Source organism: Silene latifolia, chromosome 10 (genome assembly GCF_048544455.1).
Source record: "Silene latifolia isolate original U9 population chromosome 10, ASM4854445v1, whole genome shotgun sequence".
Lineage (NCBI taxonomy): Eukaryota > Viridiplantae > Streptophyta > Magnoliopsida > Caryophyllales > Caryophyllaceae > Silene > Silene latifolia.
In genome coordinates, this window is record NC_133535.1 from 120,881,649 (window position 1) to 120,934,919 (window position 53,271).

The window sequence follows — 53,271 nt, forward strand, 5'->3', positions numbered from 1 at the left end:
GGTGCTTCCCACTTTGTCACTGCTTCTATCTTTGCCGGATCCACAGCTACCCCATCTTTAGAGATCACATGCCCCAGAAAAGCAACTTTCTCTAACCATAACTCACACTTGGATAGCTTAGCATACAACTCATGCTCCCTCAAAGCTTGCAACACGATTCTCAGATGCTCCTCATGCTCCTCCTTAGTCTTGGAGTAGACTAAGATATCGTCGATAAACACCACTACAAACTTATCCAAAAACTGTCTAAAGATCCTATTCATCAAATCCATAAACACTGCCGGTGCATTAGATAACCCAAACGGCATCACCACATACTCATAATGGCCATACCTCGACGTGAAAGCTGTCTTTGGTATGTCCACCTCTCTAATCTTCACCTGATGGTACCCTGACCTCAAATCAATCTTAGAAAAGACTGATGCACCACTCAACTGATCAAACAGGTCATCTATCCTTGGCAAAGGATACTTGTTCTTCACCGTCACTCGGTTTAGTTCTCTGTAATCTATGCACAACCTCAGACTCCCATCTTTCTTCTTCACAAAAAGAACTGGTGCTCCCCACGGCGATACACTAGGTCTAATGTATCCCTTCTCTATCAAATCATCCAACTGCTTCCTAAGCTCCTCCATCTCCTTAGGACCCATACGGTACGGTGCCTTAGAGATTGGCCCCGTCCCGATTTCAACTCTCTTGTGAAATCTATCTCTCTTCCGGCGGCAACCCCTAATCTCCTCTGAAACACATCCTCAAACTCTCCCACCACTGGTATCTGATCAACTATCGGACCCTCTATCCGGTCATCTCTCACATGGCACAATATCAAACGACATCCCTTCTTCGAGATATGACTTCAAAGTAACAAAATCAATCAACTTAACTTTGGGTTTGACTAGAAACCCACGATAAGACACACTAACGCCCTTAGGACCTCTTAAAGACACTTTCTTTTGATGACAGTCTATCTTAGCTTTATACTTTCCCAGCCAATCCATCCCAACTATCATCTCAAAACCGTCAAAAGGAAACTCTAGCAAGTCAACAGGGAAATCAACTTGCCCAACTATCATAGGTACATCCCTATATAACCTCCCACAAGATACGAGACTCACCCGAAGGTATAAAAACTTTCTCACCGATGGACTCATACACCCTTAAACCCAACCGTTTAACATGACTCGAAGATACAAACGATCGGGAAGCCCCGAATCAAACAAAACAAAGGTATGAATACCATTAACAAGAAAAGTACCGGTGATAACGTGAGCATCCTCCTCAGCTGCTTTCTTCTCCATCATGAATAACTTTCCACTGGTCTTCTTTCCACCTCCCTGGACAGTACTGGCTAATGTGGTCGGCTTAGCACCCGACCCTTGATTGTTGTTGTTGTTCGTTGGTGGTTTCTGATAAGAATTACCGCCGTTGCGGTTGCCTCCACTCTGTAACTCGACTTCCCGGTTTGGCCATGACCCAGCCCGGTCTATTGCTTGCATAGCTCTGCGCAGTCTCGAAAAGTTCCCGGCGCACTTGTGCACTCATGTCTCTTGTGGCCTACACCACCACAGCTATAGCAGGTCACTCCCCAACTACCACTAACACTTCCACGGCCACGCCCAAAGGAAGCCCCAACACTGAACCCTGACCCAGAAGAAAACCCCTTAGACTGATTGTGGTTGCCTTTCTTGTGATTAGATTGGCCACCACCCTCGCTCTCGGACTTCCTTTTCTCACCACCTGACCTCTCCTGAGCCATCTCCACCAACCTCTCAGCCCTCCTAGCCCTCTCATAAGCTTCCTTAACATCCGTAAGGACTCCCACGGGTAACTTATCCATAATCTTAGGGGTCAACCCCCTCTCAAACCTCAACGCCAAATTCTCCTCACTCAAACCCATATCCTCAGCATACCTAGACTTGTCATTGAACTGTCTGTAGTACTCGGCCACAGACATCTCAGCGGTCATCTTAAAACTGTCAAACTCTTCTCTCAACTTACTCCTCACATGCTCCGGTACGAACTCCTTTCTCACAGCCCTACGAAACTCCTCCCTAGGTATAACAGGTAAACCTTGGTTTGTATAAATCTCCTTAGCACTCACTTTCACTGTATCCCACCACTTGCCAGCTGCCTCCCTCAGATAGAACGCAGCTTGTTCCACTCTCATCTCATCAGGACAGTGAACCAAATCTAATATGTTCTCCATCTCTCTAAGCCAACTATCAAGAAGGTTCGGCTCCCCAACCCCCTTGTACTCTTTCGGGTTAAACCTCGCTATATAGAGGCTGATTTTAGAGTGATCAACCTCTTTCTCCTTATCCTTATCCTTATCCTTATCTTTCCCCACAGTCTTTAAGGCTTCAGTGAGAGCATCCTGATGCTCCAACATCTTAACGATGTCATCTATGTTCATAAGCTTAGCTCTCGCATACAAAGCAATCTTCTTGGGCGGCATCTTGAAACTATATCAGAAAAGGGGTGGATATAAACATACGCACTAAACCTCAAAACACGAAAACAAGCTGGCCAGACCCTACTCGATCGAGTTCCCAAACACACTCGATCGAGTAACAGGCTACTCGATCGAGTGCCCAACATACTCGATCGAGTGCCCCAACATCAGACCTCAAACAGACCTTCTGATCTCTAACATAATCGACCGAGTAGCTAGACTACTCGATCGAGTGACTCCCTACTCGATCAAGTGCCCGAGGTACTCGATCGAGTGCCCAAAAACACGATTCTGGACTCAAAATCGTCAAAAACCCACCCGATCGAGTCAGTCCCACTCGATCGAGTCATGCCAACTCAGAAACGCTACCCGCATGCTATATCATATGCTAACATGCTAAAAACTTTATAAAACCAACATTATATCATAACTAAGCATATAATGCTACGCATCTTTTCATACGATCTACGAAATCATTATATCATGTTATTAAACGCCACATTGTAAACATCCAACATGTTTTCATTCCAACAACAAGTCTACATATATCATCAACCTTTCTTTCATATTCTCAGCTTTCTACTTCTCCAACAGTTACACACACTTCATCACGTTCACGCACACAAGTTAACCAAACAACACATACGACCTTGACTTACACCCCCCATGTGACCGGTTCAAAATTGTAGGGCAAGTTCGCGACTTTAGGACGTCTCCCAAGCCTTTGCATTAGCTCCTACAACTTTTACCCCGGGTTCATTTTAATTGACTCCTTATGTTCATCAGGTTCATTGGTTACGAGTTTCGGGATCGTCTCTCGATACCATTTGTAACACCCCCATACTCCAAGTGCCTTACCAGGACCACTCAGGTATGAAGGTATTACCATCTCGGTTACCCGAGGCAATGATAATCAAATAAACAATAAAGAAACAACGTTTAAATAGAAATACTTAGTTAAAGGTTACAATCTCGAAACCAAAACCAAAAGTATAATACATGATCTCAAACTAATCATTTCTTTTTTCTAATCAAATGTAAAGAAACTACTAAGCTACAAATGAAGACTTCTATCATTATATCGTGGCAATCCCGCTATCCCGATACTCATCTCATACCTGCTCAATATCTGCTCACCATCCCCGAATGGATCACCGCAAGTTTACAAAACAACAACCGGGGTCAGTACTAATCACACAACTCAATATATGTCAACAATAAGATAAACAGACAGACTTAATCATCACACACACAAATCACTCCAATTCCATTCATCTCAATCATTGATCGTCCACCGGACCCGACCACGCCAGTGGGGACCGCAGCCGTACCCACCAAATCCCCGCTCCTCATAATGAGCGATAACCCCATCCATTAATGTGCACATCCCTTCGTGGCGGGTTCCACGAGAAGAAAACTAGGGCGTGAAGCCACTCCCGCAAGTGACCTCACTCAGCCGAGGACACGCCTCGAGAACCAGAGACCACAATCACAATCACAATCACAACCGTCACAATACAATTACTATATCAAACAATCAATCTTAACACAATCATCCCATTATGGGACTAATACTGAGTAGGAAATCCTACCTGGGAAGCACACTATCAGACGGTCTCTACTGCTGTATAAAAAAGCTTCCTCTACGAAACCTCCTCCTATCATACAACATGCAAATGCTACCAAATCACATACTACTCAAAAACCCCCAAATCCCTATATTAGGGTTTAACCAAAACAAAGGAAAGAAAACAAAAAGGGTACATAGATCTTACCCTCGACGCAAGGATCTCAACGGTATAACCAACGATGAGAACCGACCTTCCAAACTCCTGGATTTGCTAACGATGCGATTAGGATTAAGAACGTACTTGCTTTCTCTCTTTAACAATAAATTAGGTTTTGCAAAAGTGTTTAGAATAGTGACGACGAAGGTTATATATCTTAATCGCATAATTAACAAAACCCGAGGAAAACTCCCCGTAAACCGGCTACTCGATCGAGTACCCCCTTACTCGATCGAGTACCCTAGTTACTCGATCGAGTACACATCATGTCAGAAACTTTTCTAAAACGCAACTTACCCTTACTCGACAGAGTAAGGCCTACTCGATAGAGTACCCGAAGACTCATAAATACGGAGTATTACAGAAATGCTGCCGAATTTTTGGCTCAAACCCGCAACTAGGCTCGAACTTAGACTATTGTTGACCTGTCCTACGACATTAGTGGTTGGACTTTGAAAAGAGTGGCCAAAGATGGCCAAAAATGCCGCTTTTCATGCTTGAAAATGCTCGAAAATGCTTAAAAGAACTTCTAATATTGCTTTATTTGCTTTGATTGCAGAGGATATTCCTTCTACGTCGGGGAGAGACTTTATAGAGACTGACGTTGAGCTTGAGTCTTCTACCGTTCAGGAGATGGAGGAGGAGGAGGCCCCATAGAGGGCCAACATGGGACGAGGCGACCACCAACTCGCAGGAGCGCCTGAGTGGGCCGAGAAACGGGATGGTAGGCATCTCATTTGGGCTGCGGAGAGCCACTTGTCGTACAGGACGACAAGGAGTATGTTGAGCCTTCCTCTTGTCATTTCTTTATTCGTTTCCTTACTTGTTCATTTCTTACCGTTTCTTAGTTCATTCATTCCTTGTCACTTGCTATGCTTAAGAAAACTTTCTTATGGATTGATGTAGGAGGCCGGGAACATGAGGTCCTTCTCGGGTTACACTACGATGATGGATGCCTTTGGGAAGCCGACGGAGGAGGAGCAGGCCATCACTGAGCAGGGAGCTTTCGGTGACTTGGTGCGGGCTTGGAGAGAGATCAAGGAAAGGAAGATTCGGGCTAACCTTTGCCTGATTCGAGCCTTTGTTAATCAGTTCTGGGACACGACCTCGACTTTCCATATGCGTTTTGGAGAGTTCGAGGTCACTTTGGAGGACTACGGCATGATCTCGCGTCTACCGTGTGGAGAAAAGCTGGTGGTGTGGCCGTCGACGGCCATGAGAGTAGACTCGGCCGAGGCGAGGAGTTTGATCGGCTAGAACCTGGCTATGAGTGTGGCCTAGGTTCCTGGTTTGGTGCCGAGTTCCTACGTGAGAGACTACTTCGGTGGTAGGGTTCCGGCGAGGGTGAGGATGGATGGGCGCATGTCCACCTCCTTGCTCTGCTGAGCAGCGGGCCCGCTTGTGCCTGTGGTGGTTCTTGTCTTCAATTTATCTCGGAGACAAGGGGGAGAGGCTTTCAACAAAGCTTCTTCCGTTTCTTGCTGACTTGAGTAGCCTAGGTCATTGGGACTGGGTTACTCCTAGCTTTGCGGCCCTCACACGCTACATGAGGGCCATGGTTCTTCTGGAGTTGATGGAGAAGGGGACTTCTCCTGCCACTGTCGGCCCTGGACTTCTGTTGGAGGAATGAACCTTTCTTGCAGCCATGAAAGATCATTTTGCCATTATTCTTCTATATTATTATCTTTTTGAAAATATGAAAGATCATTTTAGTAGAGAATGAGCTGTAATCACTATCATTTGTCTGCAGGCGTGGGTGTACTCCTACTTTCCCAGTTTTGCACCCAAGAGGGCGGCAGACGTACCGAGGGAGTACCCCGTCATTTGGGATTGGATCGTGTGCCGCCGAAAGAGTCAGCGGTCCTCTTACGATGTTTGCCGGAGGGGCGTGAACGCCCTGAGCTTAGACAACGTAAGTATCTTTGATTTTCATTTCATCTCTTTTCTTTTCTTAGAGACGATCATAGGAATGACCCCTTGTTCTCTTGCTTTAGTGGGTGCCCCGACTCTGGGAGAGATACACTGGAGCTCCAACTTTCGTGGTTGAGGTTCTCCGTCCTCGGAGTTCGAGTCGGTTGCTGTTGACGACGCCCATGGGGCCTGTGTGGTACTTGGGCAAGCGTTTGGCTCGGCAGAGCTCCTGTGACGTTTTCATAGTTCCCATCGATCCTCCACGGATGATGTTTAGGGAGCCTTCGGAGGATGAGAGGACGACGGACCTGGCCGGTGCGAGTGGTGACGCTCTCCTTCTTCCTGGCGCGGAGTACGCGGAGTTTGTTCGCCAGAGGTTGGCGTACTGGCCGATCGTGGTAAGCATATTTATTTCTTATTTGTCTTTGATAAAACCAATAAATGATGAATGATCATCAAAATAACGAATCATTTGAGCCTTGTAGGAGATCAAGGTGGCGGGCGTCGAGCCCCCAGCTTTTTCAGAGACACTGGAGTACACCGACTCGGCGGGCATGACGACGATCTCGGAGATCCGCGACTTCCGCGAGGCGGTGGCCGATGCTGGCTTGGATGAGTGGCAGCACATCGTGAGGAGGGTAAGCCCCCAGCTTTGGCTGTCTTTTGCACTTTTATGCTTTCCTACATATGAATGCATTTGCTTGAACCTTTTCTGTATCTGAATAAAGGTGGCACCATCCAGACACGTAGAGCTACAGCCATCGAGGCCCTTGCTGGTGGCTCTGGGAGGTAGGTATGAACCTTCCCTACCCGTTTCTCATGTCTTATCTTTCGATCTTGTAAAGCAAAGTAGAATAAAACATTGTTCCATTTCTTTTATGTAGAGGTGCCGTGGCTTGGAGCACGAGCTAGAGCAGTCCCACGAGGAGACGGCCCACTTGTTGAGGGAGCTTGAGACCAGAGACGCTGAGATTGCCGCTCTTGAGGCGATAGTAGCTGAGCTGAGGGGTCGTCGGGACTAGTTTGTCGGCTGTTTGTTTGTTGTATATTTGTACACTTTCCTTTTGATGTCACTTTGGGCAGGAGCCCGTCCTTTGATGTACATTTGGTCTTTTTGGTTGTATATATATGATGGCCTGTGTGCCTTTGCTGTTGGGTGTTTGTTGTATCTGCAGGTTAGCTTAGAAAACAGGTTTGGCATATGACGGTTTACGCCGTCATGCTGCCGAAATTCACGTGGAAAAATCACAAAGAAAAGCATATAATAAAAGTAATTAAATTCAATAAATGTCCCAAACAAGCGCGAAAATAAAAAAGAGTGCCCGAAAATGGACAAAAATGAAAAAAGGTGTCCAAAAACGGATGAAAATGAAAAAAAGGTGTCCAAACGGATGAAAAAGAAAAAAGGTGTCCAAAAACGGATGAAAATGAAAAAAAGGTGTCCAAAAACGGATGAAATGACGTGACCGGACGGTAGGGCGGGCTACTCCCTAAAAAAAGAAATTAAAAGAAATGTCTAACTGTGTTATAAATATTTTGAAAAGAGGGAGTGAAATGATTCCCCGAAAAGGAAAAAAAAAGAAAATAAAAAATGGGTAAGTGTGCGTATATCGCGAAATATTGATTTTGCCTCGAAAAGCGAACCCATAGCGATTAGGAAACATAAATTTGGCAATTACACGGAATTACCAAATTAAATCCTTATAGGAATAGGAAATTTTAACTAAAACGGAATTAGGAAAGATCCATGGCCGTCAAAACGAGGAAAAGGACCTGGGGAAGAGGCGCACCAGGAGCTGCGATCCTTCGAAGAGGCGCAGCAACTGATGCGTCATTTGCCCAGATGGTCTGTCTTATGCTGAAATTAGGAAACATCGAATAGTATAAATAGAGACCTCGGTTGAGCTTCTATTCTCACAATTCTTTCTTTCTCGACCCGTCTATCAGATAAAATCTCTTATAAACTTCTCCAAATTTTCCAACAAAATATGGATGCCTTTGAAAATCGCATTAAGGGGTGGACGAATGAATTCACAAATGTGGAAAAACACGACATTAGTGCTTTTAATTTGGGATCAATCATAAGTTTGAAACTAGTGAAGGTCGTGAGGCCCTTCTTGGATGCATGTCTTGAATATTGGGACCCAAATTTCCATGTATTTGCCTTTTCGGGAGGCGACATTTGTCCTTTTCCTGAAGAAATTGCCGCGGTTGGAGGATGGGACGCAGAAGGTGTTCCGGTTATACATCCTAGCTCTCAAGGATATAAAAACAAATTTAGGGACTTGCTTGGTTTGACCAAGGTTGAGGTGGACCGTCTTGTGACATCAAAAGAAGTCCGCATGTTTGATTTTGTTGATCGATTTATAAATAGGGAGGACCCCACTATCTCTTATGTGGCGAGGCGCCGAGCTTATGGATTCTGCCTTCTTCATTGTTACATCCTTCGAGGGCATGTGGACCAAGAGATGAGGGGTGACCCTCGATTTCTGGGCATAGTGGAGCAAATAAAACTGTGCAGGAGCCCAGCATGCTTGATTCTAGGGGAGACCATCCTAGGATTGGACAATAGGAAGGCGAACCGCGAGCTGCCCTATCTTGGGAGTCATATCATTTTACAGGTAAAAACTCGTTTTTTGTCCTATTTGGCCATTTTTTATTATATGTTTTTGTTTTTTTTTGGCCGAATATGGGACTGAGTCCCGTCTCTTATTCTTTGCAGATTTGGCTGATGGAGAGACTGTGGCTGATCGAGCCCCCAGTTGACATGGTAGGATACCGCTCCCGATCGATTGCAATGAGGACAAGGCTGTACATGGTGGACTTCACTCGAGTATGCGATTACTGGGAAAAGAAACTGAAGAGTGAAGGTGGGCCCCTGATCAGGTGGATAGTGCCATGGTGGCACCTCAGGTCGGTGACTTGAGTATCATCCTTAGATCCGACGTGGTCCATTCGCGTTCCCGGCTTGGAATTCATGGTTCATACCTTTCCGGAGAGATTGATGAGGCAAGTGGGCTTAAGACAGAAAATCCCAAAGCTAGACACTGTCCCTCAAACTGCCTTGGCACATACTGCAGAGTCTTATCGGCAGTGGGCAATTCGTTGGGCCCAAAGGAATATGTGGTTCATACCTATCCCGGTTGGCTCATTATAGGTATCTGATTCATATCTGCAATGCAAGAAAGCTAGCACCCCCGAGGAGCGTGAGAAGCTAAGTAAGCACGAGCCTGTAGACTGCAAAATCCGTGGAGTGGCGAAGGAAACCAAAGGTACTTGACTGACGAAGAAGAAGAAGTCGGATATCGGGTTGTTCGTTCGTCGAAGAAACCAAAGAATGCTGGACCGAAATGGAAATGCTAGACCGCGAGAACGACCGTTGGTGATTAGGTCGGAGATAACGCAAGAGCGTACCGCTCGTGGTCGAGATAAGAAATATGACAAGGGTGAAAAAGGCAAGGGGAAAATGGAAGAATAGCCTTAGTCATTTTATTAGTAGTATTATTTATTATTATTTGAGTTGTAATAAATGGCGGGGTTTTTAGAATCCTAGCCTAGCATTTTAATTTCAGCATTTAAATTTATATGTATTTGGCGTATTATTATTATTATCTATAACAAAAAAAATTTATTAGTTACGAAACTTTCCTAAATTTCCTTTATTTATTCTTGTCGAATTTCAAATGCAACATGCAAATGTCCTTCTATTTACATTTTAAAAATGACGGATTATATCCTGTGAAGGATTGCTTACGTATTCATTAGAAAAAATGAAATCAAACCCTGTGCGTAGTTCGGGAAAATGTAAAAGAATAAATGTTCGAAGCAAGAGCTTGTAATGAACTTAGAAAATAAGCATGTGCTTTACTTACTCCTAAAGAATGGCAATTTAATTTATTTGATGATATGAGGATGTCAAAATGTCAAAACACAAGAGCATAATGTCATGAGCTTTTAGTGGGCGGCCGGTTTTATTTCGTGTCGCAAGAGCGGCACGTGGGTCACGCGAGGCGCGTATTATCCTATTTATAAGGGTAGTGATCTTAATCACACCCCCTGAAAGTATGGACTTGACCAAAAATAGCCTTGCCCAATTAGGCTTAAATTTTCGTCGTGGATCGACAGGTAAGAGAGCCCTGACTGACTTGAGTACTGAATCTCCTTCCTTGATGTTTCTGGGTTTGACCCTTTTGTTAAAGGCTCGTTTGATACGTGCTTGATATGTCTGCACATTATGTAATGCGCGTAGCCTTCGTTCGTCCAAGAGGACGAGTTCGTTATAACTATCCCTTTTCCAATCAGCTTTTGGAATTTGACTTTCGAGTAGAATGCGCAGAGATGGGATCTCTAGCTCCACTGCTTATACAGCTTCCATGCCGTAAGTCAAATAGAAAGGAGTAACCCCAGTGGGCGTCCTAACTGACATGCGATATCCCCATAATGCAAAGGGTATTTTATTAGGCCAATCGCGATAATTGTCGATCATTTTCTTAAGAATTATGACGACATTTTTGTTAGCTGCCTCTACCGCGCCGTTAGTTTGAGGTCTGTATGGCGAAGAATGGTGATGCTAGATCTTATATTTGGCTAGCGATTGTGCAGCTTAAGCCTGGAAATGTGATCCATTATCGCTAATGATTTCATGTGGGCAACCATATCGATAGATGAGATTGGTTTGTATGAACTTTGCCACATGTTTGGCTGTAAGGCTGGTGTAAGATGTTGCTTCGATTCATTTAGTAAAATAGTCGATGGCTACTAAAATGAAACAGTGGCCTCCTGTCCCAGCTGGAGTGATCTTCCCGATGATGTCTATTCCCCAAGCAGAAAATGGCCAAGGAGATGTCATGGTATATAGCATTGAAGGAGGAACATGTTTCACATTCCCAAAGATCTGGCAGTTGTGACAGTGCCTAACATATTTGATGCAATCTGACTCCATTGTCATCCAGTAATACCCTAGACGCATAATCTTCTTTGCCATCATAGGTCCACTTATGTGAGGACTGCATTCTCCATTATGAACTTCTTCCATTATTTTCTGTGCCTGTGAATGATCAAGGCAACGCAGGACGACACCAAGAGGTGTTCTTTTGTACAACTCTCCCTGCATGAGGAGGTATTGAGAGGCAAGTAGGCGTATAGCGCGTTGTCCCCTCTTATCCATATTTGGTGGGTATGTACCATTGAGCTTGAAATTGAGAATAGCTTGGAACCAAGGTTCCTCTGGGTTTTCTTCTTCATCTGTGAGGAAGTGTACATAGGCTGGCTCTGATCGCCGTTCAATGCACAAGGGCATTTCAACCATGTCGTCTGGCATATTAATCAGGGATGCGAGTTTTGCAAGAGCATCCGCAAACTGATTTTCTTCACGAGGCAGTTGTAGATAAGTAACCTGATCGAAGAATTGAGCGACTTGATCTATCCTAGCCTGATAGGGTGCTTGACTTTCGCTTCGGATTTTCCAGGATCCAGTAATTTGGTTGATGATTAAAGATGAGTCGCCATGAACCCGAAGATGCTTGATGCCTAAATTCACTGCTGCTTGTAGACCAATGAGACAAGCTTCATACTCTGCTGCATTGTTTGTCACCTCGAAGTCGAGCTTGACAGAAAGTGGTGTATGCTCGCCTTCAGGAGAAATGAGCAACACTCCTATTCCGAATCTTCTCAAATTGGATGCCCCATGAAAATAAAGGTCCCAAAAATCCATACTGGTTTGTAGAATATCCTCATCTGGAAACGACCATGTGTCTATTGTCTGCGAGGAATTCGGCCACTGCACGACCCTTTATGACTTTCAAGGGTACGTATTTGAGGTCAACCTCTGAGAGCATTAAAGTCCACCTTGCTAAGCGTTCGTTGAGAATGGGTTTCTCGAAGAGGTATTTGACGAGATCCATTTTAGAATATGCCTTGACAGAGTAGCTATGCTATTAGCATGTAATGGTATAGATTCTTTGTTGCCCACACAAGAGCGAGGCGTGTCTTCTCGAGAGGTGTATACTTACTCTCGTACTATAAGAACTTCTTAGTGAGGTAGTAGATAGCTCTTTCTTCCTTTCCAATAGTCTGCGTGAGCATAGCCCCCATGGTTGTTTCGGTGACAGTGAGATATAAACCAAGAGGTTGATCTCGTTGGGGAGGCATTAGCGCGGGTGGCTTAGCCAGTATCTCCTTTATTTTGTCAAATTCCTTTTGACAGTCTTCGTCCCATATGGTATGGTCCGTTTTCTTGAGCTTTTTGAATATAGGTTCGCATATCATGGTGAGTTTCGATATGAATCGACTTATGTATTGGACCTTGCCCAAGAATCCTCTAACCTCCTTTTCTGTCTGGGGTTGTGGCATTTCAATTAAGGCCTTGATCTTGGATGGATCAATTTCTATCCCCCTCTGGCTGACGACGTATCCCATAAGCTTGCCTGACATTACTCCGAATGCACATTTCTGAGGATTGAGCCTCATGTTGTACTTGCGCAATCTGAGGAATAATTTGTGAAGGTTATCGATGTACCCTTTCCTATCCTTAAATTTGACAATCATATCATCTAATTACACCTCCAGTTCTTTGTGCATCATGTCATGTAGCAAAGTAGTCGAAGTGCGTTAGTATGTAGCCCCAACATTGATTAGCCCGAATGGCATAACAGTATAACAGTACGTGCCCCATTGAGTGACGAAGGCTGTCTTGTGCATATCTTCTACGACCATTTTTATTTAGTTGTATCCTGCATACTCGTCCATGAAGGATAACAACACGTGATCTACTGTATTGTCTACCAATATGTCGATGTGTGGTAGAGGGAAGTCGTCCTTAGGACTCGCTTTGTTCAAATCTCTGAAATCAACATAAACCCGGATTCGCCCATCCTTTTTGGGTATGGGGAATATGTTAGCCACCCACTCTGAATACTCGAAAACTTTGATGAACCCGACTTTGAATTGCTTATCGACTTCTTATTTAATCTTAAGAGCCTACTCTGTCCTCATCCGACGAAGCTTATGTTTTACAGGCTTGAAACCTGGCTTGATTAGAATACGATGTTCTGCAATATCCCTGTCGATCTCTGGCATGTCCTTGTAAGACCAAGCGAAGACATCTTTGAACTCGTGTAGGAGGTCGATGAAATTGGCCCTTTCAGTTGGGTCTAGGGTCGTCCATATCCTAAGTTCTTGGGGTTCTAACTCCGTTCCTACATTGATAGGTTTGGTGTTTTCGATAACTGGTGCCCCTTCCCCCTCTTCTAGTATTTCTTTGATTATATAAGGAGGTAATTCGATCGAGTCTGGTCAGGATCATCCTCATTATCATCGTAAATAGAATTGCATTTAAAATAATACAAGGAGTAAGCAGAATCAGATTTATTCATATTAAAATTTGAAAATAGCTGAAACAAAGAAGCCATCTGCGCAGTAGTCAGTGGCGGTAAAGGGACAGTTGCTGGGACATTCCCCAAGCTATTGTTACTAGGTGACGCTATGCTAGGAGAAATAGAGGGGTGGGGAGTGACGACAGGAGGAGACTCTCTAGCGACATTTCTAGACTTAGGTTCCGATTCCGACTCTGAGTCCGACTCTGATTCGAATTCATCGTCTTCGGGTTCTCCTTTGAACATCTCTCCTTCTCCAGTAGTGACCTTGAAGAGCTTTCCTTGATTGTTGGTCCATTTGATCGACTTTCTCCATCCTTTCTTCTGATTTAAGTTGGTGTCGGTGATCAATGCTGTAGGGTTGAAATGGTCGTCTTGAAGTATCATGGTAATGATCTCATCTTGCGCTGTGATGCGAGTCCGTTTCGTATTCACAAATTAAGATGTGGTCGTTGGGTCACGGTCGAATCAAAACACAATTTATAGCTTCACAAACAACTCTACAATTAGTAAAGAGGCAAGTAAAGGTCGGATCCCAAGGGACGGGTATTGAAATGAGATTTCTATTGCAACTAGTGGTGTCTAAGGGGTGTCACAAATTGGGTTGATGTAGAAGGTCACTAAACTAAAATAGCAATGAAAATAAACAAGCAAGATGAATTAAAGGGGTGTAAACAATTGATTAAAGGCACTAGGGTGTCATGGGATCATAGGGGAATCATGGGAATTGATCATACAAACATGTTCTCAAATTATAAGCAAGCAATTATTGTTGTGATGGATTGAGTTGGGTTATATCTTACAATCCTAGGAAAGTTTGGGTCCTGGAGCCGAATCGATTAGATTGTACAACACCTACAAGTCGACTTAATCTTCCCTACTCAACAACATGCATGGTCTAATGAGACTCGACTTGGGTTATGTCTTACAAGTCTCATTGAAAAGATAGAAGATGATAGTAAATGCAAGGATTCATAGGCTTAGCATTTCATCAAATATAACATGTGCATGAGTTGAGATCAAAACAAGCAAGCAAATAAAACATGAAAGCATATTAATTTAAGCATGAATCATTCCCCATGTTGGTTTCCCCTAATCACCCATTAACCCTAGCTAAGAGACTACTCACTCATTATCATGTTGATCATGCTAGCAAGGTTGTCAATCATACTAACAATATGAAACATGATGAATAAATGAAAGTAATTAACAATAATTAAAAAGGGATTAAGAGATTATACCTACTAATGATTCCAATAATAAAGCAAAGATAAAAGAAGTACTTGAATGCTTGATTGAGAGGTTGTCAATCTCCCAACAATAACCCAAATAATCTTCAATTACCCAAAATAAAGGATGAACAAAAGAGAGATTAAAGAACTAAAACTTGGATTAAAACTTGATTAATACTTGATTACTACTTGATTACAATATTAAAGAGAGATTTGATTGATATTAACTACACTAATTATTGATAAGAAGAACATGCTCTCCTAATTAGACTAATGGGGTATTTATAGTGGAAATTAGGGAGGATGCATTAGGGTTAACTAAGGGCTAAACTAGTAATTACACTTTTTAGATTGAGCAAGGAGGAGCCGGTATTTTTCGAGAGAAGGGCTTCTTTCTTTGTAGCTTGGAGAAGAGGAAATCGTGCTATGCTGGAATCCGGGCGGAATAAGGTCGGGACGGGCGGATTCTGGCGTTGGAATCCGAGCGGATTCAAGGGAATCCGGTCGGATTGTGGAGGTGGAATCCGAGCGGATTCAAACAAAGCCGCACGGATTGTGCAGGTTTGGGACGGACGGATTGGTGACAATCCGCTCGGATTGTCACTCAAAGAACATATCTTCTTCTTTTCTTCCCTTTTCTTCATAAATTCCTTGGGGATTTCCTTGGGGACTCAAGGATCCTTTCTCAACATTGCTCTTCTACTATAATATGTACAACGGCCTTCTAATCTTGTCTCTCCTTGATGCTTGGTCATTGAATTCGATCAATTTAGTCTCGTTTTGCCATGGAAATGCAAGATTCTTACTCCTTTCCTACCAAGGGATCAAAATCTCAAAGAATATGCAAAACAAAGAATTAAAGATAAGAAATGACCCAAATATGCACTAAAAAGCATGGGAACAAGGCTAATTCGGGGGCTAAATATGCGCTAATTATGGTCACATCAAATATCCCCAAACCGAACCTTTGCTCGTCCCGAGTAAAGAGGTGACAAAGACTAGGACCAATACTAACCTATCCTAATAATATAGCCGATATGAGACAATTAGCGGGTCTCACTCCGCCCCTTCAACTCACAACAAGACAACCATGAGGTATGATGCCTTCTTGCAAGGCAAGGTGGGTCTTGCCAAAATGGCGACATATCCAAACATTAAGCACATAAAATCACATAATGGATGCATCTACAAAAAGAATAGCCACTTCCTCATCAAGTGGCGGAGGCACTAAAGAGGAACAAATTTAAGAGCATGTAATCCTTCACAAATATTAGTTCAACAAATTACTAAGTCTAAGAGGATGGCACTAAATCACCTCCAAATGGTGTTAAACTTGACTACTTTCATCCTCAATTTCCAAATGCTTTCGTCAAGAGCGATCGGATGGTGGTGGAATGATGATCCCTATGATGCTAGTAGCATATGACATGAAAAGTCTCGAATTCTCTACAAAAGTAAAGGTCATGGATCGTCCCAAGCTCGACCAAGTGGCTTGACAAAAGGCTTTTTTGGGAATGAAATGCTCAAATCTTTATTCACAACGGGTGGATATGACTAGTATTCAAAATTGTCCTCATTTCACTTTCACATTTCAAAAATTTAAGATGGGGTTTGTCCCTTCCGGGCTAGTGTCCTTTGCTTTCGCCAATCGCTTATTAGGCAACCGGTTAACCTCTAGACAATAGCTTTTCGGGGTGATAGTCACTCTGTCTCTGGGCGGCCGAATTCACAACCGTATGGGGGCCCAATTCAATGGATCCCGCACCAAAGCACATCGAAGTGGTACGCCTCCATCAAAATAACTTAAATTTCTCAACTTTCAACAATTCATAACATTTGAGGTTTCCTTGGCATTACATTACTTCCACATGACAAAACTCTTTGAAATGAGCACTTCAAGCTTATTGATAGAAAATATTTTTGGGTTGCCTTACCACAAGGTCAAACAAGGTCACCTAGACAAGTTAACCAAGTCCACATCGCATCACGGGGTTGGATAGGTGACTCACATGCAAACCCTTGACTAGGCCTTGGGTCATGGGTCAAAAGACACTAGTATGACACTATCTAGGGTGTTTTACAACCATTCTAGTAGGCAAAGTTTTAAGTTGAACAAGTATTTGTAATGGCTTAGTTGCTCTTGTCAAAGTTCCTAAATAGGCATTTTTCAAAACATTTCTAACATGCAACTACATGCCATGATGCAACTAATATAAACATCCTAATGCAAGTGTTTCTATCAACTAATATGACATATAAACTAAATGCAAGTCCTAAGTTCACATTGTTATACCGCATCAATCAAAATAAAGCCACATAGTCATCAACATAAAGAGGAAAAAGGAGATTGGAAAGATCATACCATGCGGTCTTCAATATCCTCATGTCTCGGATGTGGCGTAGTCAATCAATGTGAACAAGGATAGAACAAACACAATATATACAAGACAATATATACAAGACTACAAAAGAAAATAAACATGTTTTTGGGTTTTCAATTTTCAAATTTTTATGATTTTTGAAATTTTTCAATTTTTTTGGATTTTTAAATAATAGTTAAATGTTAGAATTCCCATCCCCACACTAATATGGGCATTGTCCTCAATGGCCAAAATGATGGAAATTATGCAAAGATGATGCATGATTTCTATACTAAATGCAATCTATACTAAGCTACACTACATGATGCATGGTTTTTGTTATGACGGAGAGGATAATTTAGATTACCTCCCGTTGTGTATGCATTAACTTCCCCAAACCGAGTGAGACACTATTGCTAATGTCCAAGGATGGGTGTAGTTCATGCACACACTAGGCTATGCATGAAATTAATTTGTCATTTTGGATTTTGAAAATGGGAACAATAAAATGAGAACACCTCAATGGTACCGAGGTGTGAGTCCTCTATGGTGCTAGGACTACTCAAACAATGATCAAAATTATATTTAAAACAAAGAGAGAAATAGACAAACCATGAGAGGGTAGGAGTCTCCAAGGCTTGCTAATCTTCCATCATGCTATCACCATCACTTTCCTCATTAGAAGTGGCCACATTGCCACTTCCCTTGTCATTTGCTTCTTCACTTTCTTACTCATCTTGCTCATCATCATCTTCACCATCCTTTTCTTCTTCACTTGTTTCTTCCTCAATGTTATCATCAACTTCTTCATCATTACCAACAACCTCATTGTCACCCAAAACGACCCTAGATGCAGCCGGAAATAGGACTTCTCTATCCGCCCAACTAGGCAAAGGACAAGATGGATCAAGTAGTCCTTGCCTAGCTAAGTGTAGGAGGGGTGGATATTGAGCCAAGTAAGCATTTTTCCGATCTTCAAAGGCTTGCTTGTGCATTGCTTGCATGAGAAGAGTCACATAGTCTTTCCTAGCTTCAACTCCTTCCGGCTTGATCTCTTCATACTCAAAGGGGTAAGGTGGTATGACAATGGAAGAGGAGGGAGTTTCAAGATCACCCTTTTGTTGTTGAATAATATACTCGGCCTCTTTAGAAAGGGGAAGTAGATAATTGGTCCGGTGGACGCTTAGACGACAAATCTTCGAAGGCAAGGTGAACGATCTAGCTTCACTAGTGAGCCATCCATACTTAGTGTCAAGGGGGTTATGGGCAACCCACTTGAACTTGTGTATCATAGTATGCATATCAACAAGATGGCCACCCTCCTTTGCTTTGTACTTGTTATCCTTATTGAAGTTAGGATCAAAGTGCTTAGCTAGGATAGTGACTAGGCCGCCATTGACAATAACGGTTGTGCCCTTCTTCCCACAATCAATGTTGAGCCATCTATCTACCAAGAGCCTCAAAGAATTGTAAGGCTTGGTGTGTACTCTTCCAATGTTCAAAGCCGATTCAAGGAGAATAAAATCAAGTTTGGTGAAATGGTTGGTATCTTTCCTTGCAATTATGGTGTTACCCACGACCTTGTGCCATACTCTTATGCCCGGATGGTGGACCAAAAGAGCACGACTCGCATGAAAATCCTCAAATTTCTTCCTGGAGATTGCCTCCCAAAAAGGTTCGGGGTCATACTTTCCATAATTCTTAAAATAACGCGGTTCATCACTAAGACCCAAAATTTCACTCAATTCCCTAAAGGTAATGCGTCTACTAACATTAGCTAGACGAAACTCGAGATTCTCCCTATTCTCAACTTTGGTGACTTTCAAGGAACTCAAAAATTCCAAGGTAAGGGAGGGGTATGTCAATTCCTTTGTTTCAAACAATTTCTTCAACCCCATGGCATTGAAAAAGGCTCTAGTTTGCTCAAGAACACCCAATTTTTCTAAGGTATCTTCACATATAAATTTGGTGGATTGTAATGACTTCATAACAAACTTGACAAAGGTATTCCTATGGGTATCGAAAATAAAAGTTACCTCCGGATAATGCAAAAGTTGATCGATTTCCGGAGTGGAAGGTGTTGTTGCTCCCATAGAAGGTTGTTGTTGTTGTTGCACTTCCAAGTTTGGTGTTACTACCACCATAGCCAATGCTTTCTTTGTTTGAAGAGCCTTTTGCCTTTGTGAGAGTGCCTTAGCCTTTGGTGCCTTTGTTGCCTTTGTTGCTCCCTTAGTCCTTGCCATTGATGAACTAACCAAGAAAAGGATGAAAAATCTTCAATTTGTAGTATACCCAAATCGATTTGAAGGTGAAAGGTTTTGCCTTTATGAAATCAAAAATCAACTCAAAGGTTGAAGATTTTGTGCTTGGTTTCGATTTTTATTGAAGAAGGAGTGATTGATTTGTTGTTAGAAGGATGGTTTGATTTGTTTTTCGTGAATCTTGTTGAGGGTTTTTGTTTTTGTGATGGAGAGGATGAGGGTTTTGATGTTGTGGGTACTGTTTATGAAAGAATGAATGAATGAATGAATGAAGGTGGGAGGGGTTTTAAAGAGACCGAAATTTTCGAATCTGCAGGGGCAATCCGTGCGGATTCTGCCCAATCCGTGCGGATTCTACTCTTTCTGGGCTTTACAAAACTCGCCTAAAGACGGGTGGATTCGGTGGAAGACGCTCGGATTTTCTTGACACGGGACGGGCGGATTTGGCTAAAGACGGACGGATTTCAGTCCAGAAAATTTTGCTTGTTTTCCTCAGCTGCAAAGACGGACTTCTTTCTTTCAAGACGAGCGGATTCTTCAAGACGGGCGGATTCTTGCTCAGGACGCCCGGATTCAGTCACAGTCAAGAATTTTTCAAAATTCAGCTCAGTTCAGGACGGGCGGATTTTCTGCAGTACGCTCGGATTACTGAAGACGGGCGGATTCTGTGGAATCCGCTCGGATTCTTCCCCTGTGTACACGGATTCAGTTCCATCTGTGCACAATGCACTTCCCTTACCATTCTTCTATTCTTTCTTCAAGTCTTGTGTTCGTCATTGTGGGGGCACTACTAGGCATGGATAGCCTAGGCAATTGTCATCCCCACACTAAGGTAAAGCACTACACATCAATTGAAATTGTTAGTCCTTCCCTCACTTCTCTCAAACAAGACAATTATCTTGATCAAAGTAAATAAAAATCCAAAGATGACAAAAATGCAATACAAGAATTGAAATGTAAGTTAGGGAGTTAGAAATATTTACAAGTGGTGGTTTAGGGAGGACTCCACCAAACTCTCATTCTTGATGAGATGTCAAGGGGGCATGTCCAAGGTGTTGTTGATGTTGCTCAACACCTTGAAGAAGTAATCAAAGGCTTGTTCATTATCATGGTAGAGGTTTTCAATAGACCTTGGCCTTTGTTGTTGGTCTTGATCGATGGCATTACCAATGTAGGGATTAAAAATCCCTTCAAATTCGTCGTCCCAAAGACCACAAACTTTATTAAGTTGATCATTGAAAATCTCTTGCTTAGATGGAGAAAACTCTCCCAATTTCTTCTATTGGCCAATGAGGCCATCCTCTTCTTCCTTGATTGATTTTGATGAGCTTTGCAAGCTCTCCTTGTCACAATTCACTTGCTCTTTGAATGGAGTATCTTCAATTTTCTTCTTCCATTGGAGTTCCGATTTCTTCCTTTCATCCTTTCGGCTATAATGATCAATCATGAAACATGGTTCATGCAAACGAGGAGCTCTCATAGTCTTGTCAAGATTAAAAGTTATGCTTTCATCTCCCACTTCTAGAGTGAGCTCACCATGTTTCACATCAATCACCGCACCCGCGGTGTGTAGGAAAGGTCTTCCTAGAATGATTGGAATGTTGGAATCTTCCTCCATATCAACAATGACAAAGTCCACCGGGATGAAAAACTTCCCAATTCGCACGGGGACATCTTCCCATATCCCTAATGGTGTCTTCGTCGATCTATCGGCCATTTGGAGTGTGATGTTGGTGCATTTAAGCTCTCCCATCCCCAACCTTTTACTCACCGAGTACGGCATGACACTCACACTAGCCCCTAGATCACATAAGGCTTTGTTGATCGTTGTGTCGCCAATGGTACACGGTATTGAGAAGCTTCCCGGATCCTTTAACTTTGGAGGTGAACTCCCTTGAAGTATTGCACTACTCACTTTAGTGAAGGCGATAGTCTCAAGCTTCCGGATCGACTTCTTCTTTGTGAGGATATCTTTCATGTATTTCGCATAGGCCGGCACGTGATTGATTAATTCCGTGAAAGGAATTGAGACTTCCAAATTCTTCACAATTTCCATGAATTTTCCTAGTTGATCATCAAATTTGGGCTTGGCTTGACGACTTGGAAAAGGAAGTCTAATTACAATGGGCTCTTTCTCCTTGGCCTTGTCTTCATTTTTCTTTGAACTTTCTTCTTTTGATGATTCTCCATCTTTGGAGTTTTGCACAATTTCTTCCTTTTCACTAGCTTTCACAACTTCATCCTCAACTTGCTTCTTTGGTGCTTCATACCTTGTACCACTTCTCAAGTGAATGGCACTAACCGTTTCATGTCTAGGGGGATTACTTTGAGGTGGTAATTGCCCCTTTTGTCTTTGTGAGCTTGAAGATGCTAGTTGAGTCAATTGTGTCTCCAACATCTTGGTGTGAGCTAGAATGTTGTTGATGGTGGTTTCCTTTGCTTGGCTATCTTTTTGCATTTGAGTAAAAAATTCTTGTTGATTCTTTTGCATTTGGAGGACCGCTTTTTGGACATCGAAACCTTGGTCATTTTGGTGATTGTATGTATGGATTTTGATTTTGGTAACCTTGGTTTTGATTGTAAAAGGGTCTTTGATTTTGGTTTCTCATGGGTGGTGGGGTGTATGTTGTTTGAGGGTTTTGAACATTTTGGCTTTTGTATGAGAGATTTGGATGGAATTTGGTGTTTTCATTGTAAAAGTTGGAATAAAGGGTACCACTCTTGTATGCTTGGAAAGCATTCACTTGTTCATTTGTTCCCCTACATTCACCTTGGTCATGTCCCAAAGTTCCACAATTCTCACATATCCCACTTGGGATTGATGAGGATGCCGTCATGGCATTAACATGATGCTTTGATGATTTTGAGTTTTCCTCAAGTCTAGCCATAGCTTGTTCAAACTTCAAGTTGATTATGTCAATGTGAGCACTAAGTTGAGCACCCAATTGAGTAACGGAGTCCACTTCATGCTTTCCTCCTCTAGTAGCCTTGCGAGGTCTACTATATTGTGAGTTATGGACCGCCATTTCCTCAATCTTGTTCCATGTTTGATTGTCATCAACTTCGGTGAACATTCCATTTGATCCCATATTGAGAATGTTCCTAGAATCTTCATATAAACCATTCCAAAATTGTTGTACCAAAAACCATTCGCTAAGTCCATGGTGAGGACATGAGCGACAAATTCCCTTAAACCGCTCCCAAGCTTCATACAAAGATTCTTCATCCCTTTGCTTAAAACCCGTAATTTGAGCTCTTAGCATGTTAGTCTTTTCCGGTGGGTAGAATTTTTTGTAGAAAGCTAGAGCCAACTTCTTCCAAGAATCTATTCCAAGGGTGGCCTTATCAAGGCCCTTCAACCATTGCTTCACGGTGCCGATTAAAGAAAAAGGAAATAAGACCCATCTAATTTGGTCTTGAGTCACGCCCGTTTGAGAGATTGCATCACAATAGTCGCAAAAGGTTTCCATATGAGAATGAGGGTCCTCACTAGGCATCCCCCCAAATTGGCTCCTCTCAACTAATTGGATGAAGGCGGACTTGGCAATAAAATTTCCGGTTTGATGTTGCGGTGTAGGAGTACCATTTGGTAGATTCTCCTCGGTGGGTACGGAGTGTGACGAGAATTTAGGCATTGTAGGTGGATTTTGTGGGGTATTGTGTAATGGGTTCTCTTCTCCTTCTATTGCGAATGGATTGACAAACTCACTAGTGGGTTGAACAACTTCACTAATACCTCTTAAATTCCTCCTAACAAGTCTCCAATTGTTCGTCAAGGTTCTTTCGATTTCACGGTCAAAAGGTAACAAATCACCTTGTAACCTTCTAGACATGCAAAATATCAAACAACTCGAAAACAATTAGAACAAACCTTGAGGAGTTTTACTTCCCCAAGGCGAAGAAAGACACAACTAATAACAATAAAAAGAAATCTAAATCAAGTAAACACCGTCCCCGGCAACGGCGCCATTTTTGGTGCGAGTCCGTTTCGTATTCACAAATTAAGATGTGGTCGTTGGGTCACGGTCGAATCAAAACACAATTTATAGCTTCACAAACAACTCTACAATTATTAAAGAGGCAAGTAAAGGTCGGATCCCAAGGGACGGGTATTGAAATGAGATTTCTATTGCAACTAGTGGTGTCTATGGGGTGTCACAAATTGGGTTGATGTAGAAGGTCACTAAACTAAAATAGCAATGAAAATAAACAAGCAAGATGAATTAAAGGGGTGTAAACAATTGATTAAAGGCACTAGGGTGTCATGGGATCATAGGGGAATCATGGGAATTGATCATACAAACATGTTCTCAAATTATAAGCTAGCAATTATTGTTGTGATGGATTGAGTTGGGTTATATCTTACAATCCTAGGAAAGTTTGGGTCCCGGAGCCGAATCGATTAGATTGTACAACACCTACAAGTCGACTTAATCTTCCCTACTCAATAACATGCATGGTCTAATGAGACTCGAGTTGGGTTATGTCTTACAAGTCTCATTGAAAAGATAGAAGATGATAGTAAATGCAAGGATTCATAGGCTTAGCATTTCATCAAATATAACATGTGCATGAGTTGAGATCAAAACAAGCAAGCAAATAAAACATGAAAGCATATTAATTTAAGCATGAATCATTCCCCATGTTGGTTTCCCCTAATCACCCATTAACCCTAGCTAAGAGACTACTCACTCATTATCATGTTGATCATGCTAGCAAGGTTGTCAATCATACTAACAATATGAAACATGATGAATAAATGAAAGTAATTAACAATAATTAAAAAGGGATTAAGAGATTATACCTACTAATGATTCCAATAATAAAGCAAAGATAAAAGAAGTACTTGAATGCTTGATTGAGAGGTTGTCAATCTCCCAACAATAACCCAAATAATCTTCAATTACCCAAAATAAAGGATGAACAAAAGAGAGATTAAAGAACTAAAACTTGGATTAAAACTTGATTAATACTTGATTACTACTTGATTACAATATTAAAGAGAGATTTGATTGATATTAACTACACTAATTATTGATAAGAAGAACATGCTCTCCTAATTAGACTAATGGGGTATTTATAGTGGAAATTAGGGAGGATGCATTAGGGTTAACTAAGGGCTAAACTAGTAATTACACTTTTTAGATTGAGCAAGGAGGAGCCGGTATTTTTCGAGAGAAGGGCTTCTTTCTTTGTAGCTTGGAGAAGAGGAAATCGTGCTGTGCTGGAATCCGGGCGGAATAAGGTCGGGACGGGCGGATTCTGGCGTTGGAATCCGAGCGGATTCAAGGGAATCCGGTCGGATTATGGAGGTGGAATCCGAGCGGATTCAAACAAAGCCCCACGGATTGTGCAGCTGCGGGACGGACGGATTGGTGACAATCCGCTCGGATTGTCACTCAACAACATATCTTCTTCTTTTCTTCCCTTTTCTTCATAAATTCCTTGGTGATTTCCTTGGGGACTCAAGGATCCTTTCTCAACATTGCTCTTCTACTATAATATGCACAACGGCCTTCTAATCTTGTCTCTCCTTGATGCTTGGTCATTGAATTCGATCAATTTAGTCTCGTTTTGCCATGGAAATGCAAGATTCTTACTCCTTTCCTACCAAGGGATCAAAATCTCAAAGAATATGCAAAACAAAGAACTAAAGATAAGAAATGACCCAAATATGCACTAAAAAGCATGGGAACAAGGCTAATTCGGGGGCTAAATATGCGCTAATTATGGTCACATCACGCTGCCCTGACGAATCGATCCTCTCCAAACAGAAGGCTAACAGCCTGTTCGTCGAGACAAGGTGTCTGACGAGCTTTGACGGTAGGAACCATTTTTGGAGGAATAAAGTAGCAATCGTGGAAGACCTTGATTCCAGCAAGTTGGATGCCCTTGTATCTCCAAGGTTCGGAAAATGCATAAAGATTTTCACAGTCCCCTTCTCTGACAAAGTATTCATTTAGTGTAGGGAGATAGGGTTGCATTTGGATTCCCTTGTCTTTGCGATTCCGAACATGATTAAGCATTTCAAGAGTTCCAGTTTTTGTGGGTTTGTACCCCAAGCCTAGTGGTATCTTTTGGGAGTCACACTTTTTAATAGATGCAAAGGTACTCTCTCTGATAGGGTTTAACGGAATTCCTGGGAAGTATCCCTGGGACTTGAGCATGTGGTTGACCACTAAGTTGGAGTATGGATCGAAGTATAAGGGAGCCAGCTCACTTTCTATAAGGCTTATGATTTGAAATCCTCCCAGCTCATACACTGGATCTGCAATTACTTGGTTGCTTGACATTTTCTCTATCACGACCTTGATAGGTGACGAAGTGATCGTCACTACCTTGCCATCTAGAGGGATCTTGATCTTATGGTGTAAGGTGGATGTTACTGCTTTGGAAGCGTGAATCCAAGGCCTACCCAAAAGTATATTGAAATATGCCTCTATGTCCACTATCTGAAAATTAACCATTCACTCGATTGGCCCAGTGGCGACAGTAAGGTTAACTAGCCCTACTACTTTACGTTGTGTTCCATCGTACGCCCGAACGCCTTGGTTGGTTGGAGTCCAGTCTGATTCTTTTATGCCTAACTTGTATGCTGGTTTTAGTGGTATGACATTGACTGCAGAGCCATCATCCACCAATGTCATGGGTACATTTTTCTTCAAGCAAGTGATTGTAATGTATAGAGCAGGGTTATGAGTGACACCAAAGGGAGGCAGATCCTCATCTGAGAAAGTAACTGGGTTACTTCGCTTGACTGAGTCTTGGAAGACTAGGTTGACGATGTCGTCAGGTGTAGCGTTATGTGCCACGTTTAATTTGGCCAATGCCTGTAGTAAAGCCTGGCGATGAGGAAATGAACTTGCAACTAGTTGCCAGAATGAAAGACCAGCCTTTGTCTTTTGAAGTTGCTTTAATAAATGGTCGGGAGCAGTATCTTCGCCATCGTGGGTGTGATGACATTGGTGTTAGTAGTAACTGGACCATTCGTTTGAGTGACATTTTGATATGGATGTCCTGAGCGAGTAAGGTGGTCCACATCTTGATCTTCACTAGCCTTGACTAGAGGATGTATTGTGAGGTAAACATCTTCATCGTCATCCTCCCATACTCCATTGACGATACTGAGCTCTCTTAAGCTTATGATTTCAGCTTCTAGGCTGATTATTTGCTCGACCATATCGTCGGTTACTGCGATCACTTCTTGCATTGTGGATTCTTGAGACAAAATTGGAACCACTGGCCTGTTTTCCCTAGGTATTGTGCTTGGACTGCGTAGGGATGCCACTACAGCTTCTAGCTCTGAAACTTGTCTACTCACACTCCTTGCCCATGCGACAAAATCAGCGATAGTAGGGGAGATGGTGGAATAACTCCCTTCATTTTCTAGTGCATTGACTTCGTCATCAGCTGGAGAAATGAGGTGTGAGCAATCTAGGGTGGATTCCTCATCTGTAATCATCATAATTCTAAGAGGATTCTGAGTATTGTTAGGTTTACTTGCAGGAGGTATAGGCAGGCGCCCATCCTCAATCATATCCTGAATGACATGTTTTAATTTGAAACATTTCTCTGTATCATGTCCTTTGACTCTATGGTACTCGCAGTAGGCATTCTCATCCCAGAACTTAGACTTCTTCTCTGGGTCCGGTGTAGGTTCTATGAGTTGGAGCTTACCCTGTTTCATCAGTCTTTTTAGAGCGTTGGAGTATGAGTCACCAACGTTTGTGAACTTCCTCTGTGGGCCATTCTTCTTAGTAGACGATTCGACAAGGTTGACCTGGTCGGTCTTGCTAGTGGAGCCATAAGAACGACTCATTGTGCCTTGATATCCGTGACCTACCGTTTTGGACAAGAGTACTTTACGAATGTCGTCTTCAATTCTTGTGCCAAATACAGTTAAGTCTTTGAAAGACTTTATGTTTTGGTATCTTAGGTGGTTCGCATAGATTGGCCTTAATTTGTCCGCGAATTTTTCAACAATAGTAGCCTCGTCTGGGCGTTCGACGAGTTGTGTGCTAGTCTTTCTCCACCTACTTAGGAAGTCGGTGAATCCTTCTTTCTCATTTTGGGTAAGAACCTCTAGAGTACGCATACTGACTTGAATTTTTCTACATACTGTTTGGTGAACTCAATTGCAGTATCATCCCAAGTAACAATTTTCTTGTGTTCCAAAGAGTAGAACCATTGCTTAGGAATAGTATCGAGAGATGAAAGAAAGATCCTTAGGAATATCTCTGGCTTGATGCCCTTGATAGACATATAATCTTTGAAGGCACGGATATGGTTCAACGGGTTTTCATGCCCCTTAAACTTCGAGATTTCAGTCATATTGAAGTTAGTTGGCAGTTGAGCATTTACCGCCTCATACTTGCGATTGTTTTCCCTGTAGATGTCATCTCCCTTAAGGTACATTAGTTGCTCCTCCAAATATTAGAGTCGCTTTTCAGCTTCAGTAGGTCCTGGTGGAAGATTGACTTCTGGTTGTCCAACAAAGGGTGGAATATTATCGTGTATAACCATGTCGGGAATGACATCCTCTGCAGGAGGAAGTCTGGCTTCTACAGCGATAATTCGGCCTTCGATGGCATTAAGGCGAGCATAAGCTTGGTCTTGGCTTGTTTGGAGACGAATGAGCGCAGCTAGGATTTGATCATTACCATTTACAGACGGCTGGGGTTGACCATTAACGCTTCCGTGACTAGTTCCCACCATTTTGGAACTGGGGGATAAGAGATTGATGACGAATCAAAACACGATCGACCATTTTCGCACACTTACTCAAGAAGACTCGACTCGAGAAATGGGCGTGTGCCACTCTGTCAAGTGAGGTTTGAAAATGACAAATTTTGAAATGTTTGTCCTAGACAACTGTAGTGTAGTTGTAGGAGTGCTGACTAAAAGTAAGATTTGAAAATGGGTTTGAGGCCCGATATTTGACTTGACATTTAGACAGAGTTTCAACTTATATTGCGCGATTTTAGGCCATTTTCGAAAATATTTACATTTTGAAAAAGATTTTATTTTACAAAATTTCGTCATGGTTTTGTTTACAAAATGGTGATCACGTATAAGGTACAAACATACATATGGGCATTATAACAGTATGCTGAGTGCATTTAAAGGGTTTTGGCTAAAAAGGTGGGTTGCCATACCAAGCAATCAAACCCTGGTCTGTAGAGAGGTCCGTGCCAAACAAGAGTAAGGTCGGTTCCTAGTCCATTCCCTCGAGTAGTGAAAGCCCTCGATACAAACATGAGTAAGCATCGTAGTATGGTTGACGTCAATCACTATCCATCCTTAGGCCCAGATAAGAATTTGGACCAGCCAGACGGGACGATTGGTCGAAAGGGTTGGGTTATGCCTAGGAAGGCCGAATGAAACGACCTGAGAAGGTCGAGTAATGAAAACCGACAACTTTCTCGTATAAACTATTCCCTAACCTTGTTCAAGTTTCACCCTGGGTAACACGTAAGTGTATCATCCTCAGCGGAGTCGCCAAACTGTGGACATGGGCCACCCGCCCCGCGCGCACCCGCGCATTGGTTTCGAGGCGGCGGCACTTCTCCAACGGAACCTTGGGTTTGCCAAAGCACGTCATGGGCCGTTACCGATTGGTGAGGCATTGAAACCGGTGAAAGGTTTAATGAGCCTACATTTGTGGAGTCGCCACCAATTTTTATGGAAAATTGGAACCGTTCGAATACCTCGTGTCATTTCAAGACAAAAAGTATTGACATAGACACTAAGAACTCGTTACCCTTAGCATTCTATATCTAGAATGACTCTCGAAAATGCCAATGGACACGGATATCCAGAGATAACTGGAGTAAGGGTTGAGGGTACGTATTAGGAAGCTCTTTAATTCGAACACCTAATACCGCCCGCCTAGATAGCGGCCTCTACTAATGATTAGGGAAATTGTTCATTTTTGATATGTTGTCGATGTAATGCATGCAATACAACAAACATAGATTAATCCTAGCATGTGAGATAAAACTAAGTCGGTTAACACATAATTAGCAAACAATTTGGGTCGAAGTGGATGTTAGATTAATTACATGTGAATGCCATACTATTAAATCATACATAAAAAATTAATAAATGAATTACAATAACAATTAAAATTACAAGGCTTTATTTGATCTAAGTCAAAAGCACGCTCAAAGACGGGATTTCGAAGAAGAAAATAAAAGGAAAATAAAGGAATTAAAATATGAAAATATGTTAGATTAGAGGTGATAATATGATTAATAGTCGATTTAAACTGTAATTAGGAGCTACGTCAGGGCGAGAAGGAGTTCAGAGACAAAGGCCAACCCAGAACAGGCGCAGCTGGGCTATGGCTGTGAAGTCAGAACCGCAACAATGTTATCGTTCATTGGTGAATTTAAAGTCGATTATTGATATTATACTCAAGTAGAAGTGATTTAAAAAATTACATGCGTCTAGAAACGTCATGAAACGAATTAAAGGTGAGAATTTACAGCAGTTTACATGATTATACGAACTCGTGTCGGATTTAATAAAGGAACAAACTTTGAATTTGAAAACGAAATTGATTTAATAAACTGAAATCAAGCAAATAAAATTATATACAAGAGACGAATTCCAGAGACTTGATATGAACGAATCGAACCTCTAAAATTCGGGTTTGAATAAGATGACGAAAACCCGCAAATATTAATTATAAGGGATTCAAGTCGAATTAATCGTTACGATTTGAAAAGGATTAATAAAAGACATGATTTCTGCATTGATACGAACAAAGGAAAAGAAAGAAACCAGAAAAAATGGAAAGTTGCAGAAGATCGGGGAAGAAGAAGAAGTGCAGGAGCAGCGGCAGCCTCAGGAAGAGGCGCAACATATGCCGCGATTCTTCAAACAGGCGCAGCTGTTGCTGCGTTTCTTCTCGACGTCAAATCTCCGCTGTTTTGTAAATACGGTTTTAAAAGATGGTTTTTAAGACGGTTTTGAACGTGCTTTTGATATAAACCTTACATTAATGATACGAAATAAAAGTACATTAAAATAAAATAGGATTTACACCCTCAGACTTATATATTTGACGAAACGAGATTGACTAAAGTTATCGTTTAGTGATTGCTCGACTCGAATATGCGAATATGAAAGTGCCCTTGTTAAAGGATTTAAAAGATTGATTAAATTGATTAAGGTGGAGTTGGTCAAATTGGTCAGTTAATGTAACGTGACCGGGACTCAGAATGATCTGAGCTTACATGGTCGATTGATCATGCACGTAGGCGTCGAAAGCAAAAGCGTGGTCTAGAATGCAAAGAGAGAAGAGAAGGGCGGACACTCGCGTGCCAAATATGGAGACCGAAGATCTCTATTTATACTAAACCTATGGAGGATTTTAGGAATGACACGGATACGGAAACAAATCACGGAAATATTCTAGAAAGTATGAAAAGAGGGCTGGGGAAGAGGCGCAGCAGCCACTGCGACTCTTGGAAGAGGCGCAGCACCTGCTGCATCATTTCTCCAGAGGTTTCCTCCTCAGCAAGAAAGATTTCCGCGGTTTTTATGGAATTTCGGTAGTTATACACTTCCTTATTCCATGAAACATAATATAAGAAAGATATTTCCTTAAAAATATTAGATTTAATTAGGAATAAATATCCAGAGAATTCTAGAATACTCCGGAACATTCCGACTCGACATTAAATGGTTTTTTAGAAAATGAAGCGGTTTTTGAACCGGACTCCAAATGAACTCTAGTTACTGTCAAAACGACCGTATCAGTGCATAGATGATGACTATGAGGTTAACTCGAGTGTTTGAGCAATCACTTATCGACGAACTTACGAACTGTCATAAAATCGTTCCGCTTATCAAACATGCGGCCCAATCATCACTGGGTGGTTGGCGGGAGGTGCAGAAACGAGGTATATAGACCCGTAATCCAAGACAAAAGAATCAAAAGAAGAAGGCTCAATCAAGCAAGTCAATGTCAAAATCCAAAGTCAATGTTATCTTCAAAAACCTGAATCAAGAATCTGAGCATAAGCCGAGATATATTCTAAACGAAGAATCCGAGTCTGACTCAAGAACGAGTATGAAATCAAATGCTGAACGAAATTCTAATGAAGTCTATATAGAATCAAGACATTGATGAAGATGGCCAGCTAGCACCCTCACTTAGCCCATCACACACCCTAAGTCCTTCTCGAGACCGTTACAGGAAGACAGTTAGGAATTTTGAGAATCCTCTCAAGCTCATCAAGCGTACCCATCCTTTAGGGCCAAGACATGGAAACTCGAACCCACGTCATTTTAACCTACCTTTATGTGCTCAGGCTACATCAAGCCAAGAGACTCCATTTCCAAGCCATATTACAAGCCATAATCCCATCGAGCCTCAACTCCACAAAATCAAAGCTCCGGAGATTTGCTCATTAAAGCCTCTTATTTCCGAGCCCATATTCCAATTATCCAATCCAGTTTCACCTTGACCCAGACGTGGAGTCTTCAGATAATTTTTTACCTAGGACGGGATGAACCCATATCCATCCGTAGGGTCCACTTTCGAGTGTGCTCACACGACAAGGAACTTTTTACAAAATCAGAGGGAGTTATGTCAAATCGATTCTTCGAGTCACCAAAGGAATATACTCTCCTGACCCATGCACTTTAAGGCCCTAACAGTATAGCTTAGACACACACCTAAACTATGAGCATGGTTTGATTTCACCTCTTCAGGTGGATACGTAGGCAGTCCTTTCTTACACAAGAAGGATACAACCATAACACTCAAATAAAATTAACAAAGCCAGCTCAGAACTACGATCTGGTTTGATTTCACTTCACGTGATTACACAGGCAGTCCTCAAGGACATAACCATCCTAATTATCAACTTCCAACCTCAATTACCACACCAACCATCCATACTTTTAACTTCCAACCTCAATTATCAACCACCTCATCCATCAACCATCAACTTTCAATCTCAATTTCAACCTTCCAACCACAATTTCCATTTATACCTCTTTACTGGGGGCTCCTTTTTGTCCCCCAGTCTCCTTTTTACCAAATTCCAGAGTCATCTTCTCATCCTGGGGGCTTCTCTTCCTAGATGCCACCCTTCCTTTATTCTTCTCTTATTTCAAGTCAAGTTAGTGCTTGGTCAGAACAATGACAAAAGTCTTAGATCGATTCTCCAAGTTATCGTGCCTCAAGAGAGGTCTCTTTTATAGTAAACAATGATGGCGAAAGACATCCAAGTAGACAACTAATCCATGGCTCATGCCTTGCCTTTATATGCCGTCATCATTCTTGCTATTGTTTTACCTTTGGAAATGATACGCGTTGTCGCCCATGCTTGGCTAGGGGTTGCGCATACTTAAGCAAAGTCTGTCAAGGTCATCCCTGTGTCGTGTCAAATCTAAGTCAGCGTTGCGTCAGTCTATCGTCTTGTGTCCTAGTGAGTCGATGTCATGTCAAGTCATACGTCTAAAGCCTATTAGATATGCATAACGCATTACAAGCAACAAATTCCACCTTTAATTCAAGTTTTAGACAATTTTATAAAGAAAGAGCATTCAAAACTTGTATATTTCCTTCATCATTTGAGTTCCATGTGCTAATTGCATTTCCTCATGTGCTGTGTGCTTGCGTTCTTGTGTGGCTACTTACTATGCAGGTAAGTATTAGAAGCATAGCTCGCTCTAACTGGGGGTTTCGCTCAAATGTTCATTTTCTCCAGCGACAGTCAAGACATTCCCCAACAGTATTCGCAGTATTGTTCAAGGTTTCTTCCACGACGATCAAGATGTTCCTAATCATCAATGCATTCATTCCCCAGCGAGAGTTCGTTGCCACTTACAACCCACGTATTTCTTAGAAACGAAGTTCGCTTGAGACCGATGCGAGCATATTCCCCATCGGTTTCTTCCAACGTCCCGCTGACCCTCATATGGTTTCCTACAGAGTTCGAGTGAAACAACTCCCGAAGAGTTCTGTACCTTCAAATTTTTTCAGAAACTTGACTTAATCTTTCATATCTTTCAGAAACTTGCCTTAATCCTTCAGATAAACTTCAGATAATCCTTTACTCTTTTAGGATAACCTTCATATGTTCTTCCTTCAGACAACCCTCAGATAATCCTTTCAGTAACCTTCAGATAACCCCTTTTCAATAAATTCCAGAAGTTCTTTTCAATTAAGTCCTCATGTTCAGTCTTTCAGTGAGTTATCCTTCAACCTTTCCTTTAGAGATAGCCTTCAGAGTTAGCCTTCAGAAGTGTTAAGAATTTTTCTTCAAAATCCCTATAACCCCTAATGCCTTCAGACACCAAGTTATCTTCAGACCAAAGAGTTTTGCCGAAGCGCCTTCAATCCTTCACCTAGGGGTGTCTCAGGTATGGTTTCTTCTTATGGATGGCGAGCTTCCTTACGTATTATAATGGACTTTAAACGACCCTCCCCGATAGTCAACAAACTCTAAAATGTTCCCGGCGACAGGTCCTTGGTTCAGACCCCTTGAGCCGCCTCGCGTCGCCATAGTCTTCAGGTTGTAATCTTCGATTGACCTGATGGCTATACTTTGACTTTCGCCTTGTCCAAGCCTCAGTCAAAGTAGGGGCTCTATAGACACCTCATTTCTACGCGTCCCGCCAACCACCCAGTGATGATTGGGCCGCATTTTTTATACGCGGAATGATTTATGACAGTCCATAAGTTCATCGTCAAGTGATAGATCAAACACTCGAATCAACCCCTTGGTCGTCATCTAAGCACTGATACGGTCGTTTTGACAGTAATTAGAGTTCATTTGGAGTGCGGGTCAAAAACTGCTTCATTTTCTAAAAACCGTTTAAATGCCGAGTAGGAATATTCCGGAATGTTCTGGAATTCTCTGGATATTAATTCCTAATTTAAATTAATATTTTAAGTAAATATCTTCCGTAATATTGTGTTTTATGGAATAAGGAAGTGTAGATCTATCGAAATTCCATAATAAAACGCGGAAATCTTTTTTGCTGGGGAGGAAACCTCTGGGGAAATAACGCAGCAGGTGCTGCGCCTCTTCGAAGAATCACAGTAGTGTTGGGAAATGTGTCCTCAACAATAGCGCGATCACATGATTTAAATATCATTATTAAATCTCATTACAAGAATACGGAAGGGATGATACATAATATATATAGTCAACTGGTCCACACATATCGGTAATGATTGGCTGGCTAGAGTTTGACATTACTGTCGTGCGACGGTGGTGATCGATTGATCCTTGAGGTCACACCTAAAGGACAATTCCCTTAATTGAAAAGGTTAATTAATTGTATACCGATACAGATTAATTAATTCCTTAAAATTGAACAATTCAATTTGTGAGAGAGAATATTGATATCTTATTGTAATGGGATTGAATAAGATTTATTTTAGTAAATAAAATGCTTTATTACTAAAATTGTTTATTGTTTGAGAAACAATAAAGATAAGAATGACTGGTTGATTATAATTACAAGATGTTGTGAATTATAATTATATGACCCATTTTATTTATGTGATCAAGTATCACTAGTCAATTTGTTGAATGTAATTTAATTAATTTATAAAATGATATTTATGTGATAAATATGCATTTAATTAATTTGTAACATGTATCATACTACATGTGACATATTGTGTGACAAATGACAAATTGACAAAATAAAATGGTAGTCCATTTTATGTACATAAATGGACCGAAATATTGGGTGGTGGAAGGTGTTAGTGGGTGATATTATTTTATGTGATAATGTTTAAATAATAACACCTACATAATGTAGCCTTACACACCTACATATTTTGATAAGAGAAAAAGCATAAAGGAGATTCCTTTTTGGCCTATTCTTGTGGCCTTACACGGTTGCATGCATCAAATAGGAGGATTTTTGTTGCTCATTCATTCACACTCTACCATTTAAAAACACATGCAAAAGTTCATGAATTATTCTCTCTTTAATCTTCATCAAAAAGGAAGAATTTTTGATTCAAATTTGTTCAAAAGATTACTAAAATTATCAATGTAATATATGAGTATTAGTAATCAATTTAAAGGTAAACCACAATATAAATATCTAGTACATATTAGTTTGTGGGTTTAAGGGATTGTCTTGGGTGCTACTAATTGGAGGGCTTCTATTTTGAGGTCATGTATGTTCATCCAATATTGGAAAGCTCAAGAACTAACAAGAAGGAGATCTTGTTAGTGCCTATTTGACCGAATTTCATATGGTGAGAAAATGTTTTCTTATCTTCTTTTATTTTGTTTGCATGCATAAGATCATTTATTAATTTTATGACAAATTAAATTAAAACATATATGAGTATGTTGAGTATATAGATCTACTTTTCCTTCAATCGGTATCAAGAGCCATGGTTGTTTGCATGCAACTCGGTTAAAAGTTTTTCCGAGTTATAAAGATTAACATATAAAACTTATATAATTTGTGTTATTATGATATATCACAAAATTAATTTTTGCATGTTAAAGTTTCTGATCCTAAAATGTATTTAGGATATTTTAGTTAATTTATGGATTTTATTGTTTATTTTATATAATATTGGCATTAAAATGTGATTTTTATGATAAAAATGTCATTTTTGGACGAAAATTAGCTAAACATCGAATTTTCAGGTGGTTTTTGGATATGTTTTCACATATATTATTTTTAGATGATCTGGAAATTTTCATAATTTTATGAGTTTTTATGCTCGAAAAATGGATTTTTCATGACAAAAATCAGATTTAGATGAAAAATAGGTTAATATAGGAAATATTTCGAATCTGGTCATAGAAATTTAGTATGTTGTCACATGCAATTTTACAAGATGTGTGTAAAATAATAGGCTATAATGAAGTCTTCATGCATGATTTATGGATTTTTGATGAAAAATAGCATAAATAGTGACTTAATTAGTGAAAAATTGCTAAAACATACTTCATGACTAAGGAAAAACGTCACATGTTACATTTTATTATCTTTTTCAGATATAAAATTGAAAAGTTGATGACTATAATTTTTCTCATGTTTTTATGATTTTTATTGATAAATCCGATATACCGCAACATTGTTTTTCCCGATAACTTTCGAAATTTTTAACCTAAGTTTTTAAACATTATGAGTGTCATGGTAATTTTCCAGAATGTTCATGAGTTTAAATTTCAAATTTCAAATTTATTTGAAATTTTTGTGATTTATTTGAAGTTTGTAGCATTTTATTGTAATTTTGAGTCCTTTTATGAACAATATTAAGAAATATGAGTTAATTATGGTCAAATAGTTAGTGGAGACTAATTTTTAGTCCTAAGAAGTTAGGGTAATTAACTTGTGCATAAATATGAATTTATGTAATTTTTGTGATTATAAAATGTTGAATCACGCAAATCCGTAAAAACCAAGTATTATACGATATTGGCTAATTAAAGGCGATTTAGCATAAAATTGGGCATGTTCATATATATTTTAATGCTGCATTTTATTTATGATTGTCATAATTTTATTTTATGTAATTTTTGAATTATGTAATTTTTACTTAGTATGGCCTTAGTTTTTAATTGGTATTGCCCGAAATGTATGGGAATATCGATTCGGTTGTAATTTTATTGTGATCTCGTATCACCATCTTGTAATTTAATAGATTTATTTTATTATAGTTACAAATGTATAATAGGAAATTATGTAATTTATTATGTAATTTTATTCATTTCGGAGTTCCCAAAGACGGATTTCTTCAAGATGGCGATATATAAAGACGGTGTTACCTCGAGATGCGTGCCACAACCGAAGTTCAAGGGACCAATGGAGTTGGTTTCCGAATATGTAATAGTTAATTAGATTTTCTATTTTAGGAAGGCCATACTAGGATTTAATTTATGCTTTGCATTTTATTTATATGTCGCATGCATCGCTAAATCGCCATAACTAAAACATGCATCTTCTTTCATCGAGTTTATCGACCGTGTCAATTAGAATTATCGTAGTTCACCGCTTTAGTTCACTTAAAACGTGATAGATAATAAATTGACATGACCTCTCGCTAAAACAATAAATTGAGACATAGCCTTACCAAATAGTAGAAACCATGAAAACCTATTTCGCGAGGGAGTGCACTCGGCCCTACCGGGGTACAAAACTTGTTACGTAGGGGAAGTGGGTGATAAATGTCTATCCACCGAGTTCATATTGATGAGGGTTTCATCGGCCATACCGTGCCTAAATTGATGTGGATTTGGATCATGGACACATTTATTCGAAATTTGGATTGAACTCAACAAAAGTTTTTCGATAAGGGTTTCATCGGCCATACCGTGCCCTTGTCGGATGTGTTTTGGGCTATAGATAATTATTAGAGTAATTTTATCGACCAAGAGTTCTAAAAGTAGAATCGATTAAAACGTTAATCCACCGAGTTATATTGATAAAGGTTTCATCGGCCATACCGTGCCTAAGTCGATATGAATTTGGGTCTTGGAATCATTTATCATAGTTGGGTAGAGGTCACTATGTAAATGCTTTACTTGTTATTTACAAGTATTAATAAAACGATAAATGTTAAGTTTTCCACTATTCCGTTTTTATATTGTTCTATTTCTTTACCACAATTCATATACGATATCATTTCGATTCTGATACAAATCTCCATTAAAACAGCGTAACTAAAGACAAATATGAATTTGCTTCTAAAACCTCAAATAACCCATTGCTAAGGATCTCTTTTAAAGAGTATAGATAAAGGTTATTCATTATCAAACAGGTTTTTGATTCTTGACTAACACATCTACTTACAATGGATTGTTATTCATATACTTAATTGAATTAAGTACCTTGAAGCGATAAATTGTTTTGATAACTAGATTTGTTGGAAATCAAAATTGACCAAAATAACGCAACCACTTCAATGAAAGTTTTAAGACTAAAACGAACAAATGAAGAGTAATCTTCATGAATTCAATTTTGCTTCTCAAAGCAAAGACTCATTGAAATAAGTGGGAGCATTCTCTTAAACCGTTAAGATGAGGACGAGGTTCAAGAGGTAAAGATTATAATGGAATTGATACAAGGTAATGTTAAATGTAAAGTTGTTAAGAATGACGATACTAAACCTATCAATCCCGACCGATAAGTTTCCATTGTCTTAAATGTTGGACACGAGAAAGGAAACTACCCCAAATTATTGAAGAATCAACAAGTTAGTTGTGGGACATCTAATTGAACCTTCTTATTTAAATGTTTATTTGATTAAACATAAAATTTTGCTAGTACTACTTTGTCAATATTAGAAACCAATGGAGGTTTTCATCATTGTACTTGATACATAGGATGATTAGAATATGACGACTAGCAACAATAATGTCGAGAGATAGAGTAATTGTGTACTCAATCTAGTTTTTGGATTTAAAGTTGTACTTAATTATGACTATTAAGTGCATAAACTCTAAATAAGAATATAAACTTGTTAAGATACAAAAGAGGTTTTCAATTTTGTGACCCTATACACCACGATTTGATGTATGGCTAGCCCATTATCAAGGTGATTATATTCTAAACCAAACTAGAATGATATATCATGTAGATGATGTAAGATTCAAATTGGTAACCGAAGATTAAACCTTAAATTTTGGAATGATGAACGCAAAGAGTTATCGAGTACTCTTGAAACCATTAGATTGTTAATGGTATATGCGTATCTTGTATTCAAAGCAAGATGTCTCGTGCCTTTTGGTTGAAAAGGAGATCGAGGTTGTAAATCATCGATCCAAAATAGGTTGATCATTATCTTTTACCAACGATTTAAGTTGACACTAATATGTTCACTTAATAAGGTAAATAGAGAAATCTTTGAAGAATTTCAAAGAGTTCAAGGAATCACGATTTAGTCGTGATGGGATTATAAAAGTGAAGACTTTGATATAAGCCAAATGAATTGTGATATAGTATCACAAATTAATCTCTCTTAACACGCATTATGGGATAATGTATGATTGGATAAGAATTCAAACGCTATTCAATATGGTTTGAACTTCGATCAAGTTACTTTGAGTCACTTGATCCTTTTGGGGATTTTATCATTTTTGTCTAAATTATTTTTCCACTAAATCGAATCATATGAGATATGAAATGGTAAAGGTACCATGTTTGTAAGTTTTCACAAGAAACAGATGCTCATTTTTTCCCTTTTCAATTATCGCGAGTACGACGGATTTGCGGCTCGTGAAACTGTCTTTCTAAAAATACAAGTTTATTTCTAGAAGACAGAGTGGGAGAAATTATTCAAGAGCCACAAAGAATGCCACAGAGAATGTTATGTCGCAAGAAACTAGTTTTTCTTGGCTACATGAGACGTTTTGTTTAAGACATTGTTTCTTCAAAACCTAGGAGGTTAAATTCGTCATTTGTTGAAAATGATGAATTCATGCTACTTTTAAGAAATTAAAGAGCTTATAACTTACAAAGAAATTGTTTGATTCAAGTTGATTACTTCTGGAAAGTAATGAACATATGACTTACATAAGAGTGTTTAACTCACAACTCAATACAAGGTTTAGAGCCATGAAAATCCGAAATAAAAGGGCTTGATTAGTGACAAAGGGTTTTGCACTAATAAAGAGAGATTTCATAGCAAGATTGGTTGCAAAAGGTTTTGCACTAATTGAAATGCTTAAGTCTATTTGGATCTTCTTAGGGATTGTGTTTCATTATGAGGATACGCATACAGCATGTTAATCTAAAACCCACTTCTTCAAAAGAAGGAATGTATTCAATACATGTCATAAGTTTTATAGATTCTTGCAATCCTAAGATAATGTGCAACTTAAGAGATGGTCTTAAGTAGGACATCAATGAGTTAGAATCAATGTTTTGATCATGTTATGAAACTTTTCTCGATAAGTCGATAAGTTGTGTTTATACATGGAGTTTAGTGGGAGTTACGGAAATTTTTATTAGTCTTATATGTGGATGACATATTGATCATTGCGAATGATTTAAGACTTTTGGAGTATCATAATACATCTTGAATATCCGGTTTTATGAAGATAAATCCACATGATATTAGCGTCAATAAGAAGTCTTATGTTGATAAGATTCATGACTAATTCAATTAAATTGAACATATTTGATTGATTTCATTTGCTTCCGCTGCCGGATCAATTAAATGAGTAATGATGTATAATACTTCACATACTTTGAGTATGATGAGTTGTTTTCAAAATCGAATTTAAGTAATCTTTACCAAGTAAGCCATAAAGATTACCCTTAAGTGCTTGCAGAAGCATTAAGGAAGTAAAGCAAAGTGTTTATGATGCAATTTTGTGTAAGGGTGTTACACAAGTGACAATTGACAATTGAGATTGCGCATGGTTTCTGAAAAAACCATAATCAAAACACATTAGGATGGTTAAGATACCATTGTGGCTATGTTATTTAAGAAATAGATTTTCTAGAATCGTTCTAGGCAATAAAGAACAATGAGAGATATTTATAACGGAAATTGAGTACACTTGCAATCATGAGATGTGCAAAAGGATGAGTCCCGCACACTGTGAAAACAGTGGGAGCTATTATTAGGCTAGAGGGCCTATGTCTTGATTGGATCTCGACACGTACTCAGAAAGTTTTGTAATTCAAATGTATACATTACAAAGGAAAACGAGTATGTAGTAAGGTTGAGTAAGGTACAAGAAATTGATAAAACCTACTAACCAAAGCCTTCTCAAAGGCTAAACATGATGAGTCATGTCATTTCAATTGAATTGAAATGAACAACTACATACAAGATCAAATTAGATTATAGGACATGGAATAGTAATCAGGCATTGACTATTCATATGTGATAATCGCATTTGTCGTTCGAGTTTTACTTTAAAACTCTTTTGTTATACTTTGTTACATCCAAACGGGTTGTAGAGACAACATTGAACCCCATTAAAGTGAACCCGGATTAACATAGTATTATCCCATAGTCGCTTGTATGAGGTGACGTCTCGAAGTGACTAGAGTGTGATGCGATTGATGGCAAGTTCAAGTGCCATAGAGTCATGTGAGATGACTAGTCGATCACATAGGCGATCGTTAGGAACACTTTGTCGGGCAGTGACCGCTTATAGAGTTCTGGCAAATTTATATAGCCTGGTCGTGGCGAGAGCTACTATAGTATTCTAATGAGTCGATTCTTTTGACTAAAGACTATTCGCCTAAGATGGCACAGTTTCAGATTAACTTTGATTTGTGTTACTACGACCTTCGTAAATGGGGTCAAATGGGCATATTTTGGGTTATGATGGCTGTGGCTAGTCGAAGGGAATAAGTGCGATATTGTCCACCCCTTGTCAGGGTTAAAACAATATCTCAGGGCCACTCGAGGAGTAATGAACTGGAAATGCGTGGCCACGCTCGGAAGGTATCCATGGTGGATAAATTCCGGTCAATCAGTTATTCTCCAGATCGAGGAAACCACTCTCGATATGATCACTTGCAAGTACGACCCGAAAGACACCTTGCATTGAGTGGGAGATAGTAATAGGACAAGAGAATTGGTGACACACACACTTGTCGAGGACAAGTGGGAGATTGTTGGGAAATGTGTCCTCAACAATAGCGCGATCACATAATTTAAATATCATTATTAAATCTCATTACAAGAATACGGAAGGGATGATACATAATATATATAGTCAACTGGTCCACACATATCGGTAATGATTGGCTGGCTAGAGTTTGACATTACTGTCGTGCGACGGTGGTGATCAGTTGATCCCTTGAGGTCACACCTAAAGGACGATTCCCTTAATTGAAAAGGTTAATTAATTGTATACCGATACAGATTAATTAATTCCTTAAAATTGAACAATTCAATTTGTGAGAGAGAATATTGATATCTTATTGTAATGGGATTGAATAAGATTTATTTTAGTAAATAAAATGCTTTATTACTAAAATTGTTTATTGTTTGAGAAACAATAAAGATAAGAATGAATGGTTGATTATAATTACAAGATGTTGTGAATTATAATTATATGACCCATTTTATTTATTTGATCAAGTATCACTAGTCAATTTGTTGAATTTAATTTAATTAATTTATAAAATGATTTTTATGTGATAAATATGCATTTAATTAATTAGTAACATGTATCATACTACATGTGACATATTGTGTGACAAATGACAAATTGACAAAATAAAATGGTAGTCCATTTTATGTACATAAATGGACCGAAATATTGGGTGGTGGAAGGTGTTAGTGGGTGATATTATTTTATGTGATAATGTTTAAACAATAACAACTACATAATGTAGCCTTACACACCTACATATTTTGATAAGAGAAAAAACATAAAGGAGATTCCTTTTTGGCCTATTCTTGTGGCCTTACACGGTTGCATGCATCAAATAGGAGGATTTTTGTTCTCATTTTTGTTGCTCATTCATTCACACTCTACCATTTAAAAACACATGCAAAAGTTCATGAATTATTCTCTCTTTAATCTTCATCAAAAAGGATGAATTTTTGATTCAAATTTGTTCAAAAGATTACTAAAATTATCAATGTAATATATGAGTATTAGTAATCAATTTTAAGGTAAACCACAATATAAATATCTAGTACATATTAGTTTGTGGGTTTAAGGGATTGTCTTGGGTGCTACTAATTGGAGGGCTTCTATTTTGAGGTCATGTATGTTCATCCAATATTGGAAAGCTCAAGAACTAACAAGAAGGAGATCTTGTTAGTGCCTATTTGACCGAATTTCATATGGTGAGAAAATGTTTTCTTATCTTCTTTTATTTTGTTTGCATGCATAAGATCATTTATTAATTTTATGACAAATTAAATTAAAACATATATGAGTATGTTGAGTATATAGATTTACTTTTCCTTCAAGTAGCTGCTGCGCCTTTTTTCTAGCCCTCTTTTCGCCTTTTTCAGAATATTTCCGTGATTTGTTTCCATATCCGTGTCATTCCTAAACTCTTCCATCTTTAGTATAAATAGAGACCTCCGGCCTCCATATTTGGCACGCGAGTGTTCCGCCCTTCTCACTCACTCTCTCTCTCTCTCTCTCTCTCTCTCTCTCTCTCTCTCTCTCTCTCTCTCTCTCTCTCTCTCTCTCTCTCTCTCTCTCTCTCTCTCTCTCTCTCTCTCTCTCTCTCTCTCTCTCTCTCTCTCTCTCTCTCTCTCTCTCTCTCTCTCTCTCTCTCTCTCTCTCTCTCTCTCTGCATTCTAGACTTTGCTATTGCCTTTCGACACCTACGTGCTTGATCAATCGACCACGTAAGCTCAGATCCTTCTGAGTCCCAGTCACGTTACATAGACCGACCAATTTGACCAACTCCACCTTTAATCAACCTAATCAATCTACTAAATCCTCTAACGAGGGCTCTTTCCACGCATCTTCGAGTCGAGCAATCACTAAACTATAACTTTAGTCAATCTCGTTTCGTCAAACATGTAAGTCTGAGGGTGTAAATCCCATTTTATTATTGTACTTTTATTTTGTATCAATTAATGTAGTTCTATATCAAAAGCACATTCGAAAACCGATTGAAAATCCGTCTTTTAAAACCGTTTTTACGAAACAGCAGAGGTCAGATGTCGAGAAGAAGTGAAGCAGCAGTTGCGCCTCTTCGAAGGATCGCAGCCCTGCTGCGCATCTTCCAGAGGTTGCTTGCTGCTCCTGCTCTTCTTCTTCTTCTTCCTCGACTTCCTGCAAATTTCTTCTTTTCTTATTCTTTCTTTTTTCTTTCGTTCTTTTTGTTATTTCAGTATATAAATCATGTTTCAACAATTCCTTTTAATTAAAATGCTTAATTCGTCCTTAATCCCGAGTAATTCAATACTTGCGGGTTTTCGCCGTTTTAATTCAGATCGATTCGTCGGGGTTTCGACGTGTTCGTGTCGAGGTTCTGGAATCCTAATTTGATACTCCCTCCCATCCAGACCAAAGGTTACAGTTGCTTTTTGGCACTATTTATGGTCGTAGGGAATCTTTGATATTATTCTTAATCTATAAGAAAAAATATAGTCATGTGAGATTTTGTTTGATTTATCGTCATGAATGCTATAAGAATATCAAATTTTTATAATTTTTAATAATATGTAACTAAAGATATGCACGTTACAAAACGTGCCTCGACAAGTGTGATAAAGCAACTGTAACCTTTGGTCTGGATGGGAGGAAGTATATAAGTTTTCTTCCGAATGTCCAGTTTCGTCTAGATCTAACCAAGGTTTCCTTTTTTTTTTTGTATTTCCGACACGAGTTCATCATAATCATGTAAACCGCTGTAATTTCCCATTTTAATTCGTTTTATGACTTGCCCAGATACATATAATCAGTTAAAACACTTCAATTCGAGTCTAATATCGATAAACTCATCTTAAATCTACCAACGAACAATAACAATATTGCGGTTCTGACTTCACAGCTAGAACCCAGCTCTAGAACAGACGCATAAGGTGTTGCGCCTCTTCCGGAGGACGCAGCAGATGCTGCGCCTGTTCTGGGTTGGTCTCTGCCTCTGAATTCTTTCTCGCTTTGACATAGCTCCTAATTACGGTTAAAATCAACTATTATTCGTATTATCGCCTCTAATCTGACATATTTTCATATTTTAATTCTAACTTTATTTTTCTTTTATTTTCTTCTTTGAAATCCCGTCTTTGAGCATGCTTTTGACATAGGTGAAATAAAGCTTGTAATTTTAATTATTGTAATTCGTTTATCATAATTATGTATGATTTAATTGTATGACATGCATATGTATTGAATCTAACATCTACCTCGACCAAATTGTTTGCTAGAACACATGTTAACCAACATAGTCTAATTTCACGTGCTAGGATTAATCTATGTTTGTTGCATTGCATGCATTACATCGACGACATATCAAATATGAACAATTTCCCTAATCATTAGTAGAGGCCGCTATCAAGGGGGCGGGATTAGGTGTTCGAATTTAAGAACTTCCTAATACGTGCCCTCACCTCTTACTCCAGTTATCTCTAGACATCCTTATCCATTGGCATCTCGAGAGTCATTCTAGACATGGAATGTTAAGGGTAACGAGTTCTTAGTGTTCATGTCATTACTTCGTGTCTTGACATGGCATGAGGTATTCGAACGGTTTCCAATTTTTCCAAAATAAATTGGTGGCGACTCCACAAATGCAGGCTTGTCAAACCTTTCACCGGTTTCAATGCCTTTCAAATCGGTAACGGCCCATGATGTGCCTCGGCCTCGCGCCGGAGTTCCGTGGGAGAAGTACCGACTCCTCGAAATCAACACGCGGGTGGCCTATGTCCACAGCGGAACACTTAGATAACGACTTATAACTATCACACCATACTACTACTCGCGAGGTCAAAACCTCACACAAACATTTACACACATCATAGACCCATAATCGAATCTAACTAGCCAATCTTGATCACGTAAGTTACCACTTGATAATGGATATCTCTCACCCGAGCTTAACTCAGATGCCCTTCATAACATATCCTCCCATCCCACAATTATCACTACCCGGCAAACGTAACCATATTTTTATAAGTACCCAGCTACTAGCAGACACCTCCTATATCCACATCTTATACTCCCTCACAACCATACATACCAATCAGGCCTCCACCAAATCAACCTCTTTAGAACGGCTAACTTCCTTATTTAACATCATCCTTAACCACTAGTGACAACACTATGACACTGTTTTGGTAAAAATTTACCGGTTATTAATTAGTTATGTGAGTGATAGTGATTAATCTACGGCCGAGTAATATTCGATTTGTGACGATGACAACGAACGAAATAAAAACGGATAAAAGAATAACACGAAGGATTTTTGGTGACGCGGAAAACCCGGTGTGGGAACAACCGCGGGGGGAGTCGGAATCCTACCAACTTTGCACTATAATCGAGATCAAATACTCATGGAAGGAAATACAATTATTTTGCTAGAGAACTATTGCCAAGTGTAGACGGGATTTTGAGGAGTGATGTGTTGCTTGAGATAATTTTCGAATGCCTTGAGTGTTGCTCTTCTCTTGCGTTATATAGTAGCCCGGGTCAGACTCAGAGCCAGAAATCTTCAGCCTATTTCTACTCCTATCTCCTTGGTCAACCCCTGAGAATAGGGAGTTTGTTGATTGACTTGGTTGGTGGCCCTATTTTGCACGTGTGTTTTCAACTTATCAACTTTGTGTTTGTTTGCTTTTCAATCCCACGGTCCTCTTTGCGCCATGTCATCAATCCTCTTTTCTTCCCATCTTCCAATAATTCCTTTCCACGTCATAAATGATGAAAAGGTAATTTTTATCCCTAACAATTGCCCCCAAATTTCCGTCTCAAATGATTTTAGGCGGGAATTTCTGTTTGCGATGCGGAGGACTGACGAAGTTTTAGCAGTTACCTTGGTTTCTACAACTTCCCCCACTTAATGCTTCTCAACCGCCAATTAACTCCCCACTTGCCCTCAAACTCTTCTTTTTATACTACTCCCTCGGTATCCTCCTCCTTTTATATTCCCCAACTCCCCTCATCATTACCTCTCACTTTCCCATCTCTCTCACTACTCACCAACTACTCATTTCCCGGCAGTCGTGACAGGTACACCGTTTTCTTCCCTTTTCATTTTCTTTTCTCTGCTTCCTTTTCCACTTGACCATGTCACATCAAACTACCTCCTTGACCTCTGTCACGGAGATTCCAGCGCCGGTCAATCCGTTCCCATCTGGTGGCGTCCTTTCCTCGTAACACTCATGTGATTCCGACTTTACCATGGAGGACCTTGCTTATATCAAGGAGTCCTTCTGTTTTTCCGACCTAGTGGTGTTTCACATACCAGTTCCTGGTCAGAAAGCTGATTTTGTGCGGGAGGGGTGGATTTGTTTGTATGAGTATGCATTCCGCCTGGGCCTGAGGTTTCCGTTTCCTCCTCTGGTCCAGGAGTTTCTGAATCTGAATAGTTTGGCTATCTGTCAAGTTGCCCCGTGTACTTGGCGGACTCTTCTTGCAGTACATGCTATGAATAGCCGTTTTGGCTATGACATTAGTCTTTCAGATCTTGCACATCTGTTCTCGGTCAGGTCTCTTAGTCGGGGCCAGGTGACCATTCGGGTGCGAGATGGGGAGAAAAGTTGCATCATCTTTCCCATAAAATCTGATGATAACAAGTGGTTCTCTCGCTTCATCTTCATGAAAATCGATACGCTTCCTCCTCTTACTGATTATATCGTCAGTACCTGGCGGTCTACTCGCGGTACTTGCATGCCCTTATTTTTTGACTTTTTATTTTGGCACTTATATTTCCTTACTTGGCTTTTTGCGTAGGTTTGCATCATCTGATTCCATCTTCTGACGAGGTTGCATCTTTGACCAAACTTTTCGGGCCTCCAGAGGAACATAGGACTTTTCCTAATCTGGTTCAGGATTCTGCATCTGCTTCGAAAGAGGAAAAACCCGAAGAAGAAGAAGGAGAGGAGGAAGCACGTGAATCAATGTCGACTGGTATGCTACTTTGTATCTTTTTCTTTTTGACCTTGTTCTGTTTCCGGATATTCGATATTTTCTGGTTTTGACTTGATTTTCCTTGCTTCCAAGCTCTCCAAAATCCAAAATTTCGCTGGATGACGTCCTGGCCCTGAGAGAAAAGAAACGTGTTGAGGTTGCCCCCAAGCCTGCTAAGAAGAGAAAATCCACCTCTGTCCCTGGTTCTGGACCTCGTGCCAAGAGAAGATCTGCTGCTAAGGAGCAGATTCCCATCGTAGCCACTCCTCTAGCCGTGAGGCCTCCAATTCCTGGGCATGGGTTGTCTGCTTCTTGGGATCCTCCTGTTCCCAGACCTGGTCCTGCTTCCGGCCCTGTCCCTACTGCCACGTCTGCTTCTGCTTCAATCCCAGCATCTGGAGCCATTCCTGCTTCTGGAGCTGCTCCTGCTTCTGGGGCTACTTCTACTTCCAAATCTGTTCCTGCTACTGGGGTTGTTGCCTTTACATTTCCAGACGACTTTGGCAAGGTTAAATCTGCGCGTAACCTGGGCTTAATGAACCAGCTGCTATTTCCTGCCCCCAGGTCTGTGTTGGGGAGCAGAGCTTTGCATGATTTGGTGGATCGTGCAGCTGAGCACTCCTTTGAGGTGAATAGACACTGACTACTTCAAGTTTTTTTTTGACACTCTGCTCTGGTTTGACAGTCCTTCCAGATGGCTCTATTCTTGCGGGAGAAGGTACCTCTCCTGGAAGTAGAGAATGCTGATTTTCAGAAGCAGATGAATGCAGCTGAGGAGGGCAGACTTAAAATTCAGGATGATTTAGACAAGTCCAAGAGTCTGCTATTGGAGGAGGCTGCTCAGAAGTAGAGGCTGCAGAGCAGTCTTTTTGCTGCTGAAGGACGGATTTCTGGCACTGAAAAGAATGCTGCTGAGGCTAAGGAATATGCTGTGGAGGCTAGAAAGTCTGCTGCTGATGCTGAGAAACGTGCCTCAGTAGCTGAGACGTGCTTCAGAAGCTGAGAAACGTGCTTCTGATGCGGAGGCTCGTGTTTCTCAGATTCAGGAAGATAAGGCTTCCGAGGTGCATGAGTTGAAAGAGAAGAATGATGAGCTCGGGGAGACTTTGGTGAATGCTATTTCCTACGCTGCTCTGGGGACGAAGATTAAGTGCATAAAGGCGTTCCAGAAGGGAGAGCATTTGGCTTGGGACTTAGGAGCTGAAGAGGAGAGGCTTGCTGCTGATTTCCCTGATGGCCTGAACCTGGATCTGCTAGCTGGCTTGGTAGGAGCTGGTGCTGTTTCTGCTGATGATCCAGGTGCTGAGGAAGAGGTGAATTCTCCTACTCCCGACACTCAGGCAGCTGCTTCTGTGGCTGCGGATCACATTGACATAGATTAGCTTTTTCTGTGTCTGAAAGACTTTTACCATGCTTAGTTAGTTTTTGGCCCTGCGCGGCGTAACATTTCAGTTTTATTTTGAACAGTTTGATGTATTTTGGTCTGGGTCTGGTGCCAGACGTATTTTGCTTTTGAACTTAAGTATTTTCTGGTGAGTATATCTTTGTGTCGTACCGTTTCTAGTGCTTTGATTTGTGCATGCACGTCGTTTGTTTGGCCAACGCTGTTTGATTGCTGGCTAAGGGGTCTAGTATGCCCACTCGTCCAGAGGAGCCAGGCTTGTGTGGGTGCTAATGCATCGCGGGAGGTTGGTTGTCCCGGTTGTACGTGCTTAGCGAAGGACACACGCTTTCTGTAGTGAATACAGACTCTGCCAGATTAGTTTGCATTTTATTCACTTGGCCATTTATTTGAAAAAAATAAAAAGGAATTCTATACTTAAAACATTCAAAGTGGTTTTGTAACTTAAAATTTATTAGAATTAAAATACAAATAAGTTTGTTTCAGAATCAGAAATGTTAAATTCAGAAATAACATTTAGAACCAGAAAAATATTCAGAGTCAGAAAATATTCAGAGCCAGAAAAATGTTTAGAGACAGAAAAATATTTAGAGACAGAAAAATATTTAGAGCCAGAAAAATATTTAAAGCAATATCTAGAACCTGGCTAAGCTGTATCTGGTAGGCTGAGTACCCAGTTGTTGACCATGCTGGTGACTTAAGTGAAATACTTTTTCAAGTGGGTGATATTCCAGGATATGGGAACCATTTGCCCTTCCATAGTCATGAGTCGGTAGGCTCCATTTCCAACTGTGCTCTCCACTTGGTATGGCCCCTCCCAGTTGTAAGCGAATTTTCCCGCTTGCTGGTTATTGGTATTCTGGAAGACTTTCCTCAGGACCAAATCTCCTACCTGCAGGGTTCTTATTTTTACATTCTTGTTATAGCTTCTAGCCACAGTCTGTCGGTAGGAAGCCATCCTGATCTGGGCGCTGGTTCTGAGTTCATCTATCGTGTCCAGACTGCTTGCCATTTCCACCTGATTCCGATCTTCTGTTATGCATCCATATCTGTGGGTTGGGACCCTAACATCGGATGGAATGACTGCTTCTACTCTGAACACCAGGCTGAAGGGAGTTTGTCCCGTTGCAACCTTGGGTGTGGTTCTGTCAGCCCAGAGAACCAGAGGTAGCTCTTCTGCCCATTTGCCCCAAATCTCCTCCAGCTTCTTTTTCAAGTTTTCGACGATAATCTTATTGCTGAATTCAGCTTGTTCGTTGGACTAGGGTTCCTAGGAGTAGATTTCTGCAACGAGATATTCCACCTAGCACAAAAAGCTTCTGGCTTATTTCCAATGAATTGGGACCCATTATCACATATAATCTCAGATGGAATGCCAAACCTGCATATGATATTGCGTTTAATGAAAGATATCACCTGGGTTTCTGTAACCTGGGAGGATGATTCTGCTTCTATCCATTTGGAGAAGTAGTCCGTCATGGCGAGCATATAGACTTTGTTTCCTGGTGCTCTGGGTAATGGTCCCACGATGTCCATTCCCCACTTCATGAAGGGCCATTGTGAGATAACCTGATGCAGAGGCTCTGTTGGCTGGTGGCTAACGTGGGCGTGCCTCTGAAAAGCGTCACATCTTTTTGCGAATTCCATGGCATCTTTGCGCATTGTGGGCCAGAAGTATCCCTGCCTCAGTGCCTTATTGGACAGGCTCCTGCCCCCTGCATGGTTTCCACATTCTCCACTGTGGAGAGCATGTAAAACAGCCTGAGACTCTTCCCGATCCAGGCATCTGAGGTAGGGTCCAGCGAAGGATTTCCTGAACAGAACACCATCAATTAGTATGAATTTGGATGCTCTCATTCTTAAGCTCCTTACCTCCTTTTTATCTCTTTGCGGATATCATTCTCTGCAGCCCGGTCCGGTATGGTTTCCTCCAGTCTGAAGTATTTTCTTCACTGCTGGTGCTGCACACCATTTCTGCTTCCTGCTGAGATTTTAGTGTTTCTGGCTCCAGTACGTGGACAATTGGTATCGTGGAGATGGTTCCTGCTTTGAAGGTTGCCCCCAGGGTGGCTAGTATGTCTGCTTATGCATTCTGGTCCCTGGGGATTTGCTTGATGTTGAACGTGGCAAATCTGATTTTCAGCTCCTTTGCTACGTCTAGGTATGCCATCATCCTGGGATCCCTGGCTTCATAACAATCATTAATATGGTTAACGATAAGCTTAGAATCACTGCAAACCTGGAGGTGTCTGATTTTCAGATCCAGAGCCAGCTTCAGACCCAGGATATATGCCTCATATTCAACTTCGTTGTTTGTGGCCTTGAATTCACATCGCACAGCCTGGACTATGAGATCTCCCTGGGGTGATTTGAGAACCAGTCCTACTCCTGCTCCTTTGGCATTGGAGGCTCCGTCCACATGTAGCTCCCATACTTGTTCCCCTTTATCTTTTTTCCAGACTCAGAATGTCCTGTTCTGCCTGGGTCTGAAGAGCTGGGCAGAAGTCAGACACAAAGTCCGCCAGAGCCTAAGACTTTATGGCCGTACGACGTTCGAACTTCAAATCGTAACCGCTTAAGTGCACCGACCATTTAGCCATCCTCCCTGACAATTCTGGTTTTCTCATGATGGTCTTAAGAGGATAATTAGTTATCACATAAATTGTATGAGACTCGAAGTAGGGACGCAATTTATGGGATACAGTAACTAGTGCAAGGACAAGTTTTTCTAGTGACGTGTACCTGGTCTCTGCTGGAAGCAGAGACTTACTGACGTAATATACTGGGTGCTGTGATCCTTCCTTCTCTCGTACTAGTATTGCACTAACTGTTGCTTCTATGACTGACAGGTACAGGAATAATGGATCTCCTAGTTCTGGCTTTGAGAGGAGTGGTGGGGAGCTGAGATAACGTTTCAGCTCCTGAAATGCTTTCTCATGTTCCTCCGTCCACTCGAATCTCTGGCTCTTTCTAAGTACACCATAAAACAGCCTGCATCTGTCCGAGGATCTGGATATGAATCTGTTTAGGGCTGCCACTCTTCCAGTCAGGCGCTGGACGTCTTTCGGTTTCTGTGGTGACTCAGTGCACTGCTCGATTTGTTCGGTCTTTGGCCTCTATTCCCCTCTGGGTCACCATATACCCCAGAAATTTTCCACTGGATACTCCAAAGGTACACTTTGTCGGATTCAGCTTCATTTGATATTTTCTGAGGATACTGAAAGTTTCTGCCAGATGCTGGTGGTGCTGTGAAGCCTGCTTCGATTTGACGATCATATCGTCTATGTATACTTCCATAGTTTGGCCTATTTGCTCTTTAAACATCATGTTTACCAGCCTCTGATAGGTAGATCCTGCATTTTTCAGTCCAAAAGGCATGATATTATAACAATAGATACCTCTCTCAGATCTGAATGTCGTCTTTTCCTGGTCACTAGGGTGCATTTTTATCTGGTTATATCCGCTCCAGGCATCCAGGAATGTTAGCATCTCGTGACCTGCAGTAGCATCCACCATGGCGTCTATGTGTGGTAGTGGGAAAGGATCCTTTGGGCAAGATTTATTTAAATCCGTGAAATCGACGCAGACCCTCCACTTGCCATTCTTCTTCGGAACCACCACCACATTAGACAACCATTCTGGATATTTTACTTCTCGAATTTTTCCTGCAGCAAGCAAGTTATCTTTTTTTTGGTGAAATGTAAACTTGTATTAATAATTAGGAACATTACACCAAGCACATTACTCATCATACAACTCAAAAGAAATTAGACTAACTCTAACTTTTGCAACCAACACAGCGCTTTTCTATGACCCTTACATGTTTCTATTGATTCTAGCTTCCCTTTTAAAACACACTGAATCTTGAACAAAATAGCCTGAGGATGCTGCACCACTCCCTCAACTCGTGCAGTATTCCTATTGAACCAAATAAGATAAACCAATGTTGCAAACGCAGCCATGACAACTTTCTTTT

General features: G+C 40.6%; 1 non-coding gene across 1 annotated transcript; it reads left to right on the top strand.

The window, feature by feature from the left end:
- The first annotated feature begins 22,532 nt into the window (after window positions 1-22,532).
- On the top strand, window positions 22,533-22,639 carry LOC141610051 (small nucleolar RNA R71). The gene has a single exon (XR_012527945.1). It is a non-coding gene; the product is annotated as a small nucleolar RNA R71 (small nucleolar RNA).
- The last annotated feature ends 30,632 nt before the right edge of the window (window positions 22,640-53,271 follow it).